The following is a 60,046-nucleotide window of genomic DNA, read 5'->3' as shown; positions in this document are numbered from 1 at the left end:
AGTTATAACTCGCTTTTTCACCCTTTTCACCTTGTCAGCAGAAGGCCATTTAAAACGAACATAGAGTGTGACAGTTTCAGCCTGAAATGGGAATGAGAGAGAAGGGAGGACATGCAGCAAATAGCTAGACCAGCAGCAGCACTATGACTGATCTTATACTTTTAGTTTAAATGCAGTCTGTACTATACACACTGTACAATAATCATCTACCATTGTTACGGTTTGATACTACAAAAACATGTCTTATTCTCCTGCTGTTCTTGAACCCGATTATGCGACAAAAAACATGTTCTCTTATCTTAAAGTTGCAGCAAATTGTTGGTTTCGCGATATGTTTTGTTCAAGAGTTTTCCAAATTTCAGTAAAATCTTGTAAACAAAGATAAACACGCCTATACTGGAATTTTATCTGATAAAAGTGGTAAATAGTTTTTTAACTCTACATTCAGATCAATCTTAAATCCATAACTTGTTCATATTACTTAATTTAAACCCATACTGTACATGAATCCATTTATTTTATCTGATTTTATGCAGACCAGTTTTCTTGATTTAGCTTATTAAAAATGCCTGAATGACCTGAAGCCATTGTATTCCAATCACTCTGTTCAATGGGTAAACGTTATAGACATTTTCAGATTGAATCGACCTCAAACACGTAAATAATGATCTCCAGAGGCAAGAGAAGACACACAATCATGGCAAAAGGAGTGAATTCATTTTATTTGTTTTAATATGTATCTACAACAAGGGGGACACAGGCAAAAACGACTGACAACTTGATCAACTTAAAACAACCAAAAAATAAAAACAAAACATTTATCATTGATGCAGTTTTCCCACCTTTTTCTGATAACATTTTTGTCTAAAGAAACTTTACAATATAAAGAAACATACGAAGAAGGAACCTCTTATTTTTACTACACGAGACATTTAGGATCTATCCTAACATGATACAAATCAACTCCCTGTGGACAGACTCCCTCAATACTGCTGTCTCCAAGAGGAACGCCGAGGAAATCCACCAAAAATATTCATTCCTCCAAATCCCTCTGCACCTGCGTACTCCTGAATGTTACAGTCATTTACATCAGCACGATAGAAATACAGAAATGACCCAAAGTAACGGCTTTACAGGACAAAGGACTGCGTTTGTACAACTGTTTGGGAGGCCGGGGGAGGAACCGCCTGCTCAAAAACACACAAAACAATGAAGAAAACGTCATTATTATTGGGCGTGTGTCGGATTTCTCTTTCAAAACCTCAACTCCTCGATCACTCGGCCGTCAATCACAAACACGTTGAGGAGATAAGTGAAAAGAAACGGACGCAACTCAACAAAAAGGACATTTCCTCAAGAGAATATGGAACCTATAGAATGAGATATTAAAGACGCAGCGCTGACTTCCTGCATGGTTCAGTTAGTTTAGACTGTTGTACTCTGGCTCATGTTGGCAAATGGGAGCAAAGTTACTTAATTACTGAAAATCCATCATGTTTTGCTCGAAAGTACGTTAAAAAATGTTAATACAATTGATTAACGTCAGTTCAGAATTACATAATGACGTGCGCACTTTCTGCTCCTCAAAACCTGACTTTACACAGGCTTTAAACAGCGTCACAAAACATTACATGGGATTATATTAAGTCTAAACCTCGTCTACAGGTTCTTTTTGACAGTAAAAGGTGGAGTCGTTTGAAAGAATTGTGATTTCAACAATGAGCCAAATAATCATGACAAATTTGCCATAATTGAGCTGTAGAAAGTTGGATATCGTCTGTACAACATGTTTGAGACGCAAACTGCATCGTAAAAGAACAAAACCCCGGACGACGTGGAGAAGGTTCCTCCCCTGCCCTGCTCTGTCTGAGAAAGTGAAATAGCATATTATTTATCTGCTCCGTTCTTTCATGAATATTAGACGCTCATCTCTGAACAAATACAGCTGTCCCGATTCAGCATGACCAACTGTTAGTTTGTGTTTATCAAAACATGTCAATGATATCAAAATGCATTTTACAGTATTTACAAAATCAACAGATGGAGAGTTGTACAAAAATAAGCGAGGAGAAAAAGGAGGTGGCGTTGTGGGAGTGGCAATGAGAAAAAAGGAGGCCAATCACCAGCGAAACGACGACACGAATTGGCCGATCAGAGGAGCAGCTGCCGAGAGTCCTTGCGCTTCAAGATGGCCGACCGCTCGTATAAGAAAGACATACATCACAGTGTGTTGAGTAACAAACTAGTGGTCAGCGAGACACGAGAGTCCGACATGGATGCAGCATGAACGGGGATTAAAAACAAAATTTAAAATGCATGTTAATATAGGAGCACCTCAGGGATCAGTGATGGGACCTTTGAAAATGGCAGTATTGACAGAGAAATCAGGACAGATGTGCATATTTACACAATTGCTACTAGTTCTGCAGTTAACAAAAACGGATTAACACTTTTAAAATGAATAATAATAAAAAAAAACAACAACAAAGTAATAAATAGCTGTGCATTTTTACTGCGTAGAAGCTACCGAAGCAGGAGCAGCCTCTCTTCTGTGTTGTTAAAAATGTCTGTAGTTTCAAATGAAAAAGTAGAAAAGTGAAAGAGGAGGAGGAGGAGGAGGGCAATGTGGGAGTACCATGGTGGTGAAATGCTGTGCACGTGCTAGCCTGGTCAGCTAATAAGGCATTATATAGAAATCTACAGAATGTTGACTTAAAGGGTTTAAATGAATAGTACCAAATCTTTTTAACTCCATCCCTTAAGAAAGCAAATTTGTCTGAAAGAAAGTTTATACGCCAGAATTTGAGTAGTAGTGAACTCTCTTTTCTATCTTCTCCCCAACCAATTAGAAAATCAAAGTACATAGCATTTTAGTTTTAGCATTTTAGCTAATTCCACAGAAAATGTACGGCTGGCCAAGCTAGCACGTAGCGGTCTTCTTCTTGAGTGATGTGCCTTTACAGGAAAATTAAAACAAATTAGAACCTACAATTTTAAAAAGATCATACAATATAATTAATAACAATAATAAAAATAGCAATGATACATTACATACACGAAATGAAAAAACAAAAACAATTTCACGGATTATCACGACACCTCGGCTAAAATGTACACAGAAAGCAAGAACGTAGAGCTCTTCCCGTCCGACCGGAATCCACTGGGAACCGACATTTTTTTTTTTAAGTTTTGAGATTCCAGAGGGCGGTGTTATCCAGTCTCCTATGTGGCCCCTCTCCCATGTGGCCCCTCTCCCATGTGGCCCCTCTCCTCTCACTGCCCCAATAGCAGGTGAGCTAACCCAGGGCGAGAGTCTGGCAGTATATCCCTTATGCCACCCTGGGGTCGCTTTTCATCCGAGCCGGCGGCCGCTTTGAGAGTCCTTTCATGCTGAGGGTCCGTCCCGGAGGAGGGGCTTCTTCTGCTAGGCCAAAGAGGTCCCAAGTGACGAGAGGAAGAGGGGCGGGCAACGGAAGGGGCCGAATCCCAGGCGAGTGAGGCGTGTGTGGGGGGAGAAGGGGAGGTTGTGGTGGTCCAATTCCGGGTGGGGGAGAAAAAACAGGTGCCAAGGTACAAAAATGTGGGGGGAAAAAATATAAAAAGTAGGGATGAAAATTGAATCACACACTCATGGTCATGTTGGGTGAATACTGCAAAGACAAGAGGGGAGGGGCAGGAGAAGATGTGAGAGCTGTGGCACTGGCAGGGTTTGGACACCAGAGGGAGCTCTAAGACCACGCAAGTAATCAGTACTGGGTTTATAACTTAACAATTAAAATACTTAGAGCGTTATTTCAAACTTTTATTTTATTATTTATGTTTATTAAATATAATGGGTCATTTTTACAAATACAAGTACGCAGAACTTAGCACTTTCTCAATAGGAATGATACAACGCAAAGGGAAGTATGTGTCCTTTGTTGTGCGTATTATAAGAATGATTCACTGAGGGCTGTCGAGCTTTAGTCCTTTAGTAATATTAGCTTGTGTTGTGATTTTAATGTATTTTTTATATCTGTAAAGCACATTGAATTGCATTTTTTACGTTTTGTGCTCGAAAAATACATTTTCAATGATAGCCATTAATTCAATTTATCGGCCGATGTCGTTTTAGTCGACCATTTGTTTTAGTTGATCGATTATTTTATGTAGATAAAGATTTATATACAGCAGAAAGTAGAATGTATGGAGCTAGAATCAAGAGTTTAATCAGGGTTTTACCTCTAAACACATGGTTTTCATAATAATGAATATCAGCAATAATAATAATAATAATAATATAATAATAATAATAATAATAATAATAATAATAATAATAATAATATGAATGCCGGCATTTTCATTTTGGCCAATGACAAGTATCTGTACACTTACACTTTCACTTTGGAATGGGTTCAAGAAGTTCCCGCCCATCTCGCCATCGTCCCGCGGCGTCCCCGGAGGGTTGTTCATGCCCCCCATGTTGTTAGGAGAACTCTGGAGACGCAGGAAGAAGAGAGAGGCCGACTAATTAGACCGGTTCACATGCCGTTCAAGAGCCGCTCAAATGTTCACAAGTTGGACTTTACTTACCTTTGGCAACCCGTCCATGTCCCCAGACCCTGTGGAGATCGAGCACACACGTTTATCTACAAGTAATGCAAGAATGACCATGAAGCCGCTTTGTAATGTAAATACCTAGTGATCCGTTCATATGATGAGGCTCCATGGATCCCATAGCTCCCATTGGCCCATCAGGTCCTGGCCCCATCGGGAACTGCAGAGAAAGAACAAATATTAGCCTTATTTCTGCTGTGAAGTCTTTTAAATGGCAGTTGGAACGCATTATGAATTCTTGTAGGCCAGTTTGTGTATTTTTATTTCCTCAACACAAACATGAATGAGAATGATCCAATCAAGGCTTACGTTCGGTCTGTTGCCTCCAGGACCAATGGGGTTCATCATCGTGTAGATGTTTTCACTGGAGTTTGTAGAATCTGGGGAAATGGCACAGAGCGGAGTACAAGCTTTAGTTAAAAGATACTGACATGCATTATATCGATGGCAGATGATAGGACTTCAGGGATACTTATTATGCATCGTTTGTATTGTTATTGTCTTTTAAAAAGCTCTGAGTATCTCTGCTTTAGCATCTACTGAAAGCATTCATATCTTTATAACTTTATATTCCATCATCAGGAGCCGAGGTAGAGCTAATTACAAAGGAGAGCTAAACAAAGCTAGTTTGCCCCAAATATGCTGATGCAAGCGTTCAACGATTTGACCACAAAAATGCTCAGAACGACTCTGACAATAAATTATGGACTTAAAAACAGAGCAGAAGAATCTCCACCTATGATGTCATTGGGAATTTGGAGTGTTTTTGTGAAGCTTAAGGGAAAAAGACGTGTGAAGCAGGATTCATCAAACAAGAGTGAATGAAGCTTAATAAACCTCTACATTTGTTTTTGAAGAGGGAACGATCTTATAAATCTTTGAATGTTGCAGAATATGAGTCTATGTGAGAACTACAAGGGATGTTTTAGATTGTAGTGGTGAAACTAGTGGGTAACGCACCACCTGGGCTGGGCATGATGGGAGTTCCTGGTGGACCGCCGCCCCCTGGAGGCCCCTGAGGAGTAGACACACAGAATCATCAGAACATGCATGTTTTAGCGGAGTATTCTGAGAAGCTGCAGAAGTTCACACTCACCACGTAGTTCCCTGGAGATGAGGACGAGTATGCTATCTGTAAGAACAAAGAACAGTTTGAACAACACCCACATGTGAGGCCGTCGACAAGCAGACACAGAAATACAGTTGGACTTACAGAGTTAGCATTAGGTCCTGGACCAGGCCACGGCCCTCTGCCTCCGGGGCCCCTGAAGTGACAAAGCATAAAGAAATAAGTAAAAGCAATATGTAAGAAGTTCAAACACAACAACAATAGATCATTTGTACTTACATGTTCATGCCAGGCATCGGGCCCCCCATGGAGTTTGGAGGTGGCCTCATGCCTCCATAATTCTGCAACGGGACAATTCTAATTATTCACAGTCTAATTATGAGTGTGTGAGAGTATATTATGAGTCAGTTTAAATAACTGATCATCTGCACAGTGGGACGTCGTACCTGTGGGCCCATGGCCATCCCTCTGGGAGGGTTCATCCTCATGGGGCCCCCCATGTTAGGATGTCCTGTAGGAGCAGAGCACACAGCATTAACACCAGGCTTAAACCTGACTCAAGTTTAATGAACTGAGGACTTAGAGCTGAGCAGACAAAGCTAGGTCCTAATTCCATTAGTCCTAACCCTGTGGCTTCCAGAGCTTAATCTGTATTAATCTCCATGGAGCACCTCTCTGCATGGACCAGAGTGTAGTTTGGGGTTTTCACATTTACCCACTACGGTGGCGTCTGGAGTGAGTTTTAGTGCTGTATCCAGTATCACAGAATGTCTGACAGTAACTGATCTGCCACACATTCAGCACAAGAGGATCTTACACAATCCCCATTACCTTGTGGTCTTGTCGGGTCCAAACTGTTTGGCAGGAGAGGCTGAGATCCAGGGATTCCCCCAGGAGGCTGAGCACACGGACAGGCAGTTATTGTACAAGTCCAAGTAACACGTCACATAATGGGAAGAAATGTCCCAAAAAAATACCTGATTTGGCATTCTGAGTGAGGGGCGTGGTCCACCCGGATACCTCGGCGACATGAACGGCTGCGGAGAGAAGGAGACAGAAAATTAAGAAGAGCAAGCAGGAGGAAGAGGGGCACCAGGAGAAAACATGTTCATTATTCATAAGTCCAGAGCACTCAGACGGAGGCAGAACCGAGGACACATGGATGAACACGGTGAGCTGAGGATGGAGATGAAAACTATCCGTGCCAAGCCAAGTCGGAGAGCCGAGACTTCTCAACGCGCTACATCGTGCTTCCACAAAACAACAGAGCGTGTGTGCGTTTGATGTGGACGCCGTGACTCTTAACTGTGGTGTAAGCCGACTCGGCCTGCGGTCTGCCTGCCGTAGTTAAGACACCTCCGGCCAAGCAAAACCCTTTCACAAAAGTAGAGCCTGCTCGCTCGCACTCGACACTGAAACGGGAGACCGCAAAAATGGAGGAGCCGTGCCGGACCGCAGTTAATGGGTGAAAGGGGGCTTGCTTTACCCCGGCGGTGACATCTTTAGCTACTGTTGTGCACAAGCGGTGAAACGCAGCCGGGCTTGTTTTGGAAAAGGCCTGAATACATTACATGTGTTTGAGGAGAGCGGGGAGCAGTAACCCAAGACTACGGCCCGCGTGTTGACAGGGGGGCGGCCGCAGAGCCAGACCGGTCCCACCCCAGCACTTCCAGCAGAATCAATGTAGTGCTTGTATTGTTGTTTTTATCCTTGGAGCACTTCGAATTGCGTTCAATTGTAAAGTACATTATAAATCAACTCATGACGTGACACATTTTCCAACTGCATTTCATTAGATGGGAACATTTTGAGCGAACTTCTTGACTTGGTTTATATCATCCTGCGATTGTGCAAAATGAGCTCCTCATCCAAGTAGCTTCTTTAGTTCTGGACAGGGTTCTGGTTCCTATACTTCTGTCTCTACATATGTGCAGAGTTTGTTTCAGAGAAGAAGATTGGGATCCTTCAACTGGACAAATGTTTTAAGAGCAAAGTCGTTTCGCTACTCATCCACGGAGCTTCTTCAGTTTGTCCTTGGTTGAGAAACATCTTCACTCTTAAAACTTCAATTTGCTTCTTCTATGGAACCTACCTGCACGACTGAAGGTCTACACTCACTCTGTCAATTCTTTTACTATTTCCTTGTGTGCGCTAACTTAGGCAATGCTAAAGTAAATGGTTGGCTAGCGTAGTAGACCAGTGTACCAATAGGATTGTCCCATATTTCAGATTGCCATTATACCAGACCGTGATTGGCCAGCTCTGCAAGTCCAGCGCCGTCCAAATCATCCATAATAAAGCCAAGGTTACATTTGAATATCCTTTTTTGTTTTAACGCAATATCACACATGCTAAACATTTTCCAGGAGACGTCGCAATCCTTCATTTCGGTGACATTTTCTCGGGGCCCGGTCACTTGTTTTATTTAGCAGCAGCGGGAACATTGGAGGGAGAGAGGCGGGTGGGAAAGCTGTTTGCATGTGTCTAACCCCCCACAAACGGCTCCGGGGGAGGGGCACCCGCTGAATTATTCATTGTTTAGGATAGACCACTTCTTCTGCCTCTGGATGCGACGAGGCCCTCAGTCACGACGGGCTGGAGAACGTCTGTGGGGACTGCAGCTATGGAGGGGCCCGGGGTGCGCCAGGGGTGTGGGGGTGAATGGGGGCAAAGGGGGTTAGGGGTAGACTGATCTGATAGCAATGGGGAGAGAGGGGGGTACACTGTAAAAAATGAATACCTACAGGAGTTTAAATGACTTGAATTTAGGGGGGCTTTTTAGACTTAGTTGCTACGTCAAGACTTATAACTAAATCAAGGTATTTTCTTATTTCAAGCTAAATTATTTGTCCATAGGCAAGATGTTTTGTCATATTCGTTTTAGAAGTAAACAAAAAATGTAGTCAGAAAACAAGTTCAAAATTATTCAAATTAAAGTGGCAGTACCTACGTATTTGGGAAAACATATTATTTTATTGTGGTTTATATTTTATCATTTCAAATTTCTAGTTAGTAAATTTTGTTCACTGACAACGGTAATTCTGATTTACCAAGTACGAACAGATCGTAAAAGCAGCTCTTAGGGTCAAAATCAGACCTCCGTGTGCTGCATGCAGCCAATTATGACGTGTTTTTACTATCTGCAAACCAGGAAGTAAGGCGCTGTTAGCATGCAAGTTAGCTGCTAGTTGTTGCTAGCTTTACCGTGACGGCACAGCTCTGAAAGTTGTGAAAAGTGCATACAAGTTTGTCACGGTGAATGTTTTGAATGCTAGGACTGCGTAAGGAAAGTGTATGATGTGTTTAAACTGCTGTAAACTGTTCCACAGCTCTAACCCTAACCAAAAGAACTGTTCCGATACCCAAACATATCCTAAAAATATACTGTCAAAAATAAACATAGTGGTGGTTGTGTGGCAAAACTGGGTTGGGGGAATCAAGCATTTACTATTATTATTTAATTATTATATTTCATTTTTATTCAAGTCATTTAAACTCCTGTAGCCAGTCTTTTTTGAGGTGTACTGGAGGTAGAGTTTGTGTGCCGCTTACCTGGCCGTGGGGTCCCATCATGGGGTTGCTGGGGTTGTGAGGGGGGGGCTGTGCGTGGGGTGACTGCTGAGAGCCGGGTGGTCCCTTTAAGAAAGAAGAACCATATCAGAGAGGAGAGGGGCCACAGGGGCACGTGGCTGCACTTTTGACAGTGCCATCAAGGTCTTTCTCCCTCTTTTTTTTCTTTTTTCTTTTTTACAATAAACAGGGCAAGATGGAGGTTTTTGGGGGAGGTTTAGAAGTAGAAACATGGGATGCAAGAATGGATCATTTTGGCAAACAGTCAACAGTTCCAATTAAACAAGAGCAGGACTATCAGCGTGGCAGTGTCGTGACTCGTCGGACCACTGGGAGGCGGTGTTGTCTTATAACCGGTAGGAGCGGGTTGGACTGGCACTCCAACCAAAAACATGGCAGTAAGTCAGGGTTGTGGCTCTCGTTCCAGCATTTTTGAAATAATGATTAATTATGTGACCAAAGCTCGGTGCTGAGGGCCTCCACATCAAGCACACACTCCTCCGTGTCCCCTGAAACGAGATGCTAACCGCCGCTAATAAATAAGTCATTAGCACATTCTGCCTTTTGTCGAGTCCCACTTTTCTGCTCATATCAGCCGAGTGTAGCCAGCCAACGCTACAGGAACAACAGGGAATTGTAGGCTTTGAATTTTCACTATCACTTGGTCCAAAATGAGTTCCACATGTTTCGTTGTGCGCCAACAACACCCTGAAAATAACATCTAAAACATGTTTTCCCCATTTGAAAAAAAGGGGAAAGTAATTTTCTTAACATGCTGTAAATATTTCTGAGTTTCAGATGAAAACACAACAATCTGTATGATAGTCAATAAGGCCACGTAAAAATACTGTATTGATGTGCAGCTTTTTTGTTAGTAAGTCCAGAGGCCAAAGGAATCATTTATTTGGACGCTATCGACTTGTCTCCATGGAGATTATAGCACCTTACCTGGAATATTCCACAGTATGGCAACATAACTATGCTGCATTTATTATATTACCAGGTGCTTTTATTGTGCAAAAAGACAGTGAAAAAAAAACTTTGAATGGGTCGCCTCTCCATAAACCTGACCTGTAACGTTGCCTGGTGCCGTTTACTGCCATACTGTGGATTATTTTGGTAATTTCTCAAATGGAGATGAGGTTTGCTCTACCCTCCACCAGAAAGGTTACATAGTGCAACTTTAAAATATTTGTCGATTTTCCTTTTGGATATTTCCTTTGATTGATACAGTATCAATATGATCAGCTGATTCATCACTACATCAATAGTATTTTTTGGTATGTTTCACAAAACTGAGAAAGGAAACGTGGTTATGCAAAACACATGACATATTCACAGTTTTGATGAATACAATGGGTATATTCTCATTAAGTTTGAGCAGGTATTGGTTTAACAAGGAAATACTGTTGTTCAGTGTATTGAGTCTTAAAAACAGAGTGACACATCGGAGAATATCATATGTAATATAACGAGCATGTATCGTATCAAATTGCGAGGGACACTGCGATTCCCAGCCCTAGTTACAACAAGAATATACAACAATAAAACAAGTTGACGAGTTCTAATTAGACATCCAAAATTGCCAGGCTGATGTAAAAATCTCAAATCCATCTTCCTTGGACCCGTTTTAGTCTTAGTTTGTTTTTGTGCATGTTTTTCTGACTGTCGCCCGATCGCACTCCCCCCGCGCAGGTTAAAAATAGCACATCCATGCATCCCTCCTCTCCCCCTCGCTCTCCTCCACCCCTCTGTCCCTCATATTCTGAAAACATACTGTCACTAGTGAGTAAGCGAGCCCCCAGCCCTCCTCCGCTCAGCGCTTTTCTCTACTGCGCAATGCACCCTGGCTCTGCTCACCCATCAACACAGAGGAACCATCATCATCATCATCATCTCCAAGAAAGAGGAGATGGATGAGGCTGCGGCGGGAACGCAAACAAGGCAGCGAAAATATCAAGAAGCCGCTCCACACTGGACTGTGTGTGTCAGACGTGTCCAGTGGAAGGTCCAAGAGTCTTACAGGGAAAAGGGAGGTTTCATAGGGATGTAGAACAATGCTCTGGTGAGATTCTGACCAGTCATACGCATGTGGATAGGAACCTCTTCAATTATTGTATATTACACTATCCAGGTAGAAGCCAGAAAATGTGTAGCGTTCTTGAGTAAAGTTCTAGACCTAGTGATTGGGAAAAGCTGTAACGTTAAGACAAATACTTCATACTTCAAATACTTATGTCGCAGCAGTGGAGCGAACAGAGAAATCAAACTTCCAAACCAATTCCAGTTGAGAGAAAAGCACAGACATCTTTTCCGTCCACAAATACACAAAACATACATGCAGAAAATGAATAAAATCCCTTTTGTTTTTCTGCAAAAGGCCAATAGACCCTTCCAGGTCTGACGTGTTGAGAAAAGCTGTGCACACAGTACTGATGTAAACATTCTATCTGATTCATTTTGATGAGGCAACATCTAATAATACGTGCCTGTGTGGCTGGCTATGTTTTGATGCATTAATGTCTAGCATGATTTTAGACCTTAAAAATGTTTATTGTGGTTGTTAGCATTTATGCCAATCGCTATGTCACTAAGCTAAACGTTGCTACATATATGGTAGTGTTTTCTAACGAGGCTCTGATGTCAGTCATGTGTCGTTGAGTGGTTGTCAGTCTCCAAACAGCCCTGCTTTTTCATTTGTCATGTCTGGATGCTAACGCTCTTGGTTTAAAAATGCAAAGGAGCTAATGTATGGAACGGTACCAGCCTTTGTCAACAGAACACCTGCATTCTAAACACTGGAGAGGTCTTTCCACGGCCAGGTTTGTTTTGGTTCAATCGGGAACTTTGTGATACACTGATACTGATCCAGAAGTGCTCCTCTGTGTTTATAAAGCCCATACGCCTTCACCGCAGTCAGGATTTCAGCATTCACATTTCCTTTATGACACAGCTGACCAACTTTGACGTAAGCAGATACTATTTTTAGAGTAAAAATAGTAGCTGCTGTATCACTCTTCAACGCACCCTCTTTACATGATCTCGCAATGCTATTAAACGCTAGTTGAACGAACAGTAAAGTGATGCGCCGAGAATGATAAGAATGACAGTTAAAACATTATATTCATTGCCATAGCGTTTCTATAGATGCAAACACAACCACGGGAAGACTCATGTCAGATGGATGCGTCCAGGCAAAGTGACGGGACAGCGGGCGATGGCGGCAGGTTCGGTGATAGAAGGGTCTACATACCTGGAAGAAGCCTGGGGGCATGGGTCCACCGGGCATGCCGTCGTTGGGAGGCATGTTTCCCATGACGGGGCTGGGGGCCGCTGCTGCACTCTGCAACACACATACAGCACATCTCATAGATTAGGGTTTATCCCAAGCTTAAATATAATGTATGCCGTATACGGAACCAATATGCAAGGGAAAAAATCTATTGACCTTTTGATTACAGTTACCTCTGCTGTGTTAATAAATCAGGAAGGCCAAACTTTTCACCGAGATAATTAAAGTCCTGTTTTTGTTGTTATTTTATACTAGTGATGAATAGCCACGTTTTCCAATTGGCACTTTTAAAGCAGTTATAAAATAGTTTCTAAGGCAAGGAGACCAAACCATTCTCTAAAACTACATTTGACAGTTGTTTAACGTAGCTTCTTCCCATTATCATAAGCATTTAGTTGATTAACGATGAAAGCGTCCCATTAAAAGTATAAATTGTTTCTTCTCTCATGTGCCATTTCTTTGTTCTTATTGTGCAGAATAAAAAACAAAAGTATCAAGTGAATGTTGAGTTTGAACTGTAAGAAGATCCCAGACCCATTTAATTGGGAGAAACGTTGACAAATTGAACAGGTTTGGCCAGAGCCGTTTCTTGGAATAGACATAAAAGGCACTGGGCCCCCCTGCACAGTAAGATAAGGCCAAAAATGAAAACATTGTCGCTGTTTATTAATTGACTGAATCAAAGTCAGTTTTACTCCCGATACACAATATTATTAGATGGCAAGTTTATGCATTTGGAAAATAGGGGGTACCAAAAGTCACTTTGTATGTGACCCCAAAAAATGTAGAAAAAGCCCTGTGTGTGATCCGGATCAGGCGAGGGACAGGCGAAACAAAAATGCGCCAGAAAATATGTTCAGGTTTAAGTACTTCATCATTGTTTAGCAAATCAAATGTCATATTTCTGCTTCATAGAAAGAAAAGGTTTAAATTATAGGCACTTTATATATTCTAATTTTGCAGATCTTTACAGATATCTTCTAGACAAAATATCATCCACCTCTATTAGCAAACCCATAATAATCAAAATTAAACTAGGCTACAATTGTGAATGTAATCTATCAAAAGAAGGAATACCAAACCCATTTCACGGACAATTTCAATGGGTTTGTATGACAGGGAAAACCAGCTTCTAGTTAAATATAAATGTATCCTTGTCAACACATAATCGGGGAGCATGTTCAGAGTAGACATAAGCTTATATAAGGCTCCAGAACAAACAGTGATGCACACGCGCGCACACGCACACGCACACGCACACAAGTACACACAGGAAGTGCAAACATGAGCTGCACATGGTCCAGTCTCTTTAACGCAAGAGCGGAGCTGTAACTAGGAAAAGGCCTTAACCTAACATTCATCAATCAATATTTAATGGATTACAATTACATTTGTTCCATCCATAATTTTCAGCTTTTAAAAAGGAGAAATGATTCAAAATCAACTTTAATGAGCTTTTCACTATGTTATAATAGTGTTTACTCATCATTCACTTACTCGTCGTATTTTGTATTGATTCTTGCATGTTTGAGTAATCCTGTATTGTCCTGCATTGGCAGTTTAAATGCTCAGAAAATTCCTGTTTTCACATACCCCCTATCCCTGCCCTGATCCCTGTACGGAGTTGTCATCATTTCATCATAAATAAGAGCCTTTACTGTAGCAAGGGAGCATGGTCTATGTAGTTTTAAAATGCCACTCCAGTCTAAGAATACGGCAGCCTCAGTGGGTCAAAACTAACCGAAGGCGTCTCAGAAGTTCAGAACTCCAAACATTGTGAACTCAAAGGGCCTTATAGGGATAAAACTGCAGCAAGGAAAAGTACAGTAACCAGTGGGATCACATTGTTTATCTGAGATGTTCAAGGAAATGGGCACCAACCTATACAAGAATAAGAAAATAAGAATAAAAAAATTAATGGCTATTTCCACTTCCTGTGCAGTCCTATCTCTTTGGAATTTTTGCAAAAATAAATAAAAGATAAAGACAAGTCTTTGTGTTTCTATACTAACGCCAATTCCGAGGTACACTAAATACTAAAATGACTAAGTAACCCTGGCAAAAGAGCTCCCCCTGCAGGTCCCTTGTGAAAAACATTGTCAAGAGAAAATAAACACAAAAGCTATTTTTTTCCCCAAAAAATATTTCTTTCTTCATTATAATAAGACATTATAACCTCATACAAACACATTTCTTCGGGTCGATGTCAACAAATGTTGCAAGGCTAGTTTTCCACCAGAAAGCAGGGGGCGACAAACACTTCAAACACCCCGAAAACACATATTTAACCATCATAGGGACTATCAAAGACGTTCAATATGGTGTAAATGTTACTTAGTTCTGCTTTAAAATTTGAATTAGTCAACGTTAGCATTAGCTTTTAGACATAGTGAGCGAGCTACGCTGCTGCGCACAAAAGCTATTGGCATAAGATTTGTGCACAGAAAGTGTGTGTTATTTTTTTTTATGTGGAAGCCTTTCAATATGTTAATTAACAACACTGAATTATCAATTTGGGTGATTGAAATGTGTTTTTCAAAGCACATTGTCAATAATACTTCAGATCCGATCAAAACAATATAAATTGTGATATTGTGACAAACCTACATCTGCATTAAAACCAGCCGCTCCAAACCTCCAGTGTCACTGGGTGACCGGCGGAGGTTCCTATCAGTTACCACCAGCGCAGTGCCACGCGCCCCTCCCCCACTTTATGCTAATTCTGATCCGAACATGAGCAGGCCACCGAGTCCCTGGGGAAGCGCCGGGTCGGATCCTCTCCTCCAACACCCCCCCTCCATCCCTTCATCCCTCCATCCCCTTCTCCATCCTCACCTAGTTTTTTCACAACACATCCAGTAACTAGGGCTGTGTGATATGGGAAACAAGTCATTTAATTACTCTGATTAATATTTTTTGATTTTTTTTTTTGTGTGACTAGGCCTCGAACAATTAATTGACAGATCGTGACAATTATAGACATATTTTGATCATCCTTATTTGGACTCAATACAGCATCCAAAACACTGATTAAAAAATACATTTTTATGACAAAGACAGTGGTATTATCAATTTTAAAATATTCTCAATGTAAAAAATAAAAAACAACATTTTGGATTTTCTGAGAGAATATAGCAGTATAATAGGTTAAAACATTCTATTCAAAAATATCTCCTGTATTTATTAGTCAAATTGTGTAGGAATCTAGACTAGACTAAACTAGAACAGAAGAAGAAGGTGAACTATGACAAAAATGTTGAATTTGTTTGAGAAAAAAAAAACATCCATAAGTTTCAGGGAGATGAGAAATTAGGAACGTCGACAATTTTTATAAAAAGGTAGAAAGTCCTCCAAATGGCGACCATAAATCATGTAACTGAACCGCATGCATATGGACTTCACATTATGCTAAATTATAAAAACAATCACTACTGGTACATCGATTACAATTGCGCCATCCAAACCGCTGTACTTTTCCTCAGTCTCATCACCTCTCCTACCCCAGTCCCCCCTCCCCTCCCGCAGTGGGGTGTCAGCGGCTCGCACAAGAAGCTGTTGCCATGGAGACGGGTCCTATCAGCACTCCGTCCCCCGGCATCCCCCTCGACGCGAGCGCGCAGTATGAGGATGGAGGATATGCAGAACACGGCAAGTTAATAACGAGCACCAAGGATGGACTGCAAAAACATGTTTTGTCAATTCAGTAGATTTAGGTATGAAAGCAAATTTTGTTGAACAGAAACTTGCAGTGCAATCTTTTAATATTTCTGCACTATTCTGGTCAATTGCACAGTCCATTCAATTTGTACAAGTACGTTTAAGCACAATCATGATGGACAAACATGAGCGGATTGTTCTCCATAAATCACATTTATTTGTACCATAGCTTACACTATTTTGAATTATTTAGAATTATGCTCATAATGAAACTATATGGATCTCTGCAACAAAGACGTTTAATAATTTCAAGTTTGTGTGGCTGTAGCTGGAGAAACAAGAAACTAATTCCAGTTCATCCTCTGCTTTTTCTGCATTTATTTCCCTTCTCTGCACCTTTACACTGCATTGAAACTTCTCTTAATGTATTGCATTGGGTTTGGACAATGTTAGATGCATTATGCACTGGAAATGTAATATGTTTGGTTTGATGCAAGTGCAGTGCGTCGATTAACAGGAAACAGCTGATGCCTACGTACGCGAGCTTTGTTTTGCCAAGTTCGATGGTTCAACACGTTATCATCACTGGAAATACAGCAGTTTATCACAAGAGCAAGTGCTTTGTGCAAAATTATTATTATTTTCGGTGTATATCTGCCTTTTGTCTTGTTTTCAATCAAACTGTGTTCCCTCTTGTCCAATCATCTTCCCCAAAAGCGGACCGGGATGCAAAAGCGAGCCAGACCTTTTTGGAAGCCACAAGCGAGGACCATTTTGGATGGCTTAAACGGTCCGGTATGGACAGTGGAGACGACCGATCTGCTCCAAAAGCGAACCGGTGGAAACAGGACTAAGCAGTGTAAACCAACCAACCAGCCAATGGAAGCATCCAACAGGAATTCGCTCAACAGGCTTCATTTTGTAAAAACATGACCAACACAGCAACACCCCTAGAACAAAATAATACATTACAAAACAATCGCTTGGCTTGCCTCACTACCACTCCCCTCTCATAACCCAAAGTGTCCCAACACTGGTGAATAATCTATTAGTGAACACTGCGTTGGATCCGATTGGCTGCCGGTTACAGTCTATGTAGAAGGTCCATCCGTGCTAAAACTCATTGATCCTGGGTCTCCATTTCTCCGCCTCTCTCCTCTCAGCCACAGCACCTGGGCCGATCAATAGTGCTCAACACATTATTGACCAGTGCTGATGCCTCCGGGGGCCGCGACGTAAACAGTGGACTGACAGAGTATGGCTGAACTGCTATAGAAATGCTTCCACTCATCTGCATTCTGGACCCTTCTCCAGCTAGCGCACCTCTGCTTAGTCTCCTTGACCCGACGCACGAGAAAGCGGGGAGAAACGAGCCTTGCAGTGGTGTTCTGGCTAATTTATGAGCCCTGACGTAATGGTTGGGTTTTTGGTATTTATTTATTTATTACCCTTTATTTAACCAGGAAAGTCCCACTGAGATATAGCGTCTCTTTCTGGTAGCATTGTAAGAACTGTGTTTCATACTCGTAGGGTTGACTATAGGCTCAATTACTGTTGGCAAAAAATGGGAAAGTCCCATCTATCTCACCCACAACGTTTACATGCAGTCCAGGAAAACAACATTTATGGCCTTGTTCAAATTTAAAATGTTTGACAAGCACGCACTCCTTTTATATCAGTGATGACAAACTATAGGCCCTCGGACAAGCTTGTGTTGCTTGGTTTTAGTCCTCCGAGTTGTAGTGAAAGTTTCCTGTTATTTCAGTTGTAACTAGGGGTGGGACAGAGGGATCGATTCAGGTGGTTGGGTTGGGAGCCTTGGGTGTTGGGTTCGATATTCACGTGTCCCTCCATGCACTTGTGTTGTCATTTTGGTGAGCCAGGAAAGGGTTAAGCCTGCCGTTCTTTCGCAGGAAGTAAACAGCAGAATTACTGCTGCTATATCATAACAGAGGTGGGTTTGTCCTCGTCACTTATTCTGTAAATCGACCCAGGAATGACCAAAATATGAACTTTTAAATACTTTATATTTGGCACCACACCAGTTTATCAGTGTATCATGAACATAGGGCTGGGCAATAAAATTATTTAAATCAATCAAATTTAGAGTTTATCTTGATTTGTCTAGAAGAAAATACATTTCATTTCCCTGTGTGTTCCTCTGGGCTTCTGTAGTGTAGTCTGGAGTGTAAAGAGCAGGGCAGTGTGCAAAGAAATAACACAAATTGGATGTATTTTTGCAGTTTTACCCTTTAATGAGCACTCTAAACGTTCAGTGGCAGCGCCTCACAGGGGCTATCGAAGGAGAATCGGAAGAGGAATGCTACAGCATTAGCCCGCTGCTAACGAAGAAACCAACAGTCTCCTGTGTGAAGAGCAAGCCCGGACTGGGACAAGATTACAGTCGAAAAGCAAGAAAGGGTCCAAAGTTTAAGAAGTGGCACTCGTCCTTTGCACATGTTTGTACCGCACAGAACCAGCACCGAGCGCTTTGAAATCAACAACATCAAATTAAACATTGTGAAAGTACAAATCACACATTTTACTCCACAGCAGTTTACCCCGAGTCTACCTCTACTATCAATGCAGCACCAACACAACAAATGATCAGTTTGTTTTACCTCATTCATAAATGAGGACAGATTTTAAATTTTTGAAGGGAAAATGTTAAAATGTTAAGACAAAATCGGCCAGCCCTACATGAGACATAAACTTCAGACAATACGTTTTTTGTCAATGATTAGACATTCAGAGTTATAGACAATTATAAAACCCAATAAACATCAAACGGCTTTTCCTGGCTGCAGGGGGAAAAGCAATCACCCAAACAGCAAAAAAAAGTAAAATAATTAAATTACAAATGGCACATCCGAGGACGACTTGGGAATGACACATGTGCAAATAGAGACTGGCCTTTAACAATATTAGTAGTTCTCATTTGTACTCCATCTGTAGTGAGGACTGGTTGTCACTTTGCCCTCGCACCTTCCTCCTTCCTCCCAGCTCATTGTCAAAGATGGCCCATCCAAAAATACACACACAAACACACACACAGGGTCACACGCACACACACACACACACACACACACACACACAGCGCTAAATCCCGGTTTATCTGCGGACCAGTGCGAGGATTAGCGGATTAGAAGTCTATTCCATTATCTCCAACACTATACGGCTCGCAGACACAATGTACCTCTGTCTTGGCGAGAGGAGACGGGCCGCCGACGACGGAAATGTTCACACTTTAGTTTTAGTGTAGAAGAATCAGAAATCAAACAGGCCTCAGAGTCTAGCAGACTTCCTGGCTGGTCAATTCTCTACTTGGTTATTTTTAGCGCAGTCTGGTCATTTCTGGTCAAATTTGAATAGTAAATAGGTTGTTGGTTCCACTTTCTTGTAGCTAATTGTACGGATGATTATGATTATTATTATTTACCAACGCAATTTGATCCATTTGACGAGCGTTCCCAAAGTTTCTGAACACAAAAGTTAAGCGTTGCCAGGAAGTGATGCGCTTGACTTCACAGCAAAAAGAAAATACTCAAAATTCAGAATATCAATGCAGAGAAATATTTACTTGAGGGATTAAGAGTCAATTGTTAATGTTTCTAAATTGCTCCAAAATATGTTTTCTGACTTAAGGCCAAATTATTTTCCAGTGAAATAAGATTCTTGTTTCTCATTTCAAGTGCAACTTAGCTTGAAACCAAAATAATGATATTACGTAAATCAGATTTATCTATAATGAAATCAAGAAATCAAGACAGAACTACATGAATGAAGATTATTTTGTGAATGAAGTCATTTCAAAACAGATATTCCATTTGTACATTTTGTATTCAAGCTTTAACACAGCAATTAGCGATGTAAGCAAATATAATCATGAAATACACAGTGCATTGCTTTGTTTACCCTCAAGTGACTATCCGTGTATCTCTCGGTTACTTACATAGTCATGGAAGGCTTTGGCCTCGCTGGAGTGCTCACACGTTTCTCTTCGGTCTGGCGCTGCGCAATACAAATCCCAGAATACACTGCAATGGAAACAAAGAGGGAGACGGGGGTCAGAGGTCATACAGTAAATCGAGTGGTGGTAATTCATAAGCCATTTCAGCCTCTCGTATCTCCATAGTGCTCGTCTACACTTGAGCACCATCATAAATGACACTACGCCCCTCTCACTCAGCCAGACCCTCACTCAGCATATGCACTTTTCATTTATCGTGTGTCCACCGGGCCCTTCAACGTACACTTTCATTACAAGATAAGCACTTTGGTTTTCAGGCAAACCAGCGTGTGTGTATGAACAAGCGTGCACACAAGCAACTTCTGAGTCTAGTTGCATCTAAAAAAACACTAGAAAAGGCATTAGTACCCATGAGCAAAACAGAAGACAAGCAAATAAAGGAGGCCAAAACCAATTCTAGAAGTAATACTAATCTGATACTTATATACTTAAGTAATAGAAATTAACAGTGTTCTAAAATATTCATATATTGTGCTAAAAAATTTGGTGACGCAATATCGATGTGGTGGACAGCTGGGTTTCCTTTTATTTTAAGATTTAGAAAAAAAAAAAATTGCCCGTAGGCTTTATTAGACAGTAGAGGACAGTTTTGTAATGAGGGTGAGAGAGAAGGGAGGACATGCAGTAAATTGTCAGATTTGAGAATCAAACTCACAAGACTGCGGTCAGCTGCACTTGGGGCCTGGCATATGTGCTGTGCCTTAACCACTCCACCACCGGGCAGCACAGGGGCAGCTGTATATCCAAGAGGATTTTTAGTGCTCTCAAATCGAATATTTTTAATATTGATTAATCACACATTTGAAATATGATTAATCATGATTATTCACACTGTGCTTACATAATGCCATATTTTAAATGAAAAATAAAACTTAAAAAAAAAAAATACTTAAAATAAAATTTAATATATAGACACATTTTGTGTGTGGTCTCAAGTCCAAACAGGCTTGGTGGGGTTCAAGGCCCTTCATTGCCGCTTGCAGGTGTAACTGGCTCTTATGGCGACAGATGTGCGTCTTCTGTTATAGTTTGGTGGAATATTTGGCCCGTATTATTCGTTTTAGTGCGTACGTGCAAGCTTTATTTTCATCAGTGCAAACCGCTCTCCACCGCGCTGCGCACGTAAACGTTTCATCAGTCCTCATGTGGACGAGCGCAGATCAATCACCAGATGTACTTTATGTGTAAATGTAACTGTTATAAAGCACTGCTCTGGAACCTTCCACCCTCACACAGGTAAAGCCTCGCTGCATAATCTAAAAGAGTGCGTTTACTCAAAACAGACTTTGTGACAGTGTGATTAATATGCGTCCATCCATGGTTGATGCGTACATTTTCTGTGATTAATTACATAAATTATTGTTTGTTCACTTTGAAAACCCAAATGTTTGGGAATATTGTACTAAATTATTTTGTGACAGTGCAACAATTTCTTGCTTGTTTAGACCAAAATAACCATGCAACTGAGCTGGGACCCCCATTGATAAATTGTCGTCTGTGATAATTTCAAGATGCAAAACATTTAAAGTCAGATTTAATAGTGTTTATTTGAGTGACTTAAATAATTTGACATATTTTTACTAAAATATACAGTTTCTAATTAAAACATTTATTAATATAATAAAAATATAATTATAAAGTCAACATCGTTCAAGTCATCTGGCGACCCCCAGCTCGTGCCCCCCACTCTGGGAACCACTGGTTTAGACAAGGAATCTTGTTTATGGAATTAATTTGACAAATTCACTGTTAGATTAGAAAGATGGGTGTGTATCATATCAAGTTTGGGCAGGTAGTAGTTTAACAAAGAAATACAGTCATTCAAATATAATTTGTTGTGAAAAAAATACTGATATACTGTATTGCAGAATATCATGTGCAGTATATCGATTATTGCATGTACCATGAGCTATGTATGGTATATCGAATTCTGATTCCACGCTCAAATAGACAAACCCATTTACATTTCAATAGAGTACACAGAAATTACTATTTTTAAACTGACCCATTCAAAAGTATACTTAAAAACAGAGGCATTAAATAAACCAAATTTAGAATCCGGCATTAATGAGCAAAGTAAAAATGTATACCGTCAAGAAAAAAAACTTCACTGTAAATGATTGTATCAGAACCAACATAACGATACAAGGCTTGGTACAAAAAAGAAACGTGGCCCTCATTGCTACACCCTAGAAGACTTTAGCATTAGCGCTAAAGCTTAGAATACAATTAGAATCTTATTAGCGATAGTTCAAATGTTAAAGCCGCTAACTTGCAGACAAGTAAATGCTTTTGCAGACACTACAGAAAAATGTCAAAACATGTGTAAATACATACATTTTTAGAACAGTTACAAAATGTGTTGCAATTAAATGCAAGCGAATCAGCACGGGAGAGACCATAACTGAACAACCCCTTAAACATCTGGCCATTATTTTCCTGTTCATCTCCCCGTGTTGTTTAAGGACAATTCTAGCTTTATTGCAGTACTCTTACTACATGTAACAGTCCAATACAAACTGCATTTACCACTTTTGCAAATGCAATTAGGGCTGAAACGATTAATCGAATATTAAAACAGTGTGAATCTGTGGCAGAGAGAGTGAGAGTCCACGATGACGGGGTGAAGACAGAGGCTAAAGTGAACAGCACACGGAGCTAATGCTGCAAAATGACCGTCACAGCTAAAACACCAGGATCACTGGCCTCACTGACATAAGGTTTTACAAACACATTACTTATTCTAAGTGATGCGACATAAACAGCTACGTTAATTAGTCCTATATATATTCTAACCGAACACTTTGGACTGGTGAAGTGAAATGTGGCCGTTTTGGGGACATACGTGAAATTAAGAATCAAATGTGTTATTTTAAGCAGAAATGCTTTTAAAAATGGTTTACGGAATGTCAAAAAATATTAACCGATTAATTGAGTAATTCAAGAAAATAATCTATGGCTGCAGGTCTAACTGCAATAAGACAAGACCTTCTGACTTGAAATCCAGAGTTTGCATTGCGTTCCATAAAGAATGCATTATTTATATTCAAGAAATTAAATATACAACAGTAACGCAATGATAAAGTGAAACGTCTTGTGACTTTGCCCCTCAGATGCGTGGTGCGGTGCCAGAGGTGACTCACCAGGTCCACATACTACACATGTTAGGGGGAGGTGGGCCAGAGAGCCAGAGAGTGGAGCCAAAGGTAACAACACAATGGATCTGGAATGCAATGGGTTAATCTGCAGAGAATCCTGCGCCGGCTGAACAAAGGGCCAAGCGTGGGTAGGGGGGGCCAGGGGACAAAGGGGTGACAAGACAGAGAGGAGGGGGTTAGGGTCCGAACCATCTGGGGCTATTGTCTTGGGGGCAGGGGTGAGGGCAGGAGGGGTGGAGGAGGGGAGAGAGTGGAAGGGTCAAACCCAGGACTGTAGACGGAGTCAGCGGCACCTTCACCTGCCAATGTCCAGCCTCCATCCAATCACTTACTAATGATTTAACGTGCGACTTTAGCGTCATGATGTGTTTAGACATAAGAATAATTGCAAAAAACAATACTGTAGCTCATTATAATAACCACACCTTAATGGACTTAATGAAGGATGAACAAAGACTTATGATGTTGCACCAGATTTTATGTTTTGTAGTTTAGCTAAATTTGTTTTTAGCCTAGAACAGATATGTTGCAAATGCAGCTTTAAGGGTCCGAATGAGACCACTGAATGTGTTCTGCATTTATTTATAGTGTTTTATTCTCTGAAAACCAGGAAGAGCGCCTTTAGCAAGCTAGTTGTTGTTAGCGCCACAGTGACGATGCACCAAGGTGAATTATTAGGATACATAATGTAATCTTGCCAGCAAGATTTTCTCATGAGAATCCATCTTGTTCGATTGCAGTCTTCACCAGTGGTAACTGGGCCAATCACATGGCATTTAGAGGACTGGAACCAATCACAGAGCAGCATTGTGGTTTGGGCGGAAGTCAAAACAACCCGAACCAAAACAACCATGGCGGCGCCGATGGTCGTTCTTCTGCCTGTTTTAGGAGAAATACAGACGTTTACCATTTCTTTTTCAAAATCATGCACACAATGGCACTTTGTACATTTGTGGATGAGAAAGAGAACTGGGCTTTTCGGAACATTGGATTTAACACAATTTAGATTTTCGTTTGCTGTTGTGATGCTTCGACAAATCAGCGTGAAGTATTTTTAAAACATCAACAGCTTTCGGCGCGAGTCAGAGACACAGATCAATCTGGAGAGAGCCAGGATAGAATATATGATAAAGTGAAGAAAACTTTGTGCTGCTGCAAACACTTTGAAATTAACTTCTGTTTTTTATGATTTCTTTTAAATGTCAGATACGGCACCTTTAATTCACAAAGAAAAAATAACTTCTCAAGAATTATTCAGGCTTAGTAACTATTTAATTAAGGTGTTAGGGGATTGACCAATTAGTTAATAATCTTGAAATCATTAAGAAATGATTTGTTCATTAAGAATTAAGTCTTTATTTATGCTTTATTAAGGCCAATTAAAGAGTGATTATTTTAAAGTGTTACCGTCTAAAAAGGAAAAGACCACTTCCACAACCTGACCACTGAACGATATTTCATTTGCCCCGGGACAGATTTGTGAAAGTGTGGCTATTAATCTGCGCCCAACACATTCACTCAGGCAGTGAGCGATGTGTTTTACCCCAGATTAGACATTTGTGATCTAGTCACTATCACTACTGGTCAGTGTTAAGACTAAAATGGCTGAGAAAAAAAACATTTAAGGAGTATATTTGCGCTCATGTTTGAGTCTATAAAACCTAAAAATAGAGAACTCTGTTGTCCGCATACTGTGTCATGTTGGAACAGCCGGTTTGTAGCAGACATTTTGACAAATAATTATTGTTCATTGGGAAATTTAGTTATTAGCATTTAGCATAACACAAAAGCTAGTATTAGCCAAAAATGCAACACTAGTCAAGCATAACGCAAACCCGAGGCATTTTAATCAAATCCAGGCACACGGTGTATGCTAATGTCGGGCTCGCTAGCGCTAGCGCTGACGTGCCGTGTTCTCTTGGCCTCTGTAAACAGTGTTGGAGGAGCCCTGCTTATCTTGAGGTTTCCACTGACACTCTTGTGGTGTGTTATGACTAATCTGATCCACTCGGCTAAACGCTAAAACCCTGACCATCACAACAACAACATTTAGTGTGGATTATAGCAATGTGTCATTACTACAGCTCGAAAAAATGCTGTTGTAGGATCATGGAACGGTCTATAAAACAATATGTAGCTTCATTCAAGTCCCATCTCAAAGTAATGATGGTTTTTGAGTGTGATAAAACACCAGTAGTGAAGTAAATGCTTTTGCTTTAGTCTATTTTTGGACTGAAATGTTTCGCAGTGGGGCTTTAAAGGGGACACGTTGCACTAAATCAACTTTAATGAGGGCTTAACCTTCTTAGAACTGTAGACCCTCATCACTAGTGTACTCATAGTTGTATTTTGATTGGTTCATGGATGATCCTGTATTGTCCTGCACCTACCCCCTATCCCCGCCCACATCTGTGACACGTGTAGGGTTCAAACATGTCACAAATCAAATCAAATCAATTTATTTTTGTAAGGCCCAAAACGTAGCCACTGTTGCTTCTGCTGCTCGTTACAGTGCAATGCCACCATTTCAGTTCTGCAGTTTTGAACAGGAAGTCAATGGATCCCTTTCTGTTATAAAGCCGTTTTAGATCAATACTGCGGTTTACAATGAACAAACTGTAAAATGAGGATCTACTTGTGTTATAGTTCAATATTAAGCACCTGAGAAAGCTGAATATGTTCTTTGATCGTCCAAAATATACTTGAGTAAACCTTTTATTGTCTAGTTATTATTATTTGCTTATCCTTCCCACAATGAATGAAAGTCTATAAGATGCATCCGACACTACTGATACTACTCCCGCTACGTTTAGAAATAACAGAATTTGTACAATATTTATGCTTTTTCTGAATAAAATACAAACAACAAAAATACTTAGGTAGAAGTTTTTACTTTTTTACCAACTTCTGACAGAATTCCAGTAAGATGTAATCTGTATATAGTTAAACCAAGTATTGCATGTAAACTGTCAGTCTCCCTGCCACCCATAACTCCTCGTCTTCAGTGCACCAAGGGAAAAGTAGAATAAATGTTTAGATGAAGTAGATACTCACCACCACCATGAATGGAGGAATCCGGGTGGCTCTCCTAATGTGATGTTCTTCTCCCATCGAATCTGGAAAAACAGCCAGCAAAGGACGGTAAACATCAGCAACATTCAATTCAATATAGCAAGGTTTTGTTTTACTGTTTGGATTTCTGCAACCAACGAAATAGTAATGTGAGGAATAGTTATTGTAAGTGTCTTGCCCAAGGACAGTGTGTGGCTCTAGCGTAATTAGAACTGGTAAATCTGTTGGCACACGCAAGCATAAACCACAAAAACGTATATTATTTTTTAGGTTTTTAAACTTTTATGACCTTTTAAGTAACGACTGTATTTCCCTCATCATTAGCTTACTCAAAGTTGTATTTTGATTTAGTTTCTTACTGTTTGAGTACTGTAATGCTGAATTATGCTGCATTCAGGACTGTGTTCTGTACGTACTTGTAATTAGTCAAACAAAATTCAGAGTGTGACATGTATGTGGGGTTAAAAAAATGATATTTCGGCATGTAGGTTTTAAAGGTGAAATAGGGAGATTGGGGAAGGACATTCAACAAATTGTCGTTTTCTGAACTGAACTGAACAAAACGGTAAGCTATCCACGCATACAAGTTCTGTTCAGTTTTGAACAGGAAGTCAATGAATAAGTTTCTATTTAAGATCAATATTGTGATTTACAATGAACAAAATAAAAAATAATGATCTACACTACATATTAAAGTTTTATACTAAATAGTATACTTCAAAAAATAAGTATTAGTATTTCTTCTTGTATAACTTGAAATACAGAATGCAGGCTGAGGGCGGATTGAAAAGTAAAGTAGTTTATTATAATCAGGCAAAAGATAGTAGTAGTAGCAAGACAAGCAGAATCAAGTCTCAACTGTGCAGTAGAGGCACTTCTACGATTAGAAAATGAAAGCTAGGTTAAGATATACAGACTTTAAAAACTCAAAGGAGCCTTATGTATTACAATATGCTAGTGCGGGGCAAGTGTTGGAGCTGTAGAGAAGGAGACATCTAAATATGCAGGAGAGGGTATGACGGCATCAGTTGTTGTTCGCACCTGGCCTGAACAGGCCGGACAGCGAGCATTATCTAGTGTGGCTTTATCGGATTTCCATGAAAGATTGATGTAACAGCGTGCGCTCTGTAATCATGTTAACCGTGTTTAGACTCCGCTGTATGTCCGACACCACAGGGCATACCCTTTACCTTCAATTTTATAACGGGGGGGGGGGGATATGGCCGCGACGCACCTTTAAACACCGAGATGATTAGAAATATTTTTTTATGCGATGAGCAAATTGAAAAACGCTAAACTAAACTAATAAACAGAAACTACCTGTTCAGAAGTACAGAACTGTCCTGTCTCTTGCAACACATTTTTAAATCCAACAGACTTAAATAATAATAATAATAATAATAATAATAATAATAATAATAATAATAATGATAATGATAATATTATACAAGTACAGAAAAGTGGGCACAGTTATAACATGGTAAAAAGCTTATAAAAGTTTCCTTTACACAATATGTCACCTTTAAAATAAAGAGTGCAGCACATTATATATGCAATGAACCAACCAACCTGGTGTAATTAGTCTTAATAACATAACTTTATATTGTAATTAGTGCTACAGGTAATCTACTTGGCAAATTGTCAACAAAACATAAAACAACAGATTAAGATTTGTTTAGGAATCAGGTGAGAGATTCATATTTTCGAGATCGTTCTTGATGTACCCGCCATTCATTTACTAGTAATTGGCTAATGAGGATTTTGCATTGGTCTTACCTCGGACAGGAAGGTCTGTGCGGACTTCTGCGCTCCCACATGTAGCAGGTACTCGTATACATATAACGCCAACCTGGAGACACAAAAAAAGGGGAACGTTAGTGTTCAGCTGCTCCCAAAGCAAATGAGAATAAACTGTATTTGATTTATAATAATACAACTACATTTCAGATACTCAAAATGCATTACATTACAATTCCATTTTGTCATTTGTCCCGTTAAATGCAAATACAAATGGCTTTCAATATTAATTTCATGAACGTACACAATATAAACTTCAATAAAACAAGAGCTACAGTATGTAAATGTAATTTTCATATCAATGTAAAAACAAAAAATAATAAGAAAACGTTTATTATCCCAATATATGCATGATATTGGTGTAGTGTAGTTTTGGCTTCACACAATAATAAAGTTAAATATGACAAAAACAGCCAGATAATAAGTTATTTACATTTAAGTCTATTTTTAGGACTGTATATTGACCAATGAAAATAGTTCATTTTGCTTCTACAATCATCACGATTATTATTTTTTGGTGCTTATGATTATATTGTGACCTGAATAATCACGATGAACTGAATCATCTTGACATCTCTACTGAGGACAGACGCCGATTACACTGATGCAACACTGAAACCAATCAAATTACATAGATTCCACTCTTTTCAAGCGACTTTGAAGTAATTACTAAAAATAGCAATAGTCTGGGTCAATTAGCCAGCGTGGGGGCCACTAGTGTACTGCAGACGGCTTCACTTAGTCATGTTTAATGGGCTGTTAATAGTGCGTCAGTGGAGTGTGGAGTGTGGAGCGTGGAGCGTGGACCGGCGGAGGCCCACACTCTTCTAATGGGAGGAACTGCAGGCGCGGTCCGAGGCTCGATACCTGATCAATGGAACGGGCTTCAGACATAATCACCTCTTGTACATCCAGGAGTATTAAAGGCCGTGATATGAACAGCTGAACGTGTATAAGAATCCCCCCGAGCGTTTCAGAACACGTTTGCGGAAGTCGAAAGTTACAAGAAACGACAGGCTTGGCGTTCATTTTTACTTTATTTCAACCATTCAAACTGCGATGGTTATTATGCTGCTTTTGAGTGTGTGTTTTACTAGAGTTGTCACAATACTAATATTTCAAGCTGGATTTTGATCAGGAGGAATAGACTCGATACTGATTTAGATTCCAGAGTGAAAATTAAAAATGCGCTTCTTTTTTAAAATAATAACAGTACTTTTTTATGTGAGCATGTGATCTTTTATTAGTTCTGTAAAATCATTCAGGAAATGTCTAAAGATTCTTGCTTGAATCGCAAATTGTCAGAAAGAGTCAACAGATTCCATCTTTTTTGAACCAAACGGGAAACTCTAAATTACAAACAAACTAACAGTGTTGGGAAGTAACTAAATACCTGTATACATGCACATATTCAGAACACTAATTTTGAGTAACTGTATTCTGCATAGTTACTCTTTCATTTGGCAATATTTGGATTCAGAATATATGTGGTAATGGATAATGGAATTAAGCTTCAAAGGGCACACGATTAGTCAGAATAAATCTTCTCATGTCGTTGTGAATATGTACGTATAGTACATGTTTGTGTGTATCAGAAATATTCAATATTCTGTAACTAAATAAATGTACTTTCGTTTTTAAATTGTAAATACACAGAACATAGAACATAGAACATGACACAAAGAGAACAAGACATCCAGAGTCCTATTTGGGCCAAACGTCTAAAATTGGGTCTAAAAAGGTAATCTCTTCCATTTTTTTAATTGTGGTGGCATCAGTCCAGTCCTTGATTGTAGTGCCGCTTGTGTCGTCCGTTTCTTTGTAATGGCCTTTTCCCTGCTGCCAGAAGTATGCTCCAAATGTATCCATCTATTGTATCCATGGCAGAGGTTTTGAGACCCAGATACATAGATCTGTGTTCAAGTGGGATGCCAATGCATATAATTACTGTAACTAAAGACATTTTCGAAGTATCCTTCACTCTGATATTGATACTGGTTTCACTAATGCAAGCGGTCTGTAGATATTTGGACACTACGCATTGCTATACTACTGAGCATAGGAAAACCACCTTTTATAATGTCTGAACGTCTTCTCCCCAATGACCCCAGGATATGCATATCCCCTCTCTGCATTGTCAGAGAGGTCATGGGCTAAGCGGCCATTTGCACTGTGCGTTTGCCCGCCTCTTACAATATGGACTATGCAAATATTTGACACAATTATTCAAGAGCCATGTAGGCGCATAATAGCAGGTGAACGGACCACTAAAAACAATTTATTTCACCTTTCATTCACTCTAGAAAGAACTCCATTCCCGTGTAATATCCCTCACCATTTTATTACCTCAAACTCAAATTATTCACGCTCGATTTGGGTCTGATGTGAGGTTTAGTCATAATTTAGTCCATAACTAAACCAGGGACCAAAGCGGGACAAAACCAAGGACTGGACTAAAGCAAGACTAAACCTGGGACAAAACCAGGGCTAATTTCATAACACATAAAAATCCTCTGAATATCACTATCAGGACACTCCAAAAAAGTATTGATATATTCAGTTTTCAGCTCTATATTCACAACAATCCAATGGCAGTTGGAACGTCCCTGCTCCTCATGACTTGCAGGACAATGGACTAAGCAAAGTGTAGTGTAGTCACAATACTGACATTTCAAACTCAATTTTGATACAAGGAACAGGCTCCACACTCTGTACCGATTTCAATACCAGAATAACAACAACATGAGCTTTTTTCAGATGCTGGATAGTAATTTAACACAAAATACTAGTACCGTCTTTGTGTTACCATGTGGTCTTGAACTAGCTGTGATAAAGCTTAAAGTGCATATGTGAATGTTTTTTTTTCCATTTATGCAGTACTTGCAGTAGTTTGGTGGGCTAGAACCTGTGGTAAATACTCATCGTAGATTTACATCCGTCAAGTTTCAGTTTGACAAGATTGAAAGATAAAAAGCAGATACAAGTATGAAGAAAGAATAAAGTCTAAAGAATAAAGTAGATGGCAACCTCTTTTTGGGAGTTACAGAAATAAATTGAATGTCGGTAAATGCCCTTTTGCAGTTGGCTGCAGGTGCCTGTCCGATGCAATTAAAGCTCATTCATAATATTTTTTTTAAAAGGTCAAATTTTGTATTGAGAGTTTAAATGAGTATCTACTTTCCATATTAGTTTTAGTATTGATATGCATCTGATTTTCGATAGTTTGACATCCCTACTCCAGTGTCAATATTGCACTAGTTTAGATTCACAGAGATCTGCCCACCATGACCCAGCAGCTGCACATGTCCAACATGTGAACACGTGTAAGCTCCATATAAACCCAGGCTATCGTCTATGTACTTGACACTCAGCTCCACATATAGAGCATTATGGAATGAGTCGGACTGGCCGATGACCACAGACTCAGCAGCACCAGTCGAGGTCTACTGTGCACCCAGACTCTGGCACACACGCATGGGGAAAGGGCTGCAAAATCATTTAGTAATCACAAAAACTCATTATCTAGCACATATAATATCCTTTACAGAGAACTAAATAGTCTGCGTCTATGTTCTTCTGCGTAAAAACTGACCAATTTAGTAGTTTAAATCTGAAACACATGTGAATTTTGTAGTTTAGCAGTTCATAATTCAGTCTTCACGCATGTTAATGCTCCTGAATGGGTTTGCACACTCTGAACTAGAATAGAGGTGGAGGATACATGGGGGGAAATGCAATTGTTGTACCGGTGATATGCTAAATTGGAATATATTGAGTATATTGTCTTGTCCAGTATTACTATAGTGATAAATGTACTCAAAGAGACAGAAACGTCTAGTTTAATCTACCAAACAAGAGTATGAAATTATCGTGAATTTCCAATCTGGATCTAAAGCTATTGCTAACTAGCTATGCCGTTAGCATGCTAGTTGTTTTTAGCTCTAGTGTGATGCCAAAACTTGCTCTGGCCTCAGAAAGTTGTGAAAAGCGCTTATAAACTTATTGTGGTAAATAACTGGGACGCTTGGAAATTACTAATCTTTTCTATGTTTTTCTAGAATTTTTAGAACACATTTACCGTACAAACTTCTTTCATGCCTGTTGTTAAGCTACCAATGTTTCAGGGGAGGTAGTCTTATAGTGTCCTCACTGTCTCCTGCACAGTGCTTTTTAGACTGGCATGTACAAATAAAACAGTTTCTAATCTTAAATCTTAAAATTGAAATGAAGTTACATTTTGACATTCTAAAATGTCCCAAAATAGTGAAAAGCTTGGGAAACACCGCTTAGCCCAAATGTCTTTCAATCCACTGAAAACAACAGCCACATTCTCAGTACACTTCCTGCGTGGGTCAACTCTGTGACCTGGCTCCATCTTCATCTGATGATCTAGCAGGTCATCTTTGACGTCATCGCCTCCACAAAGCCGTGAACGATGTGCATTTCTGGCTCTGTGGTCGCAACTTCCCAGTACAAGTACAATTACCTTTTCTTTGGTTTATTAGGTCAACCATATTCAGATCAGGTGTGCATTTCGCATTATAATGTGTGCGCCATCTTGTAAACAGGTGGTTGCTCATGGGTGAAGGAGGAAAGTTACCTGAGGCGGACCAAACCGGAACAAACCCCGGGGCTAAAGACGCGTTCGAGCACTTTAGGGAATCTAACCACTTTCTGAGGCTTCTGGCAATTTGTAGGTCACAACGCTGTGTCTGACCGCTGGTGTAGAGTGTGGTGCTGCTGGACACACACTTTCACACATAAACTGGGTAAAAAGCAAACTCTGAAGGATAGATTAGAACACTTGTTTTAAAATGTTCAACGTTAGTCAAGTTCGTTTCTTTACCAAACTTGGCTTGAGTTTGGTTTCATTCAAGTTTGAGTTCTGCCCTTTGGCCCTACTGTATGAGTTTATCATGCTTTTGAAAGTTTCATTTGTCCACTTTCAAACCAGTAATTTAGATCATATCAGCTAACAAACTTCAAAGCTATTGTTTTAATGTCTCTCTACATGTTAAAACTTTAAAATGCAGTGTATTTTATTACAATCCGACGTCCAGCGGATCTTGGGTGCACCACGAGACCCCCGGTTCAATAGAAAACTGGCGCATCACTACCATGTATTATATTTATCTGTAAATATGTCATGTTACAACGTGCGGCTTATTGACAGGCCCCTTTATCTACAATTTTTGTGTTTTTGTAAATTTCGTTGCCGCTGCTTTTATTCATTATATGGCCTGGAAATGAGGCAATATTAAATACTGATGCTGGCCAGTTACAGGGTGTCTTTCCCCAGTAAAGATACAAGTATACAAGCAGCTCTTAGGGTCAAAAAGGAGTGTTGCTTTAATCTAAAATACAGAGCGTTTTACTCTCCGAAAAGCAGGAATTGTGTGGTTAGCATGCTAAGGCTTGTTAGCTTTACTGTGGCAGTAAACTTAAAAAAATGAGGGGTTGCTGAAATTTGTGCTTCTAAACTCATTGTGGTTAATAATTTGGATTATTATGCGAGCACTAAATTTGTACCACGGGCAACAGTTTGATGAAAGGTTTTACATTTTAGAGCCTTTGATGCATGTTTCCTTGCCGTTTCCAATTATTTACATTAGGAACTATAATGAATATGGCAAAAAACAATAACACAGCTCAAATTAAATCATTTACATCTCACTTGTAAGGTTTCTTTGCCAGTTCATAATAACACATTAGATTTATACAGCACCTTTTATGACAACCAAAGCACTTTACATTGCATTACACACACACACACACACACACACCAGATCCATACAAGACAACGGTTGGTGACAAGTGCCTTGCCTAAGGACACAACAACCCTTTGCACTAATCTCCCATCCAAGTACAAACCAGGCCCAGCCCTGCTTAGCGGCTGAGATCAGACGAGATAAAGCATTGGCCACGAGTTCTGACAGACGTCACTCAAACGCAAACCATCCAACTAACCAATACTAACCCTGGTAAGAGGTAACTGGGTCTGGAAAAAACACTTTACACCATCTTACTTATGGAGACGTACGGAATGTTTCTGTAAAGGAACCAGTCAACCGGTCTGTCAATGTCAGTCAATCAACTAACCACCTCTCAAACATTTATACATTCCCTTCTGAAGTTTCAGTTACATGCCAAAACACCATACAAACTGCTACTCCTCTTCACCATCACCATCACCCAGGAGGGAAAAAAGAGCACATTTCCCCAAACAAATACAACGTAGTCCGCCCGAGTGCCAAGGTTTATTCATTCAATATTCCTCTTTCATTTCACCTCGCTCATCTCTCCAAGCTAAATCTTTTTAAAAAGGTGCTCGATGTAACTTTTGTAGTGCGATATACCTTGTTAAATGAGCATTCTTGCTGCGAATGGGGGTCGCCTCTCCATAGATCAGAGTCTCATTTATAAAGCATGCAAAGATCACTTTAAAATGTGTTTTCATGCAACTAGATTATTCAATGCAGTTATATCAGATCCATGTATTTACTCGTGGGGCATGAAACTCTTGATATCGATTTTGTTTGCCCTCCACCCGTCACTACATAGTTACCTGCTCTTAGCTACTTCCCCTCATGCAAAAGTCCGACTTTCAGGCTGTAGCTAAGGCCGTGGTCTCTTGCTCCTCCGTCTGGGGATTGTTGGATCACAGCCCCCCCCCTCCACCACCACCACCACCCCCGAGAGGCCCTCTATGAAATTTTTATGTGTGGTGTGTGTGTTTTTGTCCCGCTTGTAAAGGGGGGCAGAGCATGCGTGCACCTGGCTCACTGCATTATTGAAACCAGCGAGGACGAAGGAGGAAGAAGAGCGCGAACGAAGGAGGAAGAAGAGGGGAAGTCGGAGGGGCCCGGAGAAGTGCGCAGGACGGCCCAGCGAGGGAAAGGGGCGATCGGGATGGATGTTGGAGGGAAATGGGTCCTTTGCGGGGACAACATTGAAGGGAATACGTGTGCGCACGATTGGTTAGTGACTGAAAGTAGCAGAAAGAAAAGTTGCAGAAATGCATTTTTGGTTGCTGTAACTACTACTCATACCAAAAGTCAGACATTACTTTCAGTTATTTCACAAGTAGAAGTTTTGGGAGTGTCATTGACCATTTTTAAACACATTATCTTTAAAAAGAAGAGACATATTTGCAAAATCTAAATTTATGAACTTTTACCCTTGTTACAACGCTGAATCCTCGTCATTAGTTTATTCATATTTGTATTTTGATTCCTGCTTGTTTGAATAATTCAGAATTTTTCTGAAACAAGACTTCAATGCTGAGAAAATACTTGTTTTCACCTACTCCCTACCCCCACCCTCTGCTCTCTATTTGGTTGCGAGTGTAGAATTCTAAAATGTCAAAGCCACTTTTCAAAATAAAAAAAAGTAAATGAAAATATGCTTGTTACAGTGTCACCGTTTTAAACAGGAAGTCATCAGACTTGTTTCTATTACTGCGCCACTTTAGAATAATATTGTGGTTTACAATGAACAAAATGTGAAATTATGATCTACTTATGTTACAGTTCAATACGACATGCCTGTAAAATAAATAAAAGCATAACAGTCTCCTTTAAAGTGCTGTGGAACACGAGTTAACAGCTCTATCCAGGGGTGTCCAAACTGAGGGCCAAATACTGCCCTCAGACCAATTTTAGTTGGCCCTCAGACTTCCTGCTAAGTTAGCCCAAACAACAAAAAGAACTTTAACATGCTAATTCAAGAACTTATCTCGCAAGTACAAATACAACAAATCCAGCAAGTTCTTCACACATATGAAACCAAGGACAGTGAAATACTGACAACAAACTAAAGTTGCTTTACAAAGCGCTGCCCATTTTAAGCAAATGTTTAGGCAACACATTCAAATTGTTCCACAATCATAAAGAGCCATTACTACTGTGTGTGAGACCACTACAGGTAAAGACCCTCAGAGACACAGACAAGCCCCATGTTACAGATGAATGAGAGGGTCCACCACAGCTCCAGCTCTCTTGTGTCCTCCTCCAGTGCATGTCTCTGGGCAGGAGCTCAGGCCACTACCGGTCGCCTCAATAATTCAACACAGGAGTGAGGGAATGGCAGAGAGGGAAGGCAGGAGGAGTGTGGAGCAGAGCTGAGGGAGAAGCATGGAGCTAAAGACCTGCTGATGTCCACACAAACTCTGAGCCATGTCTCTGGAGGGTCCAGCCTGAGCGCTCCAGTCAACACTGTTCCACACAAACAGCCTTTCCTCACCTGTGTGCAACCCCTCACCTCTTATTTACCCCGGGGTGAGTGAACTGTGAGGGAACAACAACTCCTATAAAGCTTTTACACACTGCTCCTAACACCATTAAAGCCCAGGGTTGGGCTAGTGCAGCTGTGGACGGGCTTAGTTAGAACTAATCTGCTCACACTGCTGTGGTGCACACATGTAGCCCAGGCTCATCCAGCAAGAACTACAGTGGAACTACAGTGGAACTACAGTGGAACTACAGTAGAACTACAGTAGAACTACAGTGGAACTACAGTAGAACTACAGTAGAACTACAGTGGAACCACAGTGGAACCACAGTAGAACTACAGTGGAACTACAGTAGAACTACAGTAGAACTACAGTAGAACTACAGTGGCACTACAGTGGAACTACAGTAGAACTACAGTAGAACTACAGTGGAACTACAGTAGAACTACAGTGGAACTACAGTAGAACTACAGTAGGACTACAGTGGAACTACAGTGGAACTACAGTAGAACTACAGTAGAACTACAGTGGCACTACAGTGGAACTACAGTGGAACTACAGTGGCACTACAGTAGAACTACAGTGGAACTACAGTGGAACTACAGTGGCACTACAGTAGAACTACAGTGGCACTACAGTAGAACTACAGTAGAACTACAGTGGCACTACAGTAGAACTACAGTAGAACTACAGTAGAACTACAGTGGAACTACAGTGGAACTACAGTAGAATTACAGTGGAACTACAGTAGAATTACAGTGGAACTACAGTAGAACTACAGTAGAACTACAGTAGAACTACAGTGGCACTACAGTGGAACTACAGTGGAACTACAGTGGCACTACAGTAGAACTACAGTGGAACTACAGTGGAACTACAGTGGCACTACAGTAGAACTACAGTGGAACTACAGTGGAACTACAGTAGAACTACAGTGGAACTACAGTAGAATTACAGTGGAACTACAGTAGAACTACAGTAGAACTACAGTGGAACTACAGTAGAACTACAGTAGAACTACAGTGGAACTACAGTGGAACTACAGTGGCACTACAGTAGAACTACAGTAGAACTACAGTAGAACTACAGTGGAACTACAGTAGAACTACAGTGGAACTACAGTAGAACTACAGTAGAACTACAGTGGAACTACAGTAGAACTACAGTGGAACTACAGTAGAACTACAGTAGAACTACAGTGGAACTACAGTAGAACTACAGTGGCACTACAGTAGAACTACAGTAGAACTACAGTGGAACTACAGTAGAACTACAGTGGCACTACAGTAGAACTACAGTAGAACTACAGTGGAACTACAGTAGAACTACAGTGGAACTACAGTAGAACACACCAGAGCGCGGAGTGCCAGGCTCCAGTGTGAACAACAGCCTGCTCCTGCTCCATGCTCTGCAGCCACAGCAGACAAAGGGCTCCTGAGCTAGGCTCGGAGCTAACGCTAACTCTAATGAGAGGAACCACAATGCACGGCCACAAGACCCGCCGTTGGGTCCACTGGACCCGGGTCTACACGGAGTGTGGACCGATGTGTGCGGCGGAGCTCCAGCGGAGCACAGCAGCACCAGGGCCATAGAAGTGGCGCCTCTCCCGGCTTCAGAGCTCCTCTCACGGACAGTGCCATGTAGATGTGGCTCTTTGTGATCGGACCTGTGGCGGGTTCACGGTCACTTCTGAAACAAAGCTCTGAACAGCTGGACTCTATTTTCGCCGGGCTGTAGTTTGTGTCCAGGAGGCACAAAGCCGCGGCCACACTGGCCGGCACCGCTCCGCTCCACGCGCATTGTTCCCGGTGTGAGGAGCCCGGGCTTCCCGGCTCTGTATCTGCACAAAACCATCCCCGGGAGCTCAGAGTGGCCCCCCGGTGGCCCCCCGGTGGCCCCCCGGTGCACACATGTGCGCCCGCACACTCCGCTCACTCCGCTCAACTACAGCTGCAACTTTGGGGAGTTTGCTGCTGGGACAGAGGCTCCAGCAGAGCTAGCTCCGGCTAACTTAGCTCGGTCCCATGCCCGAGTTTGAGACATTGTGACCCGCCACTTTAGAGTGCTACAGCCGGGCGCAGCACTTCAGATCCCCGGTGCACACAGCCTGGAAGGCTCCCCGGGCTCAGGCTCAGCTCCCCGGCTCCACAGACTCAGAGATGCTCTGTCTGTGCCAGGCTGGAGAGACTTGGATGTACTTACTTTTCTCGTGCTTGGCTGTCGGAGGGGACCACGGCTCCTTTGCCCTTGCCGTACATGTTGGAGGCTGTTGTGACACTTTATCTGAGCCCACTCGGCACCTGTCAAAGAAAGCTCCGTGGAAAAGCCCGTGTGTCCATAGCTCCAGTGTTGTCCTGTCTCTGCGCGCTCTCTCTCGCTCCGCTCCGCTTTTTTTCTACATCCCCAACATTGCCCACAAATCAGGAGCCTGCGCCGGGCGGCTTGAAACCGTCTCTGGTGGAGCTTTTTTTTTTTTTCAATCGCTGTTCCGGGAGCTGTCCTGCGCCCCTCCGCTGCGCGCCGGTGGGGGCTTCTTAAAGGCACAGCGACGCACTTTTAACCAACTTCGCTCAAGTTCAAGTTCTTTTCAGTAGGCCTTCAACTTTAGGCCGTATATTACACGTATGTCTCTGCGCCGCGCCAATTTTAAGCTCTTTACATTTGTGGAACTAGTCTATTCATCCATACACAGCCTACACAGGGCGCTTTCTTCTCAAAAGAACAACTCACAGCAGGCTCAAGCTGAGGCTTGTATGACTCCAAACGTTGTGGGTCAGCCATAGGTCACAGATAATTATTAATATGAATTGTTGTACATTATATTTAATAATAATACCTACTTTGGCTGGTACAATCCTTGAACAAAAGCATTAGATGATAGATTATGGTGTTAGATACCTTACCTTACTCTTGAGAATTCATCTGGCCCATCTCCCGCTGGTTTGAGCCGTCTGTGAGGTGGCCCAATCGCAGGGTGCGGAAGTCAAAAGGACGAACCTAAACAAACATGACCCCGCCAACAGACAGATATCAGCTTCAAATATCCAACATGATGTGACGCCTTTTCCCGACAGCTTTCACAAGACTATTCAGAGTGCTGAACATATCAATCGGGCGTAAGTCAGGTTATTAGGTACCATCAGAACCTACCATCAGACCTAGGCCTAAAGCTGGTATTTCTCATGTTGTTCTCAGCTTCACCTGAGCAGCACATCTATGATACATTCACAGTAAAATGGTTCACTCAGGTCGAAGGCCTGAATCATTTTGCCCTGAGTTTGTCACCTAAACATTAAACATGCCATTATTACACCAGACTAAACTAATGCATAGGCCTGTTGCCATAGCAGTGTTAAAGGCCCCCAATTCAGTAAAAGTGACCATTCCAATCAAGCCCAACAGAGCACCAGGTTCAGGAACATGAACCTTTAAGTTACATGTCTTATATCGTGACATAAAAAATATGTTGAGCAAAGACAAGGCCTCAGCCTGGGCCTGTGCTCCATGTCCAACAGTTTGTTTGTCCAGGCTCCACGGAGCTAAGGCCACTCAGCCGGACATTCTCCAGTGAGGGACATTCTCCAGTGAGGGACATTCTCCAGTGAGGGACATTCTCCAGTGAGGGACATTCTCCAGTGAGGCTACTGCAGAAGCCTTCCATGTTGCACCCTTTCTCCCATGGCCACATGTGCTGGTCGGCGTGAGCGTTGAGAGAGTGCACTGTCCCTTTAAGAGTGTGCGCTGGGCCTCGCGCGGGTTCGTGTGCAGCGCGTGTGTGTGAGAAAGTGTGTGTGCTTAAGTGTGTTGTGTTTTGCGTTTCTTGCTCTGGGAAGGGCACAGCTGACTGTCTGTCTGCACGCGCTGGTGTCAGCGTGCACGGCGCGCGCGGGCACGTGGGCGCGCGCGTGTGCGTGAGGGAGAGAGAGCAGAGTAGGACAGAGGAGGTACATTTATGTGAGCGCTGCACGCCTGTCTTTTTACAAGGGGATACACATACCACATAAGGAGAGCGCCAGGTTTGCTGTGTTTAGCCTGAATCTAACCGAAAAGCCTTCAATTCACCGAGCAGATCATAATCATTTTCTATCAATACATTCTGCATTCATAATAATACTTTAATTCATGCTGAAACTGATACCACAGACATTGCAGCACTTCAGTGGATGTAGTAGTATTGCTCAGTACTGTACTTTCACGTCATTGGGTGAAGTTACTAAGTTCTTATTCCTATAGCAATTAAAACATGACTAATTGAACCTTTTAACCTTATAACGGTGTTTCCTCATCATTAGTTTCCTCAAAGTTGCTCACGCATGTTGGAGTAATCCTCTAGTGTTCTGCATTTGAGCCTTTAATGCTCAGAAATGTCCTGTTTTCACCTACCCCCTATCCCCGCCCACAACTCTGTACTTGGTTGTGAATATTTGAAAACAGAAAACCTCACGTCAAACACATGTAGGGTTCAAACAGGAATTCTTCAAATGTTAAAAAAGGTGTAAATGAAAATGTGCTGCTCGTTACGTGATATGTCCCTGTAAAGAGGCGGGGCTTATCACTTCAGCAGTTTTGAACACGTTTGTCCCAATCGTCCCGTTTCTATTACCTTTAAAGTGTTTCATATTAACGTTGCATTTGATAGGGGAAGTAAAAGTCAAATGATGATCTGTGTGTTGTAGTTTAATAGTATATATAAGGTATAAAAAGCCTCCTATGTCTCCTTTAAAGCGCGTCCCACCGGCCTCAGGAAAAGCCTCTGCACTGCCCTGGACTCTGGAGTAAACGTCTCATCATAACTGCAGTATTGATCTGACCAGTGAGAACACATCTACTCCTGCGTTACAATGAATGTGCCGACCTCAGGCTTTGTTACTTGCAAATGTAAATGTTTGCATATATCTGTAGTTCAGAGTACATTTCTGATATAATTGTATTTGTGATACTTCCTCCAAACACAAATGATATGAAATGATCAATTTTGTGTGTATACGTTACAGATGATAGTGTTACCCGTGAAAGTCTGTCCTCCTCCTCCTCATATTGTCACTCTATCTTCTTCCTCTCTTGTTTTTCCTCCTCCTCCTCATTCTTCTTCTTCACTTCCTCTCCCTTTACTCTTATTCTTTTTTTCTCCTCTTCCTTCTCATTTCCTCCTCTTCTCTTTTTCCTCTTTTCCTCTTCTCTTCCTTCTCTAACCGTCCTCCTCTCCTCCTCTTCTTCCTCCTCCTCCCCTATCTTCCTTCTATTCTTCTTCATCTCACCCTCCCCTTTTCCTCTTTCTTGTCTCTTATTCTTTTCCTTTCCCCTCCTCCTTCTCCTCTTCCTTCTCATTTCCTCCTCTTTTTCCTCTTTTCCTCTTCTCTATTCCTTCTCTACCGTCCTCCTCTCCTCCTCTTCTTCCTCTTCTTCCTCCTCCTCCTCCCCTTTCTTCCTTCTATTCTTCTTCATCTCACCCTCCCCTTTTCCTCTTTCTTGTCTCTTATTATTTTCCTTTCCCCTCCTCCTTCTCCTCTTCCTTCTCATTTCCTCCTCTTTTTCCTCTTTTCCTCTTCTCTATTCCTTCTCTACCGTCCTCCTCTCCTCCTCTTCTTCCTCCTCCTCCTCCCCTTTCTTCCTTCCATTCTTCTTCATCTCACCCTCCTCTTCTCCCTCTTCCTTGTCTCTTATTCCTTTCCATTCCCCTCCTCCTTCTCCTCTTCCTTCTCATTTCCTCCTCCTTTTTCCTCTTTTCCTCTTCTCTTCCTTCTCTAACTGTCCTCCTCTTTTCCTCTTCCTTGTCTCTCCATCCTCCTCCTCTCTTCCTCTTCTCTTCTCTTTATCCTCCTCTCATCCTCTTTTCTTCTTCTTCCTCTGCTCTGACCCACTTTCCCTCAGTCTTGGTTCTGTCTGTCCCACATCCCTACATCTCTGCCCTTCTTGTCCATCTTTAGTGACCCACAATCCTCTTTTGTCATTTTGTCACATGTTTGGTACCAACACGGCATTAACATTTGTGTCCCAATTCTTTCTCCTAAATTTAAAACTGTTTATTAATAAAACCAGTGTTACCTTCCACCGGAAAAGTTACGTGCCAAGCTTGTCTCCATGGAGATGTTATTGCTTGCATTAAACAATTTAGAATATATCTGATCTAGCAGTGATTTATTGCAAAAATAGCTTTAAAAATGCATTCTTACAGTGAACAAGGTGGCCTCTCCACAGATGTGAGCTGTAATTTGTAATTGTTTTCTCACAATCCCGCTCACAAACACATTCACTCTCATTCACGACGTTTGCCAACACTGGAGGCAGGGTGGGTGAAGTGTCTTGCCCAAGGACACAACAACAGCAATGCAGGAAAGCCCTCGCGTCCCACTGCTTTCCACTGCATCCCACTGCATCTCACTGCTTCCCACTGCGTCCCACTGCATCCCACTGCATCTCACTACTTCCCACTGCGTCCCACTGTGTCCCACTGCATCTCACTGCTTCCCACTGCGTCCCACTGTGTCCCACTGCATCTCACTGCGTCCCACTGAGTCCCACTGCTTCCCACTGCTTCCCACTGCATCTCACTGCGTCCCACTGTGTCCCACTGCATCTCACTGCGTCCCACTGAGTCCCACTGCTTCCCACTGCTTCCCACTGTGTCCCACTGTGTCCAACTGCATCTCACTGCGTCCCACCGAGTCCCACTGCTTCCCACTGCTTCCCACTGCGTCCCACTGTGTCCCACTACATCTCACTGCGTCCCACTGAGTCCCACTGCTTCCCACTGTGTCCCACTGCGTTCCACTGCTTCCCACTGTGTCCCATTGCGTCCCACTGTGTCCCACTGCATCTCACTGCGTCCCACTGAGTCCCACTGCTTTCCACTACTTCCCACTGCGTCCCACTGCGTTCCACTGCTTCCCACTGCGTCCCACTGTGTCCCACTGCGTCTCACTGCGTCCCACTGCATCCCATTGCTTCCCACTGCTTCCCACTGTGTCCCACTGCGTCTCACTGCGTCCCACTGAGTCCCACTGCTTCCCACTGCTTCCCACTGCGTTCCACTGCTTCCCACTGTGTCCCACTGCGTCCCACTGTGTCCCACTGCATCTCACTGCTTCCCACTGCGTCCCACTGTGTCCCACTGCATCTCACTGCGTCCCACTGAGTCCCACTGCTTCCCACTGCTTCCCACTGCATCTCACTGCGTCCCACTGTGTCCCACTGCATCTCACTGCGTCCCACTGAGTCCCACTGCTTCCCACTGCTTCCCACTGTGTCCCACTGCATCTCACTGCGTCCCACCGACTCCCACTGCTTCCCACTGCGTCCCACTGTGTCCCACTACATCTCACTGCGTCCCACTGAGTCCCACTGCTTCCCACTGTGTCCCACTGCGTTCCACTGCTTCCCATTGTGTCCCACTGCGTCCCACTGTGTCCCACTGCATCTCACTGCGTCCCACTGAGTCCCACTGCTCTCCACTACTTTCCACTGCGTCCCACTGCGTTCCACTGCTTCCCACTGCGTCCCACTGTGTCCCACTGCGTCTCACTGCGTCCCACTGCGTCCCATTGCTTCCCACTGCTTCCCACTGTGTCCCACTGTGTCTCACTGCGTCCCACTGCGTCCCACTGAGTCCCACTGCTTCCCACTGCTTCCCACTGCGTTCCACTGCTTCCCACTGTGTCCCACTGCGTCCCACTGTGTCCCACTGCATCTCACTGCGTCCCACTGAGTCCCACTGCGTTCCACTGCTTCCCACTGCGTCTCACTGCGTTCCACTGCTTCCCACTGTGTCCCACTGCGTCCCACTGTGTCCCACTGCATCTCACTATGTCCCACTGAGTCCCACTGCGTTCCACTGCTTCCCACTGCGTCTCACTCCGTCTCACTGCTTCCCACTGCGTCCCACTGTGTCCCACTGCGTCCCACTGTGTCCCACTGCGTCCCACTGCGTCCCACTGCGTCCCACTGTGTCCCACTGCGGCACCTGGACCCAGCGGTCTCCCATCCAAGTACTAACCAGGTCCGACCCATCGCCTTGACAACATGATACGGCTGTAAATAGTGTTTTTATCCACATGAAACATAAACTGGCAATGAAACCAAATTTAACCTCTTAAAAATTTAAATAACAATAAGTCACAATAACTTATCTTCCCCCAAATTAAGGTCCAACATTGGGTACTTGACATTTAGGGGTGTGACACTTGTTTTACCGTCCCGTTATAGCAAAAACAAGCACATATATTTAAAAAATGGATAAATAAATAAATTGCTAATGCTAAACTAATGCTAAAGAAGGCTTTTCACGTGCACAATGCATTTTAGTTGTAATATCTTTATTTTTATATTTTAGCATACTGTCAGCTATGGTATGGTAAGGACATTTACAAAGGAGTTATGTTAAAAATATCACAAATTAAGTGTTTGATAAATAATAATTTCAAGTGTATTTTTCTTCAGCCTGGCGCATTTTCAAAGTTTTGGTTTTCCATTGTTTTGTTGGATTTGACTAAGCACACAGCAGCATAGATTAGACAAGTTTGAAGAAAAGTGTTAACTATAACGCCGCAGGGCATTTCAACTTCACTTAACACACAAAAGTGAGACGCAGCATCAATCTAAAACTGCACATACTTTACAGAAGACAGTATTGTGCATTGTTGAATTGAATGTCTGAGGAATGTTTTGGAGTTTGGACCAGAAGATCAAAGTCTAAAATGTCACATCGTTTATTAAGTTATCTCAGTCTAATGACATTTAAGCAGCATAAATGAGTCTAAATGTGTATGTGTACATGGAGATGTCTGCAGATTGCTAGGTGTGTATTCTAGAGGCTTAGGTTAATTGACACTGAAAAAGAGGTGGGTGTGTCTCCCCCCTTTACACTGCCTTATTTACATAGTTAAGCTGTAATTAGCCTAACGAAGCCCCTATCGCCCTATAACACTCCCCCCCGCACCATCAATCCCAACCCCATAACAGGTTTTGGGGCTCAATCACAACCCAAACCTGTATTTTTCCTCACTCCAGAGCCCTCCGCTTTCAGCTGTTCATGTCTAATTGAATGGGGGCTTTTGCATCGCCAATCAGCCAGTTTGTTGGGTTATTTCTATCAGGACTCATTGAAGGCAAAGAGAAGAGAGGGAGAGAGAGGGAGGGAGAGGGAGAGGGAGAGGGGGAGGTAGTCATTCCAGCACTCAGAAATCACTTCCTTCCTCCTTTCCCCGTCTCCTCTGCAGCAGTTTGGATCTAACATGCAAAATACGAGCTGCGTGTGATGAGAATGTGGCTATATTTAAACCTATTGTTATACAGAATGACGGGATTCCAATAGATGTATTAAACGGATGGAAATGGAATTAAAAATATGTATTGAAAATAAATTTATTTATTCAAATGCTTCATGTCTTGGCTTATGGATAAGTTGTTTCTGGACGGAGCAGACACATGGTTGTTGTTTATATGAGTAAAAAACTGTCTAACTTCAGCCTATAGTTTCTAAAAGTTGACTTGGATTTGTGGCGCTTGGTGAAACAAAACTCAAATGTTCTTGTCAAACTGCTGTAGCCTGCTATGTTTTTGATGCGTTATTGTCCAGAATAACATGTTTATTACGTGGTTATTAACATGCACGCTGCACAAAACAGTGCTACACATGGTAGTATGTTCTAACAAGGCTCTGGTGTTGCTGACGTGTGGTTTTCACGCACCAAAACTGACTTTTCATAGTTTGTGCTGTTTGGAGGCTCATGCTAACGCTCCCATTGGAAATGTATTAGCGCTAACTGCAGGAATGGCACTGGATAATTGAATGCAGGCGTTTGTTTCTTAACACTGGAAGCGTCTATATGGAGTTGATTCAAAGTCAATCACTTAAACGCGCTTAAAGGTGCAACATGTAACTTTTCTTTTTGAGGGTTTGTCACAGTAAGACATTAAACTCATAATATGAGTTTAATGTCTTATCATATATATATATATACACATGGAAACAAGCAGGTAACCAGGTCAAGTTACAGGTCAGATCTGTGGACGCTCACAGTGAGAATGCTTGTTTTTCAATGTACTTTATATTTGAGTATTAAAATACCTGTAAATGAATAAATGGAAAAACACAACTTTTATCATCATCATCATCATCATCATCATCATCATCATCATCATCATCATCATCATTATTAATATTATACTATAAGCTCTAATTGAATAATTTAAGATGAAGTAATAAACTGTTAGTGTTTCTTAAAGTTGAAGTTTGCCATCATTTGTCATTGTATAAAGGGATCATGCAGCTGTTCCCTTCAGACAGTAGGTGGGACCTGTAGGTGTGCGTTCCTCTCTGGCCTCCCCGCTCGCTCGTGCATTCCCCTCTCTGCCCTTCCTATTTCACCAGGAATTTAATCTTTCCAGCCATCGTTGTTTTTCCTCTCCCCTATTTTTACTGCTGCTGCTGCTGCTGCTGCTGCTGCTGCTGCAGCTGCTGAGGAGGACCACAGGCTGCCTCTGTACGCTCCTCGTGCACCACCGCCCCCAACTCCCTCCCTCACCCCTTCAGCTTCTCTCTCTCTCTCTCTCTCTCTCTCTCTCTCTCTCTCTCTCTCTCTCTCTCTCTCTCTCTCTCTCTCTCTCTCTCTCTCTCTCTCTCTCTCTCTGTCTTCCAGTATCTGTTTGTCCGTTACTCATCAGTCCTCCACATACCTTTTTGTTTCACTGTGACTCAAACTGGCCTTTGAAGGGACATGAAATTAAATGTTACTTCAAAGATGAAGGACAGATCTCCAACAAATTCTAAAATCAGTCAAACTGCTCTGCACGAGATGAGAGACACGGCTCAGGACTTCTCCAAACATGCGAATACAAGAGAACTGGAGTTAAAACAGGCAAATACTACAATATCCAAACCCTTCCAAACTGACTTTGAGATAAGGTGCATGTCGAGGTGACGTTTACACAGAGATTGAACATAGACGCAGCCACAAGAGGGATTTAAAACTATCAAACGGGCGTAATATGAGTCGTAGCTCGTCTTTGGTCGTACGACAGTTTATTATAAGTTAAATCTTAGTCCGTGTCATACTCTGAGACACACGCCCCGCAATTTTGAGCCACGACTCACGATTTTCTCCAAGATCATAATGCTGTCGTCGCCGATGGCTAAAATCGTGCAGTGGACATCGGCTTTAGACAGAATCCTTCGATTACGTTGAAGATTGGGTCACATCCAAAACACATCTCCGTAGGCTATTTGGGGCCGACTTGTAACTAACATGCAGAAACCAAATGGATATGAATAGAACCCTTAATTTCTCCACAAAATCAATCTGGCATGGCTCCTGTCATAAGTAATTGGAGAAGTCAAAACGTTCAGACGTATGCTATACTTTATTTAAATCACTCTTATTCCACACATTTTATTTTACATGCCCTTATCTTATTTGAGCATATTTTAGCATAGTGTACACTGTTTTACTATTATTATTTTAATTGTTATACACTGTTTTATGTGGCACCTTGACGCCAAAGCAAGTTCCTCGTTTGTGAATTGTTCCCCGACAATGGCAATGAAATTGTTTCTGATGCTTTTAGAGCAAAGAGTCGCAACAACGGAGCGAGCCCAGACATCAAACTTTGTTGACTGTAGTTAAGAGAAAAGCACAGACATCTTCCTCATTACTTTTGCTATTGCCCTCACCACAATGATGCCCTGGTGTTGTTCACTGCACTGGTGGAGCTTAAAGCAGCAGCGAGAGCCATTCAGGATTCTACTGAATTTGAGAACTCACAAATACTGTGCAAGGTAATCAAATAACACAAAATAATTCAACAACATATGGAAGTGATAGAACGGTCCAGGACTGATGTGTTTAGAACAGCTGCGCACACAAACTTGTCCCGTCCCATTCATTATTATCAGTAAAAACACAGACTAATGGTGCTTTATTACATGTTCTACCAGTTCTGTTTTATAAAGTGCAATTATGATGGAAGATTTGCAGTGCCTGATGGAATAAAACAAAAAAATGAATCATCACACTGTAATATTAGATTTCAGAAATGTTTATTACGCTGTCGTTAGCCTGTATGCTAATTTAAGCATTATCGCTCTGGTCAATAATCTTCTTCTGCTTTGGGGTTTATGGCGGTTGGTATCCACAAAGTGTAACATTAACTCATCCTACTGTAGTTATACATCTTCAAAGTATGTTTTTTATGCTATACTGTAAAAAAAAAAAAAAGAGACAGAGAAAGAGAGAGCAAGAGAGAAAGCGAGAGAAAGAGCCCCCTGAGTGGTGCTCTGGTCAATAAACCAGGCTAAACACTAATACAGAGGGTAATGTTGTCTAACAAGACTCTGGTGTTACTCTCATGTGATTGTGAAGCCGGGTTTGTAACAGTTAGTGATGGTTTTTAATGCGTTGGTGCCAACGTATGGAACGACACTAGTTTTTATTATGCAGTTGTTCTGATTAGAAACACTGGACGAGTCAATAGATGGAATTGTAAATAGACAAAACTTTAATGTTGGTGATAAGCGTTGTGAGTGTAGATAGAGGGAGGGGGAAGTGTGTAGGGGAGAGAGAGAGAGAGAGAGAGAGAGAGGGAGGGAGGGAGAGAGAGAGAGAGAGAGAGGGAGGGAGAGAGAGAGAGAGAGAGGGAGGGAGGGAGGGAGAGAGAGAGAGAGAGAGGGAGAGAGAGAGGGAGGGAGAGAGAGAGAGAGAGAGGGAGAGAGGGAGGGAGAGAGAGAGAGAGAGAGGGAGAGAGAGAGAGAGGGAGGGAGAGAGAGAGAGAGAGAGAGAGAGAGAGGGAGAGAGGAAAGAGGTCAGACTGAGCTTATGAAACAGTTTCTAACCTAACCCGGCCTATTTCTGACAGGGCAGGTCCCTCACTGTTCCACACTGGCTCTACTGTACACACACACACATGGGCTCAAACGTCCCTATCATCTTAATGAGAGATCAATAAATGTGATGGTCGTAACTAATACAATCACTTTCTTAATGGTCCTTTATTTAGCTATAATTTTGTTTATCTTGCTGAGTTTTAATACTTCCTCCAAGAAATTTTGTTTTTCCCCCTTACTCATGATGCCGTGGTTTGTTATGCTGTGACTTGTTACACTGTGACTTGTTACACTGTGACTTGTTACACTGTGACTTGTTACACTGTGACTTGTTACACTGTGACTTGTTATACTGTGACTTGTTACACTGTGACTTGTTACACTGTGGCTTGTTACACTGTGACTTGTTACACTGTGGCTTGTTACACTGTGACTTCTTACACTGTGACTTGTTATACTGTGACTTGTTACACTGTGACTTGTTACACTGTGACTTGTTACACTGTGACTTGTTACACTGTGACTTGCTACACTGTGACTTGTTATACTGTGACTTGTTACACTGTGACTTGTTACACTGTGACTTGTTATACTGTGACTTGTTACACTGTGACTTGTTACACTGTGGCTTGTTACACTGTGACTTGTTATACTGTGACTTGTTACACTGTGGCTTGTTACACTGTGACTTGTTACACTGTGACTTGTTATACTGTGACTTGTTACACTGTGACTTGTTACACTGTGGCTTGTTACACTGTGACTTGTTACACTGTGACTTGTTATACTGTGACTTGTTACACTGTGGCTTGTTATACTGTGACTTGTTACACTGTGACTTGTTACACTGTGGCTTGTTACACTGTGACTTGTTACACTGTGACTTGTTACACTGTGACTTGTTACACTGTGACTTGTTATACTGTGACTTGTTATACTGTGACTTGTTACACTGTGACTTGTTACACTGTGACTTGTTACACTGTGGCTTGTTATACTGTGACTTGTTACACTGTGACTTGTTACACTGTGACTTGTTACACTGTGACTTGTTACACTGTGACTTGTTACACTGTGACTTGTTATACTGTGACTTGTTACACTGTGACTTGTTACACTGTGACTTGTTATACTGTGACTTGTTACACTGTGACTTGTTACACTGTGACTTGTTACACTGTGGCTTGTTACACTGTGGCTTGTTACACTGTGACTTGTTACACTGTGGCTTGTTACACTGTGACTTGTTACACTGTGACTTGTTACACTGTGGCTTGTTACACTGTGACTTGTTACACTGTGACTTGTTACACTGTGACTTGTTACACTGTGACTTGTTATACTGTGACTTGTTACACTGTGACTTGTTACACTGTGACTTGTTACACTGTGACTTGTTACACTGTGACTTGTTATACTGTGACTTGTTACACTGTGGCTTGTTACACTGTGACTTGTTACACTGTGACTTGTTACACTGTGACTTGTTATACTGTGACTTGTTACACTGTGACTTGTTACACTGTGACTTGTTACACTGTGGCTTGTTATACTGTGACTTGTTATACTGTGACTTGTTACACTGTGACTTGTTACACTGTGACTTGTTACACTGTGACTTGTTATACTGTGACTTGTTACACTGTGACTTGTTACACTGTGACTTGTTACACTGTGGCTTGTTATACTGTGACTTGTTATACTGTGACTTGTTACACTGTGACTTGTTACACTGTGGCTTGTTATACTGTGACTTGTTATACTGTGACTTGTTACACTGTGACTTGTTACACTGTGACTTGTTACACTGTGGCTTGTTATACTGTGGCTTGTTACACTGTGGCTTGTTACACTGTGGCTTGTTACACTGTGACTTGTTATACTGTGACTTGTTATACTGTGACTTGTTACACTGTGGCTTGTTACACTGTGACTTGTTACACTGTGACTTGTTACACTGTGACTTGTTACACTGTGACTTGTTACACTGTGACTTGTTACACTGTGACTTGTTACACTGTGACTTGTTACACTGTGACTTGTTACACTGTGGCTTGTTACACTGTGACTTGTTACACTGTGGCTTGTTACACTGTGACTTGTTACACTGTGACTTGTTATACTGTGACTTGTTATACTGTGACTTGTTACACTGTGACTTGTTACACTGTGACTTGTTACACTGTGGCTTGTTATACTGTGACTTGTTACACTGTGACTTGTTACACTGTGACTTGTTACACTGTGACTTGTTACACTGTGACTTGTTACACTGTGACTTGTTACACTGTGACTTGTTACACTGTGACTTGTTACACTGTGACTTGTTATACTGTGACTTGTTACACTGTGACTTGTTACACTGTGACTTGTTACACTGTGGCTTGTTACACTGTGGCTTGTTATACTGTGACTTGTTACACTGTGGCTTGTTACACTGTGACTTGTTACACTGTGACTTGTTACACTGTGGCTTGTTACACTGTGACTTGTTACACTGTGACTTGTTACACTGTGACTTGTTACACTGTGACTTGTTACACTGTGACTTGTTACACTGTGACTTGTTACACTGTGACTTGTTACACTGTGACTTGTTACACTGTGACTTGTTATACTGTGACTTGTTACACTGTGGCTTGTTACACTGTGACTTGTTACACTGTGACTTGTTACACTGTGACTTGTTATACTGTGACTTGTTATACTGTGACTTGTTACACTGTGACTTGTTACACTGTGGCTTGTTATACTGTGACTTGTTATACTGTGACTTGTTACACTGTGACTTGTTACACTGTGGCTTGTTATACTGTGACTTGTTATACTGTGACTTGTTACACTGTGACTTGTTACACTGTGACTTGTTACACTGTGGCTTGTTACACTGTGGCTTGTTACACTGTGGCTTGTTACACTGTGGCTTGTTACACTGTGACTTGTTACACTGTGGCTTGTTACACTGTGACTTGTTACACTGTGACTTGTTACACTGTGACTTGTTACACTGTGACTTGTTATACTGTGACTTGTTACACTGTGACTTGTTACACTGTGACTTGTTACACTGTGACTTGTTACACTGTGACTTGTTACACTGTGGCTTGTTATACTGTGACTTGTTACACTGTGGCTTGTTACACTGTGACTTGTTACACTGTGACTTGTTACACTGTGACTTGTTATACTGTGACTTGTTACACTGTGACTTGTTACACTGTGACTTGTTACACTGTGGCTTGTTACACTGTGGCTTGTTACACTGTGGCTTGTTACACTGTGGCTTGTTACACTGTGACTTGTTACACTGTGGCTTGTTACACTGTGACTTGTTACACTGTGACTTGTTACACTGTGACTTGTTACACTGTGACTTGTTACACTGTGACTTGTTACACTGTGACTTGTTACACTGTGACTTGTTACACTGTGACTTGTTACACTGTGACTTGTTACACTGTGGCTTGTTATACTGTGACTTGTTACACTGTGGCTTGTTACACTGTGACTTGTTACACTGTGACTTGTTACACTGTGACTTGTTATACTGTGACTTGTTACACTGTGACTTGTTACACTGTGACTTGTTACACTGTGGCTTGTTATACTGTGACTTGTTACACTGTGACTTGTTACACTGTGACTTGTTACACTGTGACTTGTTATACTGTGACTTGTTATACTGTGACTTGTTACACTGTGACTTGTTACACTGTGGCTTGTTACACTGTGGCTTGTTATACTGTGACTTGCTACACTGTGGCTTGTTACACTGTGGCTTGTTACACTGTGACTTGTTACACTGTGACTTGTTACACTGTGACTTGTTACACTGTGGCTTGTTATACTGTGACTTGTTACACTGTGGCTTGTTACACTGTGACTTGTTACACTGTGACTTGTTACACTGTGACTTGTTACACTGTGGCTTGTTACACTGTGACTTGTTACACTGTGACTTGTTACACTGTGGCTTGTTATACTGTGACTTGTTACACTGTGGCTTGTTACACTGTGGCTTGTTACACTGTGACTTGTTACACTGTGACTTGTTACACTGTGACTTGTTATACTGTGACTTGTTATACTGTGACTTGTTACACTGTGGCTTGTTACACTGTGACTTGTTACACTGTGACTTGTTATACTGTGACTTGTTATACTGTGACTTGTTACACTGTGACTTGTTACACTGTGACTTGTTACACTGTGACTTGTTACACTGTGACTTGTTATACTGTGACTTGTTACACTGTGGCTTGTTACACTGTGACTTGTTACACTGTGACTTGTTACACTGTGACTTGTTACACTGTGACTTGTTATACTGTGACTTGTTATACTGTGACTTGTTACACTGTGGCTTGTTACACTGTGACTTGTTACACTGTGACTTGTTATACTGTGACTTGTTATACTGTGACTTGTTACACTGTGACTTGTTACACTGTGACTTGTTATACTGTGACTTGTTATACTGTGACTTGTTACACTGTGGCTTGTTACACTGTGACTTGTTACACTGTGACTTGTTACACTGTGACTTGTTACACTGTGACTTGTTACACTGTGACTTGTTATACTGTGACTTGTTATACTGTGACTTGTTACACTGTGGCTTGTTACACTGTGACTTGTTACACTGTGACTTGTTACACTGTGACTTGTTATACTGTGACTTGTTACACTGTGACTTGTTACACTGTGACTTGTTACACTGTGACTTGTTACACTGTGACTTGTTATACTGTGACTTGTTATACTGTGGCTTGTTATACTGTGACTTGTTACACTGTTACTCGTTATAGCACTATTTGTCACACGTCAGTCTTTATACAATACTCTTTTTACCGATACTCGTTTTACCGTTACTCATTGTACCGTTACTCGTTACAGCATTACTTACACCGGTACTTATTACACCTTATTCGTTACACCATTACTTGTTACAGTGTTACTCATTATACCGTGTTTGTTATTTGTTATAGGGCTATTTGTTACGCCGTTACTCATTAGGCCATTCCTCATTAGGCCGTTACTCATTAGGCCGTTACTCATTAGGCCGTTAATTAGGCCGGTACTCATTAGGCTGTTACTCATTAGGCCGTTACTCATTAGGCTGTTACTCATTAAGCTGTTACACATTAGGCCATTACTCATTAGGCTGTGACTCATTAGGCCGTTACTCATTAGGCCAATACTCATTAGGCTGTTACTCATTAGGCCGTTACTCATTAGGCCGTTACTCATTGGGCCATTACTCGTTAGGCAGTTACTCGTTAGGTAGTTACTCGTTAGGTAGTTAATCGTTAGGCAGTTACTCGTTACGTCATTACTCATTATACTGTTTTTTGTCACACCATAACTCCTTCTACCGTTGTTTGTTAAACCATTGTGTATTACGTGTGACTCATTACACTGTAACTCATTACACTGTGACTCATTACACTGTAACTCATTACACTGTGACTCATTACACTGTAACTCATCATGCCGTTACTCGATTCGTCGTTACACTGCATATTTCTTATTACATGACGTTTCAAAGCTCTGTTCTGCATTAAAGGTGCACTATGTAACTTCTATGGTGGGACGTCTGCCAGTAGTGTAGCCATTTAAATTATATAAAACATGTATTCTTAGAAGAGTTAGGGGTGTCACCTCTTCACAGATCTGGCCTGTAACTTGGCCTGATAGCGTCAGCTGCTTGTCTTAGTGGAGACACAGTAGATACATTTAGGGGTCACAGGGTCATGCAGTAGGAGACAAGCAGGTGCAGACCATTCACCAGAAGTTACACCTTTCAATTGTGTACGAAACTACTCCTGACAAACGTCTCATGCACAGGACATCACACTCACATCAGGTGGACACAATGTTTTTCGTACGGTTTGTAGATACGTACGACTGGACTGACCCATTACATGGTCAGTTACACATCTATTGTCCAGATTTGAAGGACTTTCTCTACCTTCCTCTTCCTCCCTCTTTCTCTTTGGGTTTTCAGATCCATGTGTTGTTGACTGTCTCGCCCCTTTAGCCCAACACTACCGGGCCCCCTCTCCCCTTCCCTCCCTCTCCCTCCCATCTTTTCTCCCCACAAGGGCCCCTCTAACCCCCCTTGAACTTCCCTCAATCCGGCCTCTGTCCTTTTCCTATCCTCCGCTATTCTCTCCCTTCTCTCTTTCTCTCTCTCCTTCTCCCTTTGCCTTGCTGCACACCTCTACCTCCAGCACCACCAGCACCACCAGCACCACCAGCACCACCAGCACCACCAGCACAACCACCACCACCACCCCGCCGCCCCTTCTCCCCCCTCCTCCGTCTTATCCTCATGAAACAAAATGTGTGTTCCTTCACACACATACGCAGCGCAGCAGTGTTCCCCCCCAGGAGTGGTTCTTCTTAACTCGCTGACTTAGCCACATGCGAGCTAATAGTGTGTGTGTGTGTGTGTGTGTGTGTGCGTTATCCTAGCGTGCACGGATTGGGTAGGGAGGGGGGGGGGCTTAGCATGTTTTTGTGTGCCGGCTCTGCTCACTGCTGCTGCTGCTGCTGCTGCTGCTGCTGCTGACGCTACACATGATACCCATTAGCGGCGGCTGGTGGGGAGGAGGCAGGGAAGGTTGCACATTCATAAAAAAAGACGGGTACCAGAGGGAAACATCCAGGTATACATGCACACACGCGGGGCCGGCACAGTAGGGGACAATCCGGGGCCCCTGACACTCTCCCCCCTCGTCCCCCTGTGGCCCCTGAGGTTAGCAATGCGCTTTCGTCTTGGCCAAAGCATTTACATGTCCTCAGTGGTTAAAAGAAGCTCATTTTGGTATACTTGAAATGCTGTTTTTGTAGAATAGCAGCAAAGCTTGAAAATCTGCCGGGATGATGTCATCAGTATGTAAAAAAAAAAAAGAAATACTGGCATGATCCCAAAGCAACCAAAAGTGTCCTTGGTAACCAGATGTGTCACAGAAGTAGCCAATGATGCACAAGCAAAATGCTTGGAATAGTAATAATAGGCAGAGCAAAATAATGCATCATAAAGGCTTTATTGCCATTATTTTTGGGAAGATGATAAGAATGATATTAATGTGTCGGAGTAATTAGCTCACGTCAAAGTAAAAGGTTCAATTCACAGACCTGTCTTGGTGGAATTGTCATGTTCTCTAGGTTATTCTGGGTACTCATACCATGTATCATCATGGCTTTTGACCAGAATTACTGAGCCCTTTTTGTTTTAATGTCTGGCTGACTCTAGTCCCTCATTTGATCATTGCTGACATATTACCTGTTTTTATTGATCCGAAATATCTCGAAAAACCACTCATATTCTTACTGGGAGAGCGTTAGCATTAACAGGTAGCAGAAAGTTTTCATTGTTAATATTTTGGTTGGAAGGACGCAGACAGCAGCAGATCTGGTTTGAAGACAGGACTCTGCGTTCACACTTTGGTTCACTAAGGGCACACAATCACACGAGGCCCCAGAAGAAGCAGTGTGGTGCTGGGCTAAAAATACGCAGAGATAGACCCCATGTAAGGAGGGAGTGCGCAGGTGTGATGGACAGCAGGCAACCACTGAGCAACATATTAGCAGCAGGGAGGTGAGAAACGCAAGCACAACGACAGTCAGGGATGAGAGGAAGGGATTGAAACCAAATACATGCAAAAAGCTTCATAAATATATACAAGCCATAAATAAATTATAGAATAATGATAAACTACACTAAAATGTCTGGAAGAGTACCAGAAAGAATATGTGTGTTCTTCAAGAGTACTCAAATCTGGACTTGGCTTTTCAGTATTCAGGGGTTTTGACCTCCTGAGTACTTTTCCCCATTCACAAGATAGAATATTTTGTTTTGAATAGTTTATTGCTAATTCTTTATCATTTTGAAACCCAAAATGAGCAATAGAGCAATGGGCTCGAGCACAACAGCACTCGGCAAAGCTAACCACCTCTCACAGCTAATGCTAACTACTATTAAAGTGTAAAATATGAAATGAACAACCAATTCAACTTTAATGTAAAGAATGTCTGACTATTTCATTTTTTTTAGATTTAATTTGTAATTGTTTTTGTTTGGCCTCAGTAGAATTAGCGTTCTCATGGAGACACAAACACGCCCCTTTATAAACACACAAGAGTCCTTTAGTAAAGTATTCACTATATTGGAACGTCTTGTTGTCAGAGACATCAACCCACATCATCATTTTAATTACACGTTTCATAAACGGGCTTATTATATCCACATGAGATCTTTCTTTGCACTCGTAGGGTCAGTTCCCACTTGCACAATCAACACATCAAATTTGGGACATATTTGGGAACCTGGACAATACCAGGACCATGTCACCTAAAGTGTGAACGCAGCTTAATGTAAGAACTCAAGCCCAATAGCCATGTTTCCACTGGTTCACTCTGGCACGTACAGTACAAAGTGTCGTCACTGTATTAAGCACCAGCACATTTAAGTGATTGGAGCAGCCTGGCCCTCATTGGCTCCTGGTACTCTCTGGTTAAGGAGCGGCTCCACATCGCAGCAAGATGATTGGATAAGAGAGAACACAGACTAAAGGTGAAAACAAGAAACAGACAAAGCATTTCTCCCCAAACGCTGACTTGATCTTGTGATAAACCATCGTATTTCCAGAGATGGTCATTTATACGTCGAGCTGAGGAAAGCAAAACAAAGCTAGCCCACGTTATAGTGACAGCTGTTTCCTGTTTATCAATGGCACAACAACGCCAAGATCAAATTTAATATTAAATTTGCAGTGCTGAACATGTTTAACATTATCCAATGGTGAATTGCTTGGCCTCATGATTAAAAAGTATAATTTAGTCCACATCACAATGCTTGTCTTTGATCCTGTGTGGAAGTGTCATTATTACATTAATAAAAAGTTTAAGTCATAAAAGAAAGTATAATTCAGGTATATTTATTTGTATTTTAAACATCAGTTACTTATGTAGCAGACCCCAACCCCACGATGCAGAGCCAGGCCCTTTACACGGAGACCACTGGAAACCACTGGAAACCGCTGGAAACCGCTGGAAACCGCTGGAAACCGATGTGCCGTTCACAGCCGAGTGGATAGCACATATAAGATAAGATAAGATAACCTTTATTTGTCCCACAATGGGGAAATTTCAATGTTGCAACACAGATTAGGCACAGAAACAGATTAGGCACAAAAGTATAATAATAAAAAAACAGATAACTTAGAAAAAAACTCTTATTTAAAAAAAAGCCTGCCGAGTGGGGCCGGCCGCAGCATCGTAGATTCGGATTGGCTCGCAACAATTAGCTGTATGTCCTTCCCCAGTCTCATTCCCATTTCCTGCCAAATAAAGCCTACGGACCAAAAAATCCTTAAAAAATAAAAGAAAATGCTGGCTACGCGTGAACCTAGACGAAAGTGCACCAAGACGAACCGATCTAGGGTAGCGGTTCTCAACCTGGGGGTCGGAAGGGGGGGGGGATTTCAAGGGGTCCCCAGATGATATGGAGAAAATGTCAGTTTTCTCCATATCATCAAATGCAGTGGTAAATGTAGATTATAATTTCTTGAGTAACCAAATGATTGTTTCTAGGCCTATGTCCAGATAATAAAATCAAACATGAGAACAATAAGGCTACTTTCATTTCGTGAGCAGCCTATTCTGTGTGTTTTGGGGTCAACAGTTGTTATTATAGGGTCATGATTGAAAAAGGTTGAGAACCACTGACCTAGGATACCAGAGCCAGTCCAAACGTGGCTAATGTGATCGCCGTAGCAACCCATAGATGTAATCCTGGCATGATAAAGTTTTGACCCTTCATTTGCTCATGCCGGCTGGTGGCACTAGAGCCTAGCATACGCCAAGCCTGTCACTTGCGCTTCTCTGACCTCTGACCTGATACGTCCGGGGTAGCCGTGCCACATTCCTCCATGCTAAAGCCTCGTTTTTGCTCATGCTTTAGCCTTCCCACCTCGCTTGGTGGTCTTGGTCTTGGTGCTCATGTCAGCACCGTGTCAGATGCAAAATGCAGCTTATTTTACATATTCTCAAATGAATCACGTCTGGTGCAAATATAGACCCTTGTTTGTCGAAATATTGCCCTGTGGTTGTGTAGTCCAGCGGAGTGTTGTGATTGGCCGGCTCACTCCTTGCTGCGAACTGTTGTCCAGACTAAATTCATTCACATTATCAGAAAGGTAAAGGTAATGCAGGTTCATGTTTTCAGGTAGTCACATGGTAATGGTACTTCTACTGCGGCACTGGGACCCACTCTGTTATGACCTGGGGTTTTGCCATCGAGTTTTGTTTCCTGAAATCAAAGTTTGTCCTTTATCCACCTGAACAACATCAACATGGACTATGTGAATATCTCAACGAACAAGTTTGTAAATTGTCAAACCGATGTTAAGCCATAAAAGGAATAAAGTACTACGACTACAATGACTGAACGGTTGTGTCATGGCTACTCTCCAGGTGCATTTCCTCGGGTTGTGGCATTATCTGTCATTTTGAGCTTACATTTTATGTGTTTACCAAGTATTTTAAGTACTTGAAGCATCATATCTGTTTTACTTTACTTTTGTTTTTTTAAATTACAATACTGTTTAATCAAATGCTTTTATTTAACCTTTATTTATACCTTACCTTAACTTGAGAACAGATTGTTTCATCTGCATTTCTTACTAAATGACATCACTGAGGTATTAGCCCTGCTCCATCTGTCTTCAATCTACAGTCCCTTCTCCTCTC

The 60,046-nt window shown here is 41.8% G+C and overlaps 1 protein-coding gene across 2 annotated transcripts; it reads right to left on the bottom strand.

The window, feature by feature from the left end:
* Window positions 1-695: 695 nt before the first annotated feature.
* On the bottom strand, window positions 696-38,924 carry LOC140370085 (single-stranded DNA-binding protein 3). 2 transcript variants are annotated; one of them, XM_072457030.1, is made up of 18 exons: window positions 38,674-38,922; window positions 28,221-28,293; window positions 26,427-26,488; window positions 20,137-20,221; window positions 12,489-12,578; window positions 9,218-9,301; window positions 6,643-6,702; window positions 6,497-6,563; window positions 6,112-6,176; window positions 5,945-6,006; window positions 5,810-5,861; window positions 5,693-5,728; window positions 5,557-5,611; window positions 4,906-4,976; window positions 4,678-4,756; window positions 4,573-4,601; window positions 4,375-4,476; window positions 696-3,650 (listed from the first exon to the last, which is right to left on the bottom strand). In XM_072457030.1, the coding sequence occupies exons 1-18, from the start codon at window positions 38,727-38,729 to the stop codon at window positions 3,621-3,623; spliced, it is 1,158 nt and encodes a 385-aa protein (XP_072313131.1). In that variant the 5' UTR covers window positions 38,730-38,922; the 3' UTR covers window positions 696-3,620. The 2 variants fall into 2 exon arrangements, with proteins under 2 accessions (XP_072313131.1, XP_072313132.1); XM_072457031.1 differs by lacking the exon at window positions 9,218-9,301 and having other exon boundaries at window positions 38,674-38,924.
* Window positions 38,925-60,046: the final 21,122 nt, after the last annotated feature.

Source organism: Eucyclogobius newberryi, unplaced genomic scaffold (assembly GCF_026437365.1).
Source record: "Eucyclogobius newberryi isolate DKJ021-1_F unplaced genomic scaffold, fEucNew1.0.hap1 SCAF_21, whole genome shotgun sequence".
NCBI lineage: Eukaryota > Metazoa > Chordata > Actinopteri > Gobiiformes > Gobiidae > Eucyclogobius > Eucyclogobius newberryi.
Note: the sequence above shows the minus strand (reverse complement) of the source record. Positions and strands in the feature narration are given on the sequence as shown.

What these genes read in the sequence shown, in the direction of transcription:
- LOC140370085 (XM_072457030.1), bottom strand. Translation starts at nt 38,729, where the DNA reads ATGTACGGCAAGGGCAAAGGAGCCGTGGTCCCCTCCGACAGCCAAGCA. An exon ending in CACTCAGAATGCCAAATCAG is followed by an intron (nt 6,564 to 6,642) that starts GTATTTTTTTGG and finishes CCGTGTGCTCAG; the next exon opens with CCTCCTGGGGGAATCCCTGG. An exon ending in CATCATGCCCAGCCCAGGTG is followed by an intron (nt 4,977 to 5,556) that starts GTGCGTTACCCA and finishes CCATTTCCCCAG; the next exon opens with ATTCTACAAACTCCAGTGAA.